General features: G+C 36.8%; 4 protein-coding genes across 4 annotated transcripts; 3 read left to right on the plus strand and 1 right to left on the minus strand.

Moving 5' to 3' along the window:
• Positions 1-4656: 4656 nt before the first annotated feature.
• On the plus strand, positions 4657-6576 carry LOC111891894 (protein NRT1/ PTR FAMILY 5.8). Its single transcript, XM_023887959.3, has 3 exons — positions 4657-4908; positions 5000-5469; positions 5743-6576. The coding sequence occupies exons 1-3, from the start codon at positions 4657-4659 to the stop codon at positions 6548-6550; spliced, it is 1530 nt and encodes a 509-aa protein (XP_023743727.1). The 3' UTR covers positions 6551-6576.
• Positions 6577-10736: 4160 nt separating this feature from the next.
• LOC111891743 (putative F-box/kelch-repeat protein At4g22430) lies at positions 10737-12329 on the plus strand. The gene has a single exon (XM_023887813.3). The coding sequence runs from the start codon at positions 10814-10816 to the stop codon at positions 12161-12163; it is 1350 nt and encodes a 449-aa protein (XP_023743581.1). The 5' UTR covers positions 10737-10813; the 3' UTR covers positions 12164-12329.
• A 9778-nt stretch (positions 12330-22107) lies between these two features.
• Positions 22108-23965, plus strand: LOC111891764 (ferredoxin-thioredoxin reductase catalytic chain, chloroplastic). Its single transcript, XM_023887830.3, has 6 exons — positions 22108-22438; positions 22801-22916; positions 22997-23046; positions 23153-23224; positions 23366-23426; positions 23818-23965. Exons 1-6 carry the CDS (start codon positions 22315-22317, stop codon positions 23860-23862), a joined length of 468 nt encoding a protein of 155 aa, XP_023743598.1. The 5' UTR covers positions 22108-22314; the 3' UTR covers positions 23863-23965.
• A 53-nt stretch (positions 23966-24018) lies between these two features.
• LOC111891754 (zinc finger AN1 domain-containing stress-associated protein 12) lies at positions 24019-24898 on the minus strand. The gene is made up of 2 exons (XM_023887823.3): positions 24653-24898; positions 24019-24565 (listed from the first exon to the last, which is right to left on the minus strand). Exons 1-2 carry the CDS (start codon positions 24752-24754, stop codon positions 24083-24085), a joined length of 585 nt encoding a protein of 194 aa, XP_023743591.2. The 5' UTR covers positions 24755-24898; the 3' UTR covers positions 24019-24082.
• Between the last annotated feature and the right edge of the window lie 47191 nt (positions 24899-72089).

Consider the following 72089-nt stretch of genomic DNA (forward strand, 5'->3'; position numbering starts at 1 on the left):
TTCCTATTTTAATTAATTGATATGCAGTATAATTTTTGTTTTTAGAAATTAGTTCTTGTATTTCAGATTCTTTTTCTTTTAAAGGTTTTGTGGAATTTTCTAAATCTTTCCATAATTTTTTAAGTAAATCGACTTTATATTTATTATCAAAATTACAATATATTTGAGTTTTATTGCTCATTATTTATTTTTACCATGTAAAATGTGGTTTAATAGTGAGTGGTTTTTGTTCAAGCGGTTTCTTAAGTGGCTCTTCTTTAATAGTTTTTATTTTTAAATATTTTTCAAGTAATATTTTATGTTGAGTTAAACTTTGTAATAGCTCAGGAATTTGTTTTAGTACAAGTAAACTTTCTATTTCTATAATATTATTTAATTTTTGACTAATTATATTTAACTTATCTCCTATTGATTTATCTTCTTCAGAATCAAGAGCAATATTATATATTGTTCCTTGTGGTAAATTCTGTGGTATTTCTATAATCATTTCTTTATCTGGTATGCATGGTTTTGTATTTTGATATGAACCTTCAAGTGTTTTAAAATATTTTAAAGGACTACTAGATGATTCTGTCATATTCTTAAACTTAATGATTTAATCATTTGTTTTATGTCTTCTAATTTTTCATCTTGGCTATTAGTAGATGTTGTAGGTTGATTTTTTGATATAGAAAATCTACCTGTTATAGTTGAAATTGGAGGTTCTATAATTGGATTTTTTTTATTAACGGAGTAGTTATTATCGGTTGAAAATTAGTTTCATTAAAAATTCTACTATTAGTCATATTTGGTGATTCAAGTGATAATAAAGGGATAAATAATTTATCTATATAACTCTTATCTTCTGTTTTAAACGTAATACTATGATGAGAATTTGTTAATGCATAATTTATTTGATATGTAATAGTAAATGGATGATTTCATTTTAACATAAAATTTTGTTTTAATAATTTATATCATACGGTAATACTATTACTTAAATTTTTATCTTTTAGACTTAATCCTAGTTGTATATTAATATCAAATTTTATTTTTCCTTCAATTAAATTACCTTTTCCTTTTGCAATAATACCTTCTTGATTATTAATTATACGATCATCTCTAATTTCTAATTCTATTGATGTGTCTAAATCGCTAAAAGTACTTTTTAAAATTATTTGAATAGTTGATATATGAATATAAGCAATCTTTGTTCTATCTATTTCTTTAATATTAGATAGTCTGTTTCTAATTTGTTGTTTATTTAATATATGTATAATAATATTTCCTTGAGTTGATTCCATAGGTATTGGTTCTTCTCATATAATTTTTCCATAATATATAATATTTTTTCTAGAAAAGAAATTTTTTAATGAGTTATATCTAAAATTATGTTTTTCAGATAGTGTAAAAATTGATTTTCTTATAGCATCTTTATTAATATTATTTTTATTAATTAGAGCATCAAAAATGTATCCAAATTCATTTTCTTCGTTATTAATAATGATTGGTGTATTTTCTATTTCTTGGGACATATTTAACAGATTAATCTCGTTATTTTATCTTTAAGATTTTTTATTTGTTTTTGTTTCCAATTTATACTATTATCTATTATATGTATTGCTTCAATATTAGATATACAATTAATTATTGATATGTTAGAGTTTATTTTTAAATCTAAAAGAAATTTTTTAGATTGTTTTAGTGTTTTATGAAAAAAGTTTAATTCTTGTTTATTATTATGTAAAGTTTCAAAACTCATAATTAAATCTTATAAAAAATGATAATGTTCTTCAAAGTTATGTATAAAGTTTTTAATATAGTGGGGTGATTATATGAAATTTGTAATATGGAGAGTTGAAAACCTTTTTGTGAAAGTTGCATAATGAATTTGACTTTTTGGTATATTGCACTAGACCTTCTTACGACAATTGTTTCAAGTGGATTAAATAATGGTGATGACTTTTGCATATGAATCATATATTTAAAAGATGAATATTCATTATTATGTTTATGATACTGCTTATGCATATATTCATATGAACAAAAGATTTAATATGCAAAATAATAATATGAACGTTACTTAGCTCTGATACCAAATTTAACAACATTACGGAATAATGAATATTAGGATAAGATTATACCTGAATGATGCGTTGAGATGGATTAACGATGGATTGTATGATTTATGCTGGGTGATTATCTTGGATATGTTTGGATAGAACTTTGAATGATGCGTTGAGATGGATTAACGATGGATTGTATAATTTATGTTGGGTGATTATCTTGGATATGTTTGGATAGAACTCTGCTATTCAGAAATAGCCAAACTTCATTAGTTTAAACCCTACACATATATTATTCACCAACATTGCTACCACCACCACCACCACCACCATTACCCGCCAACACCACCACCGTCATCACCACTATCACCCGCCACCACTACTACTGTCGTCGCCGCCACCATTATCGTCACCGCCGCCATCACTCTCGTCGATGTCAATACCACCACTGTCACCACTACCATCACCCGCCACCACAACCACCACCATCGTTGAGCGCCACCACCACCACTACCACCACCTGCCACTACAACCACCCATCAACACCACTACCGCCGCCACCCGCCACCACTACCATCACATCCTCCTCCACCACCACCACCAACACCGCCGCCGTTGCCACCACCACCGTCGTCGCCGCCACCACCTCCACCATTTGCATTACCACCGCCACCACTGCCGCTACCGCCACCACCATCATTGCCACCACCGTTAAAATTTTACTATTTTAATTTATATAATGTATTTATACATAAGTTAGAAAACCATGTAAAATTAAGCAAAAGAGACAAAAAGATGTAATTTTATCATTTTACATGGATTCCAATTTCATTACTTGTGAATCAAAGATAATCTGGAATTGATTTCAATTCAATTTCATACCAACAAAACAAGATATATAATTGGATTCAAATTCCTAACATATTTTTTTTCTTTCCAGTTTTAAATCCAAAATATTTCAAAAATATTTTACGAACCAAACAACACTAAAGAATATTGGCTATTTTTTCAATCTCTCATCGTTCCAACTTCTAAGAAATATTACACTACGAGGGTGTTTGGCTTAGCTTTTATAGGGCAAAAGTCCTTTTTGTAAAACGACTTTTTACAAAAATTGTTTTTTAAAATGTATTTGGATTAACTTTTGAGGGGAAAAGTCAAAAGTTGTTTTTAAAAAATGTTTGGTTTAACTTTACATGTAAAATGACTAAAAAGATATGTTTACATATTTACATTAAGATAGCTGAAGGCATAAATGTAATTTAATGTTTTAAGTGGTTGAAAAGTTGCAAAAGTCATGTTTAGGTGACTTTTCAAAAAGACTCAATTTCCTCTGTTGAAAATGTTATTATAAAAGTCATTTTAATTTTACCAAAAATCTTTTTGACTTTTAGAAAAAGATAAAAACAAAAAATCACTTTAAAAGCTATGCCAAACGCATTCACATTTTTTTGTCTCATAAATTAGAAAACTCGTCGTTATCATGGGTAATCTTTATGATATTGGTGTGTTTCAAGCAAGGTTCTAAAAAGTTCGTCATGGCTCTGACATGGCACGCCAAGACTTTAAGGCTTGTATGTGCCACTAAGCTTTACCAAAACGCCGCTTTGACTTATATATGTATATAAAAATAAATAATAGTTGAAAATACATATAAAAATATGAATTATATACAAAATTGTCGCCTTAAGTCACGCCTTACAAATGACGTGGCTCGCCAAGACTCGGAAAAGCTTGAGGCTTAACATTGCCGCTAAGTCACGTCTTATGTTATTTAGAACCATGGTTTCAAGGCTTCAAATCTAATAGACATAAAAAGAGTTGCGATTTTGAGCCATATTTACAGAAATAATATATAGTTTTGTAATAAAATAAATTCTTTAATTGACATATCAAAAACATGTAACTTTTTCAATATCGTTCAAAAGAAACACTTTAGTTGACTTGTTGATTTTTTTATTTAATATATTAAATTTTATAAATAAGTGATACTTATTATCACAACAATTGTGCCATTAGAATAATAGTCTATTTTTCTTGATAAAAGAATTAAAAATATTCAAAAGTTTGTGAACACTTGGGGCAACCACCCGTTAAGTTTCTAGCTCAATTTCAAATTATATCCATTTGACATGGTGCAAGCAAAATATATAAAGTTTTATGGTTAACATATTTGGTAAAATTTTGTTTCGTTTTCGTAACGCCATGCATGCGACTGCAACACACTCATAATATTTAAGTCTATACCGTTTTAGAAAACAACAGTTTCTTTTCAAATTCGGTTTTGTCATGTATTTAATTTAAATATATATTGGTTTTACATATTTTACCATTTAATATTAGACAACAAGCATGGATTTATGAAATGCATCGCCACCATGTCGACAAATCCAATTTACAGAAAATAAATATTGCCGTCTTATATCTTGTAATTTGGCCACCATTGGGACAAATTTATATATTCTAACGAATTTGTCGGTTACAAACACCTTTTTTTCTATTTTAAGAAAATTGAGACCAAACATATAACAACCATTTCCGAATTTGTCGGTTACACGAATGTTTCTTATTTATTTCCTAGTATGATCTAACATTTGAAGATCTGAAATTTATGACAGTCAATAAATCATGTTTATTTCTCATAGTGATAGCAGGGATGGAGAGGTTCGTCTTCAAAGGATTAGCATGCAATTTGGTGACGTATTTGACGGATGTAATGAAGATGAGCAATTCTTCGGCGGCTAGAACTGTCAGCATTTGGTCTGGTGTTACGTCGATGTTGCCCTTAGTGGTGGCACCCTTGGTGGACTCTTATTGGGATCACTATTCCACGATCTTAGCATCATCACTTTTGTACTTTCTGGTATATATATCAAAACAACTTATATCTAATTACACTTTAACTGATAAAGTAACATTTTCTAATCTATGTTATTTATCGTATATATATATAGGGGCTTTTGGCATTGGTTTCGTCGACATTATATAAACAAAACCCTTCGTCATCGTCCTTATATTCATCATTGTACTTAATTTCGTTAGGCCAGGGTGGCTACAACCCATCGTTGCAAGCATTTGGAGCCAATCAGATCGAACCACAAAACGAGCTGCCAACAGTTGAAAATAATCGCGATCCAAATAACAAAAGTTGGTTTTTTCAATGGTGGTATTTTGGGATATGTAGTGGTAGCCTTTTAGGGGTTTCGATCATGCCAAACGTACAAGATTTGGTTGGGTGGGGTCTAGGGTTTGGGGTGTCAGCAATAGTTATGGTTATGTCCATCGGTTTGTTTTTGTGTGGTGGTCGGTTTTATTCATACAGACAACACAAAACCGTTGATATTAACGTTAGCTTTTTCCAAAAGATCATTAGAGCCATCAAAGGTTTAAAATCTTCTGAAAAATCAAGGCTTGTGGAGTTGGAGTAAGTTTGCTACGCTGGATTGTACATTGTGAATCAATAGTTGTATTTTTTTTTTGGTAAAATGGCTCATATACTCATGTCACAAAACTAGAAATGGTGATACGTTTTTTCTAATGTTTATTAAGGTTGCATAACTATTTTCGAAGTTATTCATGTTTTGATTGATGTTACCAAGTTTATTTCCATCGATATTTAATATTTTCCGACAATTCGAACTCCCGAATCAAGGTTTAATTTTTTTTGTAATTAATGACATTGATAATGATCGTCCAGGCTTGAAGAAAACCCACTGTTTATAAAAGAAGACAACAATGGCGTCGAAACTGGATGTTCATCGGATCAGAACTCCAGTAACAGCAATCATCTGTTCAAAATCATGAAAGTGATAATAAGATTACTACCAATCTGGACAACATTACTCATGTTCGCAGTGATTTTCCAACAACCAGCAACATTTTTCATAAAACAAGGGATGACGATGAAGCGGAGCATCGGAAAAAGCTACAATATTCCTCCGGCGACTCTCCAAAGCGCAATCACGATCTCGATAATCCTCTTGATGCCATTCTACGACAAGATCTTCATCCCAATCACTAGATTCATCTTACGCAACGATAAAGGAATCACGACGATGCAGCGGATCGGAATCGGAATGTTCCTTTCCGTCATCGCAATGGTGTTCGCAGCAACTGTGGAGACGAAGAGGCGTGAAGCATCTGGATCTGGATTTGGACGATTGAGCATCTTTTATCTGTTGCCGCAGTATATTCTGTTAGGTGTTTCAGACATTTTCACCGTGGTAGGGATGCAGGAGTTTTTCTACAGCGAGGTTCCGGAAGAGATGAAGACGATGGGGATCGCGTTGTATACGAGTGTGTTTGGAGTTGGAAGCTTTTTGAGTGCATTAATGGTGTTTTTGGTGGAGCGATTTACAGGGTCGGAAGAGAAGAATGGAAATTGGCTTTCGGATGATATGAGGAAAGCAAGACTTGATAAGTATTATTGGATGTTAGCATGTACAAGTTTTTTAGCCTTTTTAGGATTTCTATTCCTTTGTAAATTATACAAGCCAAGTGTTTAAGGAGAATAAATTTTGGGATAACATTGATGGGTCGAGTAGAATGTGAATATGACAAATTAAAGCAATTCAATTTGGATGAGTATCTATTTTATAAATAACTAGTTTATAACCGGTGGGAACCACAGTTATAAAATTAATTAAACTTTTATAGTAAAAATTCAAAATTATTAATTAGTTATTTTAAATAAATTATTAATTTAAAAGATATTTTTATTAGTTATGTGAAATTATAATCGTTGATTCAAATAAATATGTAAAATTAATTTTTAATATATATTAGACATTTTTTATTTTGAAGTAATGAAAATAATAATATAAAATTCAAATTTAAAATTTAAAATAGAGAATAAATACATTAACAAATAGCATCACATTAATGAGGATGTCTAATAAATTTAAAATGGAGAACTAATAAATTGACAAGTGGCAAAACATTAATTAAGAGGTCTAATATGGTGACACATGACAAAAGGCTACTCTTTTATTAGTATAGGGAGATAGGGAAATTAATATACTAAATATAATTAATGAATAATTACTAGTATAATATTTTTATATTCAATAACTAGGTGTGAGACCCATGTATTATATGAGTTTATTTAAAAAAAATAAATATGAAATTTTAATAATTTGAAAAGTTATAATTTATAAGAAAAATGAGAAATTTTTTGAATTATTAAAATTAATGAGACTTTAATATATTGAATACATTACATATATAAACAATTTTTAATAAATACCTTACATATTAAATATGAAATTTTAATTTAATAAAATGAAAAATACAATAAAATGACAAGTAGAAAATAGAAAATTCAAAAATTATAGAAAATGACATATGTCCAAATGAAGGAGAACAAGACAAGTGGCAAAAAAAACTTTCATTTATTAGGAAGGACTAGGTGTGAAACCCGTGTAATACACGGGCTGATTTAAAAAAGATTAAACATGAAAGTGTAAATAGAAAATATTTTTTAATATACAATTTTAAAATAAAGAAGAAACATATTGATTGCAATTTAATATCATATATATGATATTTAATACGTTACATATATAAATATATGACTTTAATTTTAAAAATTGAAACAAACCAAAATTTGACAAGTGGATAATATTTATTTCAAAAATACCATAAAATGACAAGTGTCAAAACTCATGAGAGATTGACATTTGACAAAAAACCTTCATTTATTAAGGAGGGAAAGTTTATGTGTGATCCGCTTTTCACCCAAGACAACGATCAAGTAACTTATATAAAACATGTTGGATTTGATCCTCAACACTAAGTATGTATATGTTCGGAGAGAGAGAGAGAGAGAGAGAGAGAGAGAGACAGACAGAGAGAGAGAGACAGAGAGAGAGAGAGAGATTGTAACATCCTTAAAAATCACAACAAATTTTGACTTTTCAAAAATAACCCAAAACTATAATTGTTTACAAAACATTGTTTCAAAAGTGTATTTCAATAATCAGAGTATCCTGAAATCCAAATAACATAAAATTGAAGGATGTACATGGTCATACCTTCGCCTTGTCACGATCATCTAAAGAACCTGAAGCAATAAACTGAAATTGTAAGCTAAAGTTTAATGAGTTCCCTCAAAGTACCAACACACAACATATATGCAACAAATATTGGGTCCATAACCTTACGGTTGGATTACCCCTGGCACACAACCTTTCGGTTGGAATGCTCTGGCCCACAACCTCTCGGTTGGATTACCCAATACATAACGCGTCTACAACCTCCTGGTTGGATTATCTCTGGCTCACAACCTTTCGGCTGGATTGCCCGGTCTATTGATTGTCAGCACAAAGCAATAGTCTCAACCCTAATATAACATGTCGACATATAATAATTAATAACATACTTAGCAGCCAAAATGTATAAAATATGTATTTTACTTATTTTTATATGTAAAAACATTTTTTATGTATAAAAATATATTTTTTATGTATTTATATATGTATAAAAATCGTATTTTTTATGTATACTCCATCCGTCACAAATTGATAGTCCACTTTTGACTTTTTAAGTCTTTTTTCTTTAACATTGATCTTAAATGTTTTTATTTGTGTTATATATTACTTGATAAAACTTATAACAATGAAAAAACATTTAAAATACAATCCATTCATATATTTTGCATCAAATATTATCTCTCAAAAACAAAAATATTTAAGGTCAAAGTTGAAGAAAAAAGACTTCAAAACTCAAAAGTATACTATCAATTTAGGACGGAGTTATATATATATATATATATATATATATATATATATATATATATATTTTATATATACATATTGTATTATGTATTTAAAAATTTGTATTATACATATAAATCTTATCCATATATTTATATTTTAGAAAACATATTTCATGTATAAAAAACCAAAAAAATCTTAAGTATTACATATTTTGTTGGAAAAAGTCCTAACTTTTTTCTTTTAGGTAAAAATAATAAGTTTTCAGAAAACCTTTCATTTATAGGAATGACCGTATAATAGGTTAAAAAAAATAAAGGTCATCTAAAAAGATATTGTTTTACCAACCAAAACAAATATTAGCCTTTTTCCAACAATGCGCGCAAATCTTAAGACTTTTTGGTATTCGTCATTTGGTTAATTTTGAAATTTAAAAAAATAAATAAATAACCTCCTAGTTTTATGCATACTCATCTTCTGCTCATACAAAATATTGACATGTGTAATCCATTGATTTTCTTTCTTAATATTCTTTGCGGAAATCTTCAGTATTGTCATAAAATTCTGGCTAATTTTACGTTTTAGTCACAAATTATTATTTTGTTACAAAAAAGTCTTAAAAACCTGTAAAGTATTACATTATGGTCATATTTTTACCTTTTCAACAGGTAACCCTGCCTAGGTGACATGACAAGGTGAAAAGTAGCTGATGTGGCACAACTGACGTGGCAACATTTCATTTATTTGAAAAAATTGAAAATTCTATTGAAATCATAGAAAAAAACTGCAAAAATATATTAAAAGCGAAATAAAATATGATACAACCAATATGATACAATAGCATAAAAATGTCATATAGTTTAAAACTCGATGATAGTAAAGATTCATAATTAAGGTCGATAAAGAAAATTTTAGAAGTGTTTAATACAAATGAAATAAAAATAAAGGTTTTGTGTTTTCAAAATCCAAATGTTCCAAACATGATGATCATCTACGCAACTTAATAAAGTTGGATCATTTATTTAAAGAAATTTTCTAATATGTTTCCAATGGCATATATAAGAAGTATTAATTGAAGTTTTAATTACAATAAATAGTATCATAATTAAATATGATAAATATTACATAATTATAAATAATATTCTTTATAACTAATGTACTTTTACATTTAATTATGATAATATTACATATAATTAATCTTTATTACATTTAATTATGGTAATATTTCTTATAATTAATATTTCAGCTAATGCTATATATATATATATATATATATATATATATATATATATATATATATATATAGGGTTAGGTTATTTTGTTTTCACTATCTATTGTGTGCATGTATGATTTATTCTGGACCAATCATTTTAGTTATTTTAACAAAGTAATTAATGCATATTACATGTTGAAGATATAATGGATATTAATTACATCTTTAAGATTTAATATACATTAATTATTTTCTTAAAATAACTAAAATGATTGGTCCAGAATCAATCATACATGCACACAATAGATAGTAAAATCATTTGAACCTAACTCTCTCTCTCTCTCTCTCTCTCTCTATATATATATATATATATATATATATATATATATATATATATATATATATATATATATATATATATATACTTTATGACATATAATTATAATTATTGGTTATTTTTGTGATTATCCCATCTAACTAGCCTATAATAAATGAACGTGATGATACCTAAAATAGAATTATTTAAATAATGCGATAGAATTAATAAAAGTAATTTATTGTAAAACGAATTAAGTTTTATTATTATTATCGTTATCATTATTATTATTATTATTTGAAAATAAGAAACATTTAAATTACATTTTGTATTTTGGTTAATCTTGAAATTGAAAAAAAATATTAAAATAAAATAAAATAAAAAGTTACTACAGTATTTGATTTTTAAAGAATTAAAAGAAGCGTAATACGTCATTCTCCCCAAATCCATTAAAACCCCATTAAACCCCACCTCGTTGTGAATTCTCTCAAACCCTTTTTTTTTTTTACAACACCCATTGTGCTTCATGGAAGACGATGATACCAGCCATTCAAGCAATCAGTTCAAGGTTGATGGCGATCATAACACAGTTATTCAGCAATTTCTGCCTAACAATATTTCCATAAAGAGAGAACAGTTGTTTTGGTATGATATACGAAGCTTCCCTGATTCGTTGCTTGTCGAAATTCTCGCTAGATTACCTCTCAAATCAATTTTTAGGTTTAAACGTGTCTATAAGCATTGGCACACCCTAATTTCCCACCCTTCCTTTTGCCGATTCTATTTCTCAATTCTCAATTCGAACGCAGCATCTTTCAGAATCTTGTATAGATACATCTACCTATCGAACTTCAAAGAGCTTCTTAATCGTTTTCGCCCCGAAATCCACACATGTTCAGAATTCTCTCTTCTTTTTCTTTCTAGCATTGAAGAACACGAAGGACAACGACCTTATCAGTTTAAGGTTTTAGCTATGAGTAATGGTTTGATTCTGTGTTGTTTGTGGTCTTCATCACCATTTGTTTACTACGTCTGTGATCCAGTCACTCGCCAATGGATCGTTTTACCTACAAGTACATCCCAATCGCAGTTTTTCTTCGGTGAAGGGCTTATTACTAGGGTTAATCAAGATCATATACTTACTGATTATACAGTTGTTAGGGTCAATTTTCCTGAATCTCAATCCAATCATCTGAATTTAGAGATGTTTTCATCCGAAACAGGCAAATGGGTCAGCTACGAGTTACATTGCCCTACTCCCATCAAACTGCGGAACATTCATGGTGGTGCCCCAATTCATTGTTACGAAGCTTTTCATTGGTTGACTCACAATCATGGCATGGTTGCTTTTGATCCTTACAAAGATCCGAAATCTGTTCGCCTGATTCCACTCCCACGTGACAGAGATCTCGAAAGTGAACATAATTACGATGGGCTTTATCGATTATTTGATGAATGGCATGGAACTCTTCGTTATTTCGAGGTGGCTGATGATCCCACCAAGTTGTATTTTCTGACCATGTGGAGTATGAAGGATTATGAGAAAGGAGAATGGTGCTGTGAGTTTATGGTGATGCGTAGAGATCTGGAATTGAGTAATTGGTTGTTGAAAGGGAAATTTCTTCCGATATCGTTTCATCCGTTGAATCTGAATGTTGTGTACTTGAGATGCATCGAGATTGGGTGTATTGTGTCGTATGATGTTGTGAATAGAAGACTGGATGTTGTTTGTAAGCTGAATGGCGGCCTTGAAGATGAAGAAGTCTTTTCTTGGCGTGTGGTGATCCCGTTTTTGTTACCAAGGTGGCCGCAACCTCTCCCCGCCACCCCAAGATCTGCCACTCCACCACCACCACCACCACTGCGACCATGGTGAACTCAGTCGTGAGAAAGAGGATTCTTATCTCCTTTGTCTTTTATCAATAGCTGGGAAGTATGCAAGAAAAGCCCAACCTATTATACTCTTACACGTTGAAAACCCCGTTTTATATTTTGTTTAGAAAAACACAATCCATTATATTTCACCTTTTTAGAAAAACAAACAGTAGGTTTCTTAAAAGTGGGGCCAAACGTTTTTTATTCCTCGGATTTTACTCGTATGAACAAAGTATCATACTTTGTTATTTTGTTTTTTACATCATTTTGCACATGGATAAAAATTGACCAAAAACCATAAATGACAACATACTTTTCATGTTTTTATCGTAACCCTTTGTTTGTGTTGTCACCATCTCAATGTCCTTTGGTTCCACCCCACTCTTGTCAACTTCATATTTTTCATCATTTTCCAACACAATTGCCTCCTCCGAAGCAATCGTTGAGACCATACAACTCAAATCCAATGAACTGCTTAGTTGCATGACTCTACAATTGTTAGCTCAAATCATCTATCTTTGCTTACCAAAAGACATTTGGCTTAGCAATAAGGAGTGATCCTCTCAAATGAGAGGTAATGGGTTCAAGTCTCTTAGGAGACATAGGTGGTATTTAGGAGTAGGTTTAAATAGTTTGAGATTTCAAAAAAAAATCTATCTTTGGCTCACCAAATATCACATATGTACCTAAACTCTAAAGCAGACGGCTTGAATACATCAAGATTTGAGATAACAAACAAAATCTACAACATCATAATATTAATCATCGACAAGACAACAAACAATCAATATCATTGAAAACTAACCGAATAAAATCAAGAAACTGACATTTTTGCTCTTTTTGACGGTAACACGATTGAAACCACGAATGGGCTTCATCTCGAGCTTTAACATAGCCTTTTAACCTTTTTTTCACTTCTTCTTTGCTTAGACATACCACTTGCATCTTGTTGGCCTGCTAATTACAATACAAAACAACCGATTAACTTATGATCCTAACATACATAAATGATGTTGGACTACAAATATATGTAAATTCGAACCTAAAGATGTGTGTTCTTTCTTGCATGAGTTGATGAGATGCGACATCTGGAATGACAAATGTAATATACTCCTAAACTACTACTAATCCATTTATTTCTTAATTATGTGATTTTAACCGTACAACCATGATTTTAGCTTATTAATATCCATGTCATAAAAAAAATTTCATGTTACATATTTATCCGATCATTTTCTTTAAATACCTGCAAATTGTTTAGGGAATACCTTCTCCATTGCTGGTATTATTCCCCAAACAAAAGTCAATGTATGTAACATTAGTTAACCAAATGTATTTAGAAAAGGTAATAAAAAAAGTTAGGTGGTACACACCTTTTGTCTATCTAAAATGAAGGTAAAGTTTGAATTTGGTCCCAGATCCAGATCTTCTCCTAACAGTTCCAAGAACCAGGTCCAACTACTTGTAGATTCTGTCTCTACCACTACATATGCTACAGGGTATATGCCATTGTTTGAGTCCAACCCTACAGCAGTTAACACTTGCCCAGGGTAAGGGCCCTTCATGAAAGTACCATCCAGACCTAGAAAATCTCTTAATCCAGATTTGAATCCTAACTTCAATGCTCCTAAACAGACATATATTCTTCTAAAAGTTTTTGTGGTAACAGACATGGAGGTTTCTGGATACACATCAATGTAAGTCCCTAAAATGTCTGTGTATCAATCAGATCCGTTTGATGGTGCGGAATCCCAATCAAACGGATGATGTCAGATCAAATAGAAGAGAAGGAGAAGAAGTAGATGATGAATCTCCAATAAATTAATGAATAGAATGATGATCCGGATACAAGAGATTCACACACACACTAACACACAATAGTTCTTCTGTCTCTCTGGCCGTAAACTCTCTAGGGTTCATCAATCTGTACTCCTCACCCTAACACCTCTATTTATACTTGGAATATGGGCCGGATAACACATGGGCCATAAATGGGTTTACGGCCGTAAGGTGTTTACGACCGTAAACTCCGCCGTAAACTAGACCATAAATTCATAAATATTACAGAAAAATATAATTTCCCATAAAAGCAAAGTATAAACCATATTTTGACCCAACAATCTCCCCCTTGGTTTATAACTTTCTTTTCTTAATTGACCCAACAAGCTCCCCCTAAAAAGTAGCTGGCTTTCTTGATAATCCTCATTGGGAACTTGGCTTCAGCATTAATCTTCAAATTCTTCACGACTTCAAGATGAACTTGATGAATCTTCAATGAATGACTTCATCTTGAGCAGTTGGGCTTTTCTTCATAATTTGGCATTGAACGCACATTGGGTGAGGAGGCTTGATGTACCGATTCTTGAAAGATAGCGCTTTCAACTTGAGAATCTTCAGAGAGAACATCAGAGAGAACAAATCTTCTAGATCACTTTAGCAGGTACAAAGATAGCAGCAGACTGATTGAGGAGGCTTCAATGCAATCCGTCACATAATCTTCAATTTCAGCTTCACCTTGCTTCTGGGGTTGAAAGATTGAATTTGAAAGAATAATCTTCATTTCTTGCTCCTTCGAATGCGAATTCTTCGATGCTCATGGACGAGGCTTTGGCTCAGAAATATTCAACACAAACTCCATGAGTCTTATCTATACATGAAATCACTTATCAAGACAAAAAAAAAAAAAAAAACTAAAAGAAAACTTAGCACACAAATTAAAATAGAAACAAAAATATTTTTGGAATTTTGATTTTTCTGAACCAGAAATAACACTATTTTTGGATTTTTAATTTTTCTGATTTTTCTTTGATTTTTGATTTTTTTTATTTTCATTATTTTTAATTTTAATTCTCCCATAATATTTAAATTAGAAGAAACTATAACAAATTTAACAAAAATAAAAATGATATCTAACTTTAAGAGTGATTTGGGATCAAAGTTTTTAGACAACCTTTATCTACTTGTCGGTACCTTTCATATTCACATCTTTGTCTGGTCGATTGTCGGTATTGCGGTCCACTTAAACACGAAAAATTTGTGACAGATTTAGGATATACTATTTGTTACAAGATAGGGTGAACTTAAAATCCTAAAATTTATATCTGATCCTAATTCCTTAGATACTATATCTTAAGGTCCATTCATCTGACGACGACCAGGGATATTGTTGTCCACCTAAATTGAGCAGCGAGATCTATAGACAATTTGTATGTTTTCAATTTTAAGTGTACTAGAACGTGTTTCCCTCTTCCTGATATGCCCCAGCCATCAAGAACTTCCAGAGTACTCCTTACACCGGGTGAGCAGACAACCATTCAAAGAGAGGAGAGATTCAAAATTCTATCGCTAACTACTTCAGAGGGGTTGAGAAGAAGAAGGTTGCATATGCTGTGTACCAGGTCGGATTAGAAGTCACGCAAAGGAGACAGCATATGGCTAACAGATAAGAAGTATTTCACATATATATAGCCTGCAGAGAAATAGAGTTGCATATATTGTGTACCAGGCCGGATTGGAAGTTGCGCAAAGGAGACAACATATGACTAACAGACGGAAAGAAAGAAAATGATATTCTACAGACCTAATTTATCGGAATTTACCAGTCGCCCCATCCAACCGGAATTAAGGACAGAATCCACACATCGAGGAAAAGTTAAGCCACGGTTGCAAGTACGCGTTCAATTAATGTGACGAGTAGATTCCCATATATATATATATATATATATATATATATATATATATATATATATATATATATATATATATATATCTCCCTGCTCAACCTATCCAAGCGTCGTATTGTCAGGCTGAATGGATCTAACTAGGTTAAGATTTGTCAAGTCTATAAATTTCCTAAGTTCAAATCTCCCTAGTCAAGTCCATTTAAAATTTTTCGTGCCTACCGACGCATCAAACCAGAGCATAGACCCTTCAACTTTGGGTACGTTATGCAGACTCAGATTGCCTATTATCACTTGATAATATCACTTCCCAAAACATCTCCCTCAAGCACATTTCATAACCAACATTTTTTTTTGATTTTTTGATTTTCTAATGTTTTTGGATTTTTAAAATTTTAAAATTTTTGTTTTGTTTTTATTTCTCCCCCTAAATTTGTGCATAGGAGAGAAACGAAAGTTAATGCGCAAATTTAAACTATCCTAAAACAAAATTTTGTCTTTAAAGCGAATCAGCTTAAGAAAAACTCAGGAGTATAGAGAAGAAAACTCAAACCGTAAGTCACCGATTGAATTTGCATCCAGAAGGTCTGAGAATAGAACGCATAATCTCAGAATAGATCCAAAAGTTCTTCACATCGTTAAGCACTAACCCCATGAGTGATCCCTTCCTTTCTTCCCTTCCCACAAAAGGACACATACTCTCAAGCAAAAGTTTGAATGTTGTACAGTTGAGAGATGTCCCCAATCATATGCCAGGAGCAGCCACTACCAACAAACCGAAGTCTGATGATATGCCTCCATAGCTGCTCCGACATAGAGCGGGATTAGTTGGTCTTTGGAACCCAATCCATTTTGAAACTGGATTGACGTTTGTCATCAACGCACGATACTCTCTCCCATGACATATCCTGTTTATCACAAACAGAAGATGTAGAAACGTTAGAAGCATTAGGAGATTTGGGAGAGTGAGCCTTTGGAACCCATTTGTAGTTGGGTTTAACCCATTTCTTTTTCGATCCTATGGGTGGCTCAGTACTTGATTTGGAACTTGAAGCCGACTGCCGAGATGACTTTGACCTAACCGGTCTTGGCTTCACAGGAGCATCTCTTGAACTAGGCTTGTTGGCTGACATTTCCTTCTTGCCCTTGGGATTCGGATGCTTGTCCTTTGGAGTTTGATTCTTGGCCTTGGGAGTTACATTCTTGGCCTTCTTGGCATTCCAGTCGTCAATGTCTGAACGTGACTTTGAGGGGTTTCTTTTGGAGTATCTCCCTCTTGGCGCGTTCTGCCAGCCTTGCACATAGTAAGGAACGTATGCGCGATTTGGACAATTTCGGGCAATGTGACCAGGTGTTCCACAATGAAAACATGTCTTTTTCTTCACTGTGAAGTTGTTTCTTCCTGCCCCTGGTGGCGTATCCTTGCCTTGTCTCTTGTTGTTCCTACATGCACACTTGCCACAAGAACTCTGTTGCGTTGGAATTGGTGGCCTGTATTTACCAACGGCAGGTTGATTAGAAGCAACATATTTAGAGTTCAAGGGGTCGTTTGTTTGTTCAGAAGAACTCTTCTTGTTCTCATCCTCTGCTACTTTACCTGCACAAGAAGTAGCAACATTAGTATCTTCAATATTAATAACTCCTCCTGACACAAATCCATCTCGTTTTCCATATTGAAGATGTGCCTCCCTGTCAATTTCTTTCTGTGTCATGGGGATGGATGTGTAGTTATGATTGAAAGGAGGAGGAACACTATCATACCCTAGACCCTTGCTTTGATTTTCTTTGAATTTTAATTGGGTTTCATATAAGGACTCGACTGTCTAACTTGACGCAGTATAATTTTTAAAACTAACGTCTATTTTTCCACACTTAATTTTTAAAGCGTCAAGTTCTTCAGTTACAACAGCAAGTTGTCTCTTAATATAGTCATAATTCTCACACTTGTTGCTATACTCTTCCTGAAGTTTCCTAAAGTCCTTGGTTTTTGCTTCTAATTCAGCCTTCAGGGGTTTATGTCCTTTCCTGAGTTGATATCCTTCATATCTCAGGTCCTCAATTTCTCTTTTAAATAAATCGATTTGTTCCCGAAGAAATTTAATCGTAGCTTCACAAGCTGGACTACATGTAACTTTAGTGACCGGAATGTTTTCAGAACTCATTGTTTCTCTACACTTCAAAGTATCAAGTTATTGAATTACATCAGCAAGACTAAGATGATTGAGATCTTTTGACTTCTTGATGATAGCCACATTCATATCCCACGATTTCGGAAGTGAATTCAATAGCTTTTTGTTTATCTCAGATTTAGACAAGAAGATCCCAGCTATATTCATCTCGGTAATAAGTGTAGTAAATCGCTGCAACTGAGTTTCAAGGGTTTCTCCAGGGATATAATCGAAAATGTTGAAATTTTGTCTTAACATATCCTGACGACTCTCTTTCATGTTTTCAATTTCCTAGTAAACTTCAAAAACTATTAAAAGCAAAACTAGAACTTAAAAGTCAAATTAAAAAAGTCAAACTTGAAAAGTCAAACCGAAAAGCTAAATTTGAAAATTTAAAAGATAAACAAAAAAAGTCAAAGTTTAAAGTCAAAGGTCAAACTTGGAAGTCAAAGTCAAAATTTAAGGTCAAAAGTTAAAAAATAAAAGTCAAAAACTAAAAATATAATTTTATTTATTAATTTTAATTTAATTTATTAGTATTATTAATTTTTTTTTAAATTTTGAATGAAAAAGGAATTTAAAATTAAAAGAAATTGAGTTTTGGGGTTAAAAGTGTCAAGAAAAACAAAACTTGCTGCGACAGGAGTGGTTATACTAAAAAAAAACGGAAGCTTGCAACAACAGAAAGCTTGGCTCAAGTGGTAAGACGCATGGATGTTCATTCAAGAGACCTGGGTTCAATCTCCGGCACCTCCAATTCGCGTATTATTTTTTATGCGAGGCGAGGAAAGTGCTTGCGAGGATGAGGTGCTATCTACGAGGCCGTAAACCACCGAGGCCGAGGCCGCAAGCTCGGACCGTGAACCTCGGGCCGCAAGCTCGGGAACCCTAGCCGCCGGCCGTGAACTGTTTCCGATAGTAAGCTCCGGCCGTGAACTCCGAAACCCTAGCCGCCGGCCGCAAACTCCGATCAAAAACACCGATTTTTCAACTTTGAAGCTCCAAAACTCGATCAAAAACCTTTTTTTATGAAAAACACGAAGAACAAACACCCTTATTTTTGCGAGATCTATCCAAAAACGCAAAAATATTTCGAAAATAAGATCAAATAATGCCCCAAATCTGACAAAATTGATTGATACAACTTGGCTCTGATACCAATTGTAAGTCCCTAAAATGTCTGTGTATCAATCAGATCCGTTTGATGGTGCGGAATCCCAATCAAACGGATGATGTCATATCAAATAGAAGAGAAGGAGAAGAAGTAGATGATGAATCTCCAATAAATTAATGAATAGAATGATGATCCGGATACAAGAGATTCACACACACACTAACACACAATAGTTCTTCTGTCTCTCTGGCCGTAAACTCTCTAGGGTTCATCAATCTGTACTCCTCACCCTAACACCTCTATTTATACTTGGAATATGGGCCGGATAACACATGGATCGTAAATGGGTTTACGGCCGTAAGGTGTTTACGACCGTAAACTCAGCCGTAAACTAGACCATAAATTCATAAATATTACAGAAAAATATAATTGCCCATAAAAGCAAAGTATAAACCATATTTTGACCCAACAATCAATCCGAACTGTTGTACCAGGATTAGTGTTGAGTAGCTCCAACACATAATCCCTCAAAAATCCATACTGTACTTGGTAGTCCCCACTAATGATACGCTCAACCATTGACTTTGTCCTAACAGCCTTTTGCAATGACATTCCTACCTCCAGTTTCTTGCACAACTCTTCGTGTAAAGCTTTCACTGGAATTTTAGGGTTACTCTGTATTTGTTGAACAATTAAGTTTGCTACGTATCTGGAAGTGCAAGCTTTAACCGCCCTTGTTTGCAAACATTTATGCTCATCTTGTACTGTTTTCACCAACCAATCCTGATTTTCATTAGCCCTCGATATTTGGACTGCCCATGGACATGTACCTTTATTGGCAATTACATCTTTACCCTTGCACTTTGCCCTACTTTTGGTTGAGGGCCCACCACCATCAACTCCTGTAGAAGGTTTACTTACAACACCTTTACATTTCACCCTAATCCGGATTTTGTCATTTTTTGCTAGGTATAAAGACCTCCTTGTTGCTACAGCATGTGAGTTCATCTAGTTTTTAACATCAACCTTGGTTTTGAAGACCTGACCAATCTGAAGTGGTTTAACATGAACCTCTCCATGTGAGCATGTACTTGACTTACTCAACTCTTTTAGCAGTCTCTTCCTATCATCTTCATGAAATCTTGCAAATTGATAATCATCAATGGCAATAACTTCCAACTCATCATCAACCACTCCAATCCCATCATCTTTTGAATGATTGTTCAAGATTCCATGTTCATCTACATCAACAGCATTATGGAATTCACTCATGTCTACATCTACATCAAATTGTATGTTAGACTCATCCATATTGTATTCACTGTCATCAGAATCATCTCAACTATCCTCAGAACCATGGCCACTCTCAGAGTAGAAAGCCTCTCCACTATCATCACTCACCATACCCTCTAGATAATCCACTTCTGGTTGTTTTTCAAATGAAGTTTGAACATTAAACTCAACATCATAATCAACATAAAGTGAGTAATCCTCTACAAATGGTTCATAGTCATCAACTGTTGTAGTATTAGCTCCATCATCAGCTTGGCAGCTTGGTTCCTGTACATGGTAAGTTCCCAATTGTTCTTCAGTTTCAACTGCACTAGTGATCACTTCTTCTTGAGTTTCAATTTCATGATTCACCACTTCCTTTTGAATGACATGACTTTGTTTACCTTGTGACCTTATAAATGGTAGAATACTCTTTGAGTAATCATGGCCTTCATCAACATCTAACACTTGTGACTGCTCATAATCAGGGTTCATAGACTTGTTTAGATCAAGCTTTCTACTACATGATCCTGCTTCTCTCCTACAAGGTTTCTTTCTATTCATTTCAGGTGACACACTATCAGGCTCCAACTCTTCAATAACAACTTTAGAAAGAGACTTGTAATAACTAGCTACCCTTGTCTGACCAGTTTCAATATACACCCTAATAAGTCTGTGTTTAGGGACATATGATACCATTTTAAGTACATCTTGATCATTACCTAAAGGCATTAAGCCATAGTCCAAAGGGTATTCAGGGATACAGAAATGGTAGTAAAGGGTTTGCTCAGTTTTGTACCCTAGTTCTCGAACCATGTCGTTAAGCTCATGAACTGAAAATAAATCAGTGTCAACATAATCTACATATGCTACAACACCATCAACGTATTTCCTTCCAGGTGCTTTGGTGAAGACACCACTGTAGTGTATCTTCAACGTGAAATAGTTGTCATAACCTTCTGTAAACACAAAAAAAAGAGTAAAATCAATGATATCCTTACGTCAACACAATAGACCAAGAAAAAACAAGTTTTGTTGTAGTATTGTACCGTATGTTTTTCCTAAGTCCTCCATGGTTACAAATTTTTCTCGAAAACACCATATTGATAGCACCATTGCAATTTCTGCAGCTTAAAACCCTAAATCACAATTTCTGTTCTTGCTTCTACGATGGGAATTAACCCAATGACTAAACCTGTAACTGATTATCTTCTTGAGAGAGGGACGGGTAGTGATGTGTAAGCAAGTAATCATTTCATATTAAAGAGAGAAGGTTACAATTGAACTGACGAAATTACCCCTGCAATATTTTATTAAAAAATGAGTTAACGGTGAAATGCTAACGGAGTGAGCCGGAAGGACCATTTGTTAAAAGTTTTGAAACCACAGGGACCATCTGTGAGGTTTTTTGAACTTAAAGACTAAACTTGATATTTCTGGAAACCACAGGGACCATTTTTGAAGTTTTGTCTTTACACAATTTTAACCCAACTATGGATAAACATTCAAGTTAGTCCATCTTTTAACATTATCTTGGTAGTTTAATTTGGACACTGTAACTTTAGATTCTTGGTATTTATACTTAAACGTTTTTTATAATTTTAAAAATAATTTACAAATTCTAATTCTAATAAAAATCAAGAGAGTAATCTATAGCCATAGAAATAAGTAATCTCTTTGACATGTGTCTGCATATTACAAAATCAAACAAGAGTCTCTCTCTCTCTCTGTGTGTGTTAATTTCTTCCGATAATCTGGAACGAGTGGTGATGCTTGCTCACGTCTCCTTCAGCCCTCAAAAGATCTTCTAAAGCATAAATACACACAGATGTATATATAGGTTTTCGACGATGTCGTATAGGCTTTCCGCTTTCCTTCATCCATTGCAAATTCTACTCTGAATTAATCCAAATTGGAGATGACGACCGCGATGCAATCTCTGTCGGCGACGTCCTCTTACTCCGTCGGCTTTGGCTTCCCCCCTAATTTCACTACTCCTCAAACGCGCCTCCATCGTCGTCCTGTCGTAGTAATCGCGAAAGGTAGTACAAAATCCCCTCTCAGATGCTCACTGAACTTATGTTTATTTGAGAAGTTTCGTGGTTTCTGTGTTGAAGCTCTTGTTGAGCTTTTATTCCTGTAGTTCAATCGATCCTGGTGTTAGTACTTGAATCGCAAAATTATGTGATCTATTTAATTGATGCTGCTTAGAATATCATGAGCTCAAATTGTTCGATCGATGATATGGTTATTTGTGCAAGGCACTCTCAGTGTTCAATTTACTCATTTACTGAACTTAATTACGAGTTAAAACCCTAGGCTCGAGTTTCTAAATTCTTGTTTCTGTGGTTTGATCTATGCTTCTATATTGCTGTTTGCTAAGCTGTATGTTTGTTTATTTCAGCTGATGAGCCATCAGATAAGTCTGTTGAGATTATGCGTAAATTCTCAGAGCAGTATGCTCGTAAATCTGACACGTTTTTCTGCGTTGACAAAGGTGTTACTTCTGTAGTTATCAAGGTAAACTCCTTCATCTTGGGCCCTGTTTGTTTGTTATACATGACATGATAACATGAAAGCAATTACTTTGGTGGATACAGGGGTTGGCAGATCATAGAGATACATTGGGTGCACCACTTTGTCCTTGTAGGCAAGTGTATTTCAAATCTTCCTCGAGGGAAATTTTGCTTTTGATTTTGTAAAATGTAAATGGAGTCTTATAAATCATATAATTTGCTACTTGCTTAAAACAACAGGCACTATGATGACAAAGCTGCAGAAGCAAGTCAAGGCTTTTGGAATTGCCCTTGTGTACCCATGAGAGAAAGGTAAAAATCCCTTCATTTGTAAACAAGCACTAGAAGTCAATTACATGATCTAAGCTTTTAATGATTTGAAACTTAATTATAATGATCATTGATTTATTTCTAGATATAATATATCGTGATTATTTGTTTGTAAAATCTCAGGAAGGAGTGCCATTGCATGCTTTTTCTCACGCCTGATAATGATTTTGCTGGCGATGAACAGGTTAAATTACAATCATAAATTTCATTTTAACAAACTTATGCATCAATTTTTCACTTTTTTTTACCAATTTATATTTTATACATGGGTGTTTCATTTTTTTTTGCCAATTTATGCAACCATTAATACGAGCCATGTTATCATGTTTTAGCATGACAAACAAGTTACTACTAAAATATTTCACATAAAAAAACAACTTTCTTGTACAAATTGAACATTTAATCCTAAAAAAGCACAATTTTTGCTTCAATTTTAATGTGATAAATTGGTTACTGGTAATACATGCATCTTTGGTCCTAAAATAAAAATAGTTGCATATTTTGTAAAAAAAGAAAATCATAAATTTCATTATAACCCTATCTCATGTGATTTTTGGAATTTGGATATAATGCAGGCTATTTCCTTGGAAGAAATCAAAGAATTGACAGCAAACATGTAGTTGCCTAATTTTTTTCCAAACAAAACAAGCAATCGTTCATGTATATTTATATGTTAAATGCTAAATGATTATATATCATATTATATCATCAATCTTCAATCTAGTTGTGTATTTGATCTCTTTTCTATAGCTTATCTTCCACGAAAACAATAAACAAAAACACAAACGAAAACGTTTTAAAGATAAAAACTATAACAATACAATATTATTATCAACAAATTCAATAAGCTTTAACAGATGTAGAAGGTGTAGAAGCCGATGAAGAAGAACCACCAGTTTTCTTCGTACAATCTTTCCCCATTCTCGAAGCCAAAGCAACCAAAAACGGCCGTGCACCACCACCACCGCCGGCAGCAGCAGCCACCGTCGGCGAGTTGTGACTTTTGCAGGCGTGATCGGATTGGAACCGGTGCTTCAAACAGAATTTTACGTCGCAAGACTTGCAAGCACTCGTGTTTGAAAAGGTAAGAATCTCTTTACACCGCCTAACACCACACGTGGGTTTCTTCTTCTTCTTCGCATCACAATCTCCAGATTTCCGATGCTTTTCCAAAATCAAAACGTTCTCATCTTCTCCTCCTTTTCTGTTTAACGGAATCTCCATCGACATCGAACATGTTTCGCAAACCAATACTTTTCTACTGTTGTGATCCGAGTTTGAACATTCGTGAGACTTGTACGATCGATGTTCAACGCAAAAAACCTGCAACAGAAAATCGAAATTGATAGATTACAATCGATATTCCATGAGCAGAAAAAAGAGAACCGATTGAAGATTTCATGAACTTACCTTTTCACAGCCATCGCATTTGAACGGGAGAAAATCGAGCTGATTGCAATCGGAAAGCTGGCAATGCTTGCCTAAATCGGGAAAAGCTTCTGTTCCTGCCATGGTATTATGGTAATTCTGTTGATCTTAAGAACAATTTAATGGTTGAAGAAAGTGAAATAGATAAATTGTGATTTTGTTTGTGCATTGGGGATTTTTGGGGTGAGTATATATAGCTTTGGTTTTGACTTGGGGCGTAAGCCATGAAAGCGTATACACGTCTGCTTGAAAAGCTTCTGGGTTCTTCTTTTTGACTTTTTATGAAAGCGGACGAAGGATTTGGGTCTTTGGGCCCCACATAACAGAAGGTTATGGACTGTTTGTGGGCCTTTAAATTCAATTTAATGGACTGGGTAATGCTTATCTTTTGGGCCCTCCGTGTGCTAGAATATAATCTAGATACGAGTTAATGTCCGTGTGCTAGAATATAATCTAGATACGAGTTAATGAGTTACTCAGAAATAATCCAAGTGGTTAGATAGTAGTATGTAGTAGATAGTATAAAAATGGATTTGTGTTTTATTTGTTTTATTTTTGTGTGATTGATATATTTCTTTTACTTTTCTCTTCATTACAACTGGGCCCAAATTTAACCCAACAACCAAAATCCCAAAAGGCAGTGCTTAAGATTTTCTCAAGTAACTTTATTTTGATTGTAGCTTCTTTTTAAAACCTTTTACTATTTGAAAAGTTGATTTGGTAATTTTTATCGTTATCACTTTGTAATTCCAATTATTTACTTTTCTATGTTTTTGTCTATTCTGATATTGTATTTAATAATATTTTGTTATAAATTTTAGTTATATTTAATTATTAAAATTTTATTAGCTTTTATTAGTTAACCTATTTAACTAAATAAATAAAGTAGAATTGAATGTATTTTTTTTTTACAAATATGTATCTTAAAAAATAATTGTTAAAACTTTCAAAGGCAAATGTGAAAGATTAAAAAACATCAAGGCCGCGTAGTATTTTTTTTTTTAATTATACAACATCAGAGAAAGCTATATTTTAAAAAAATATGATGTATATTTAAAAATGACAAATTATATAAGAAGATTTTATATAACGTATAAGAAAATAAAGATATATTAAAAGGTATTAAAAAGATTAATTATTGATGTGATAAAATATAATTTATCTTATATTATTATCTATAGAAAGTAAACTATGAGTTGCAGCAACTTTTTAAATAAGCCTTCAACTATTATTCACCATTGTTTTTTTATGGAAGAGTTGTACGGTAATTTATTCCAAAGTTTGGCAAAATCATGATTTTGATCGTAGGATTGTAGGATCTTACGATCTTAGTTATGAAAAACCAGCCAGATCCTATATGAATAATATCTGGGGTAGGTTCGCAAGTAAGATCATAGGATTGTAAAATCGAGATTTAATCCGATCCCACTCCCCCTTGATTTGCTTTTAAAAATAAAAATAAAAATAAGTAAAAAATGAATTTACCATTTTACGATATGAACTCTTTACCGGTTTACCGTTTAACTTTTTTGTTGCGATTAATTTTGAAGTTTTTATCTGCTTTGAATGAGAAACTGAATGTGTGCGATATTTTTCATGTTTTGAATTTATAAGTTTAATTTATGTTTTTTTGTGTGATCTTAGGATCTTGATCCCGATCTTGTAAACCAAAAGACAATCATATATAAAATCTCGATCTTGACAATCTTGTTTTATTTGATTAAAAGGTTCATTCAAATTCAAAACAAAACAATCGTCTTTATATACGACATGTTTTATTCGGACATTATTATACATTCAACAAATTTATCTATACATGATTTAATATTAAAAAGAAAACCCATGAGTCAACTATTACGTACATTTTAACTCGCTACAATTCAAGGGATCTTCGAAACATTCATGCAACCTTTTTTTTTTATGTAGGTTAAACATTGAGGTGGACAAATTCCAACTTGTTGAAAATAGATTTGTTAATAAGTAAATAAACTAAAATACAAATTAAAATAGATATTGTAGGTTCCAAGAAGACGTGTTTTGTGACTTTTAGCAAAAACAAAAGGAAAAGTTGCCCAATTGTAAAGACAAGGAATAATACCCTTTCCTTTCCATAAAGTTCTAAAAGCATACTCCATCCCATATTTTATTTTATTTTTGAATTATTTCATTTTCTAACCATGTCCCACAAAATGTCTAATGACATCGTCAACCTGTTAATGCCCCACCTTCCGCTCCTAAAGATGATCCGGTAAAATTGGCGGGTACTCGAGTAGGATGAATCGAGTAATAAGTTGAAAGGAGTCACTTGTAGTAGAATTAAATAATGATTTGTTTATTATTGATGCTACATCCGTCCTTCGAAGTCCTTCAATGTTAAGATCGGTGATCTTCTAATTCGGATTAACCGTATCACCTTGAGATAAAACAAAATAGATCAGAGCACTTCAAAAATGGTCATAGAATTACTCTCTAGAGCCAAAGCCACAACTAGAGAAAGTTTGGTAAGGATGTAATAGTGTTTGAGTGGTAAAAAACATTTGTGTGTTGGTAGATTGTGAAGCTTTTGTTGAGGTGTGTATCATTTTAAACCGTTTTTAACGGTGAAGAGCTTGTGACATAATTATAAGATGTGGCACGAATAGTGCGTCTTGTAGCCGACTTCGTACTTGACTTGGCATGAGTTTAATGTGTATGTTTTTGTTATTTAGCTAGATTTATGGTTTTCTTATGCTTGTTCTCCTTTTGTTTTTCACCACTCCCTTCATATGTAAAAATTATGGCTTCAAAGCGTTTTTGTGAAGTTGTTTATTCGATAATTCCTACGAAACAATCATAGATCAATCAAGAGCTTAATCTAGCTCCTAGTGATGCTGCTAAGGCTACGAACTCTAATTCTTCTACTGTCCAACCAATTCTTTGAAATATCGTTTGCAACTTTGCATGTTATATAACTGGAGGTAGCTAGGTTTGTTTTTGTCATGTACTAAATTTGTTGGCAATATTATCACTGGAGGTAGGTTTGTGCTTGTCATGTACTAAATTTTGTGGCACTATTATTACTTGCACAATTTTTTTTGTCAATGTTATTATACCTATCATGTGTAACTTAAGCCATATGTTGTCTTTTAATTTAAACCAAATTTGAACTCTTGTACCTTTCCTTGGAGGTACCTCTTGGTATGCATCTTTTCTATCGTGATTATTGTATTACTAGTAGTAGAGATTGGTATACATTCTCTGCGAGTAATGCCACGGGTTTGTGGGCTTTTTGCCGATTTAATTAAGAACTAGAAATATAAGTTCTTCTAGGGTGCACATATTTTCTTGTTTGCCAATGATCTACACAGTCTACTCGATAAAATTCGAGATATTCCCCCATTATGTAATGTTCGGATCAGGTGCACATTATTATTATTATTGTGAAGTTAAAAGTTTCAATATTGGCCCTACTTACGACATGAGGAATGCTTGTACACGTCGTGAGGAGTGATTTGGACCCACACATCATTTTAAGGCTCACAACGTGAGCAGTCTAATGCTCACAACGTGAGAGCGGCTGAAGACAAAAGCCCTAAGTTTTCGGTTTTTTTAAGGGAATGAGAGGGCTAGGGTTGCCCACTCTCTAAGCCTCTATAAACCCTAATCTTATTCCTCCTAAAGTTCCTTTGTTATTTTGATGAATTTCTAGATTGAAGAAGAAGAGAAGAAGAAGAAAGAAGTACTCTAGTGGTGGAGTGGGCAAAGTATCATCATCATCATCATCTTTTCCTGCTTTTGGACATTTGTAAGTATCAAAGGCTCCGAATTTATTGCTTATTATGGATAGATCTTGAGTTTTGTCCATTTTATTTATGCTATTGTATGCTTAAGTGAAGTAAATCCATAAAGTTGGCAACTTTATGGATTCTTAGAGTCCCTAGATCATAATATTGTTCAGATCTGAAAGTTGGTATGGATTTGAGGCATGCATGAAAGATTGAAGCTCATTTATTCACTTTTGACCTAGAAAGTGGATGGATCATGCTTGGTGCATGCATGGCCATAAAGGAAACATTTTTATGGACCTTAGGGTCCCCTATAACTTCTGGATGAAGTAGACTTGAGGACTTAATGGAATAAGGACTTAAAATGCTGACCCTTAGCCTCAGACAAAGCTCACGACGTGAGATGCAAGATTTCACGACGTGAGATTCGAAGAATCCCCGTCTTCTATTAGAATCATTGCAGCTCACGACGTGAGAATGGGTGTTCACGTCGTGAAGCCAATTCATGTGGTTTCTTTGGATGAGTTGACTAGGTTAGATCGAGTCGAGAGGGAATCAGACCGAGTTCGCTGTCACGACGTGACCAATGTCTGGCCACGACGTGAGGTTGGATATGGGTTTTAAGGACCATTGACTTTGAGTTTAACTTTGACTAAGGTTGAACAATTTTGACTTAAGGATATTCTAGGTATTTTGGATTGTGTTGAGAATTGGTCTTATAGTTGGATAGGTGACGGTTAGAGTTGAGATTCGGAGTCGAGACCTCATCAGCTTTTGTACAGATTGTGAGGTGAGTTTTCCTCACTAACTTATGGGTCTAAGGCACCAAGGTCGGCCCGTTGGATTATATATCATATTATGTGATAGTATGTTATCGTGTTGTAGTGATCTGTTAGATATGTATCCTGGTATATAGGATCATGTTATACTTAGTGATCTGTAGATCTGTTTGATTGTCGGGTGACTGATTATATGTTTATCTATTATAAGTGCACATATTTTGATTGGCGGTTGAGATTTTACTGCTATATGTGTGGGCCAATAGACCCTGGGCATTCCAACCCGATGGTTGATTGGGCCAGAGGGTATTCCATCCCAAGGATGATTGGACCCATTGTATATTGGCATTCCAAGCCGATGGTTGATTGGGCCTCGGATATTCCAACCAGATGGTTGACTGGACCCATTGTATATTGGCATTTCACCTAGGGTATTCCATTCCGAGGAAGACTGGACTCAGAGGGTGACTGGGCCTGGGTATTCCAACCCGATGGTTGATTGGACCTGACATGTTGTTGTATATGTTATTTGTTTATGTGTTGGTACCTTGGGGGAAACTTGATGGGTTTGAGCCATAAGAACTTTCCTATGTGCACATGCAAACCCTAATGCTTGGATCTAGGTTTCTCTAATTGAACATGCAATGTATCCAAGGCTTACAATTCTAGATCTAGGGTAAACAATTGAATCATATCATATGAAATCAGATCTAGAAGAATACCTTAAGTTGATTGCTTGAAACTTCTTGTTCTTGGAGCTTAGAGTCACAATTGTCACTCCTCTAATGGCTTACAAACACCAACTAGAAGAGGATGATCTTGAGAGAGAGAGGAGATAAGGAAATCGGCTCTAGGGTTCTTCCTTGCAAGAGTATGGCCGATTTCCCTCACCCAAGGGGTGTATTTATACTATGAGATACTAGGGTTACACCCTTACACCCTTAACCCTAATTGAATAACTTAGGCCCACATGCAAACCCTAAGCAATCCAAAGATCCTCCTAGATATGAGGCTTGGACGCTTTTAAGGTATCCTAACCCTAAAATCCGTCCACCCTAATATCCATAAGGATACATAGCCCAAAACACAACTATCATACATTTGACAGTTTATGCCCTTTTACTCAATTAACCTCTTTAAGTCACCAAATTAATTATCAATTAATATATGACTTATATCAATCAAATAATATTATTATTCCTTTAATATATTACTCTCATAATATATTAACAATAATATCTCTTCTCTCTTTACAAATCATCCTGTCAAGTTGCTATGGTGAAGGCAACCCAAAAGGACCATGCACAACCGGGTCAAGTACTTACCAAATATACTTACAGCCTTAGACAGTAATCCAACAGTCTCCCACTTGGATAAGTCTAGTAACTATATATGAAAACACAATCCGATTAGCAATCGTAGCTCTCAAAGATGCTGTCAAACTCTGATCTTATCAGTATCCTGTCGTTTAGATAAAGGATCGTACAGTCATCTGTTTAGATATTATGTGGACAATCTCATGGAACTTATTATCCAGCAATTGTTTCTCGATCTCAGATTCATTTGACATAGAACTTAATTGAACACATCAATTCAGTCCTGACCGGGACCGTCATATAAGTCAAATCAAATCATCGAGGGGCCCTGATATCGCTTTTACCCTCTTAGGATAAAAGTAACAGATAAACTTCGACTTATATGCGTTTACTATTTACTAATCAACTATACACAACAATGTGTTTTATGACATCAATTTACTGATGCGGTTTCACATTGTCAATGCACAACCAATTAATAAACAATAAACCATATATCTTGGTTTTAAGACCATATGATATTATCGTCTTGCGATCACTTGCGTTACGTTCCATAAAGTGATTCCAGCAAGCGCGGGTTTATTCCAATGCTCAAAACTTGTTCATAAGCACTCATGAACGTTGCAACAAACCTTTGCTACGTCTAATACCTTTTAGACAATCTACACACCAGTTCATGACAATCTTCATTCATACCTACTTCCAAAATACGAACAATTGTGGACCTTTCGAATAATTTGATTATTCTTAATAACTCAATTATTCAGGAAGTAAAAACATGCAAAGTGAAACAATAGTTAAACAATTAACATAAGACATTAGCTTTACTTATATATATAGCTATATCTACTATAATCATCTGTAAATCATACATAAAATCGATTTTCATCCCTTGTGGTGGATCTGAAGGGCCCACACACATCTGTGTATATGAGGTCCAAAAAACCTTCACCTCTATCACAATATCCAGTGAAATGTGATTTTGTCATCTTACCCAAAAGACAAGATTCGCATGCATCATCCGACCTTAGGTCAAATGATTCCAACACTCCATCCTTTTGGAGTTGGGCGATGCATTTCTTGTTAATGTGTCCAAGACGTTAATGCCACAAGCATGCTATGTCTATACCATTAGACGAATAAATTTGAAATACACTATTAGCTAAATTGTTTACACATATCACAATTTCATACACACAATCACAAGGTAAAACTTCAAAATAAAACATACCATTTTTAGAAGCAGAAATTGAACCATTCAAATCATTAAAAGAATATCTGAAACTTGTTTGAACAATGCATGAAAAGAAATAATGTTTCATGTCATTTCTGACGAGTAGCAACAGTTTATTAAATCCAAATTAACACCATTACTAAGCACTAGACTATAAACTCCAATCTTGGTGATAAGTGAAGATCGTCTATTCCCCATGATTAAGTTCATTCTACCGTGCCCCACCTCCTCACTTCTTCTTAGCCCCTGCAAATCAGAACAAATATGAAATCCACATCCTGTATCAAGAATCCAAGAACGAGAAGATGATAAGTTCTTATATGGAATAGTGTATATACCTGCAGAAGTTGGCTTTACCTTGCCATCTTTGTTATCTTGCGGATACTTCGAGCAACTTTGTTTCTAGTGCCCCTTGTCATTGCAGTAAAAGCAGATAGCCTCTTTGGGATTAGAAGAAGGTGGGTGATCAAAATTGGACTTTCCTTTAGGGCCACTACTAGATGACCCTGTATGAGACTTTCCCTTCCAGTTTTGCTTGGCAGGACCTTTCGTATTTTTACATTTTCCTTGACCAATGGCCAGAACGGGAGCACTAGAAGGAGTGGAGGCAATACATTTTCCCTTCATACCAGCTTTAGTTGCCTGCAAAAGTTTGTGCAATTGACCAAGGTGGTCTCACTGTTGTTCAAATGATAGGTCAAGATGAACTGATCATAACAACTTGTTAAGGAGTTCAAGACTATGTCAATAGGCAACTCCTCATCAAAGTGCACATTAAGCCTAACAAGGCGCTCTACATAACGATGCATTCTTTGTACGTGGACACATACATATTCTCCCTCTTTCATTTTGCACGCCATGAGGGACTTTACCACCTTGTATTTTTCTTAACGAGCTCACTTATGTTACTTCTCCATAAGGTCCTTGTTCATCTCATACAACCAATAATCCTCATAGAATCTTTGTAACTCAGGGGTCATCGTGCGACCATGATGAAAGAAACTTTTGTTGCATCATTGCAGTGCCTCTTATAAGTGGCTAATTCTTCAGGATTGGCCTTCTCTTCATCAATCTCAGCTAGTTTTTTCTCAAGGACATATTCCTTGTCCACAAAACGAAGGGCCATTTTGATGTTGTGCATCCGGTCATTGTAAGTGGTGCCATCTAATGTCACCTTTGAGCAGATGTTCAATAACGAGAAGTTTTGATTGGAGGAGGAGGAACCAGAATCTTCATTTGGATTAGACATCTATAAAAGGAAGGTAGTTTTAGTTAGATAAGAATAATCCTTAATATAACAACCCAAACATGAAATATTCAGGCTATGATCCAACTATATAATTAACAACTTAGAAAAGGGATGCCATAATGTAATTTTAAATTTTATAAAGGTAGGTAAATGACGATTTACCAATTCCACCAATAGAAAATGAAATTTTAAAAAGAAATTAAGTTTTGATGAAATTACTAGATCTTCTGAGATTCATTGAAACTATTCAATGACATGTTTAATCTCAAATTATGTTCTTCTATTATGTGAATAGGATACCGAGGATCACATACAAGATGTGAATAACCATGAAAATATTCTTGGTAACCTCATTGTCATTTATTATCTCAATTGATGTGTTGGTAAACCACATACGCTCCATCAACAATGATAATTTATGAGATACCCATTACAACTCTTTATTAGTCCCTATGGTTAACCACACACGCTCTACTAAAGATGTATAAACTGTAATGTGCAATTTCATGGGTTAGCATACAAATTCACATTTTCCTTAAGTAACTAGATTTGGTATTTTAATACAAAAAAGGTTCTAGTACTTTTTAATGTCATTATACTTTTAATGAGAATTAATTTTCTTATCAAACCCGTTCGGCTAACGACCCTCCACTAATCAAGGAAGCGGTGGGTGAGAGTGGACACCCATTCAATTACCATTTTATAGACAGTTTCCTTATACCCCCCCCCCCCCCATTATAGACTAGCTTCGTGAATGAGGCGTACTAGTGGTTTGACTTAGTCTTATACATAGAGTAATTATTAAACTTTTAATTTTACATATAGTATAAGGTGTATCTTAATACTTTTCAAAATACTAGGTTTATGATTAAATTTTGAAAATTAATATCTAAGTTAAATTTAAAAATAAACCAATTGATTTAATATTTATCTATTAATTAACATTTAATTAAATATATTAAATCAAATAACGATTATCTAATTAAATTAATCAAATAATTTAATCCTAATCCTTACCCTTTAAATTTTCGAAAATATAGGGTATAAGATTTATTCCAATTTTAGTTATCTCTTTTTTAGGCAACTAAACTGATAATTACCAAAATTTGAAAAACCCTAATAGCCTATCAATTTTCGAGATTTCTTGGGGATGAAGGTTAGGGTTTCAAAACACTAACCCTAATTTCAAAACTTGGGGAGGAAGATTAGGATTTCAAAACCTTAACCCTAATTTCAAAATTTTAAGTCTTTTACGGTTTAATTTTCATAAACCCTAATTTGATCAAATTAAATAATTATAGAAAATTCAATTGAAAACAAACCAAATGCTCTGATACCATTGATGGATTTTAGGCATAACAAAAAACAAGCTTAAAACTCTTAAGTGTGCATGCAACCCAAAACAAGATCTATGTTTTTACTATTGAAACTATAAATAAGAACGTCAAAATAAGAACCCTAGAAACCCTAGGTAATTTTCGAAAAACACAAGAAAGGGTTTAGGATTACATACCTTATTGTTGTTATAGTAAATAACAATTATCCTTGACATGTGAAACCTTTGGAAGCAAGCACCACAAATGTCGTGCCTCTAATAGTTCACACCCAAGCTAGCAAGAAAGAAGATTATAGAGAGAAAAGAGGGAGAGCAAACTTTCGGCCAAGCCTTGGGAAGGAAGTGATGACCGAAAATCAAATTCTAGGGGTCCTTATATAGAGCAATTAGGAAACCCTAGATAAGCCCAAAACCAATATAATAATATTATCTTGAATTGGTAATTATCTAGCTTCCTTCTTATCCTCCAAGGATAATTCTAGAAATCCTAAAAGCCTCTAGAAACTGTGAACCTTCCTGGTTGTAGGTTCTGGAGCCTTTTATTCAACTATTGAACAATTGCACTTTAGACCATGCACTTTTAATTAATTTTAATAATCCCAAAATTAATTCCAATCAATTTCTAATTAATTATCAATTTAATATTACTATTTCGAATTAATATACTATTCTCATAATATATTAATAAATTATTTATTTCAATTTATTAATCAAATAATAAATCATGATCTCTCTCCAAAAATCATCCTATCTAATTGCTAGGTTTGAGGGCAACCAAAAAGGATTGTGTTACTATCAATTCAAGTTTATACCAATTATAGTTATGGGTTTATACACCTAATCCAAGAATAACTTCTTGTTATGTATGTGTAGTATAAGACACTTGGTGTCATGGTATGCTAGACTGGTAGGGTCTTGCTTGTTGATTATATGATATTGTTGGTTTGAGTAGTGTATAACACTTCGTGTCATGGTATGGTAGACAGGTAAGGTCTTTCCATTGGACTATATGATACTATTAGGTGTCATGGTTGGTTAGGGTAATGTTAGTAATGGTTGTAGGTGGTTAAGTTGGATATCCTGAGAACTCTTGGTCTAAACCCTTATTGCATGGTTCTTGTCTGATTTATTGCTTTTGGGTGGACCATCTTTTCGACAGTCTATCTGATCTCTGAGTACATATGACTTTATTTATTGTATTAAAGTCCAAAATTTGGCCCCTGGAACCTGTATGTAAGACCAGGATTTGGCCCTTGGCATTGCAAGGAAAGACCATGGTGGGACCCATGGCAACTGTATGAAAGACCATGATAGGAACGATGCAACTGTATGACAGACCATGGAGGGAACCATGGAAAATGTATGAAAGACCATGGCGGGAACCATGGAAAACGTATGAAAGACCATGGCGGGAATGATGGAAAATGTATGTATGGCCATAGTAGGAACCATGACAACTATATGAAAGACCATGACAGGAACGATAGTAGGAAAGATTGCAGTGGGGACTGTAGCACTAGAAGTGAATATAAGAATGTGGTAGGACCACAACATCCACATGATATGTATCAATACCTATGGTTATTATATATGTTGTATGTATGATAGATAGATAGTTGATCAACATTAGAACCAAGGACTTTTCTTGTATGCATTGTATGTATGGTGGAATATGTGGTATACTGGGGAACTCATTAAGCTTCATGCTTACAGTTTTAGATAAAATGTTTTGCAGGTCGTTCATGAGAAGAGCTTGGCGGCACTAGGGCTGCAAACGAGTTGAGCCGAGCTCGGGCCTAACCAGGCCCGGGCTCGGCTCATTTAAACATTTATAAGCTCGAGCTCGAGCTCGGCTCATTTCGAGCCTTGTGGTACAAAGCTCGAGATTGGCTCGTTAAGAATTGTACGGGCTCGGGCTCGATTTGGGATAGGCTCATATACGATATACTCTAATTTCCTAAAATGGTATTTATTAAATTATTATTTATTTTAATATATAAAAATAAAAATAATTTTATTATTATATATGTAGGGTCGCGAGCCTAATCGAGCCAACTAACAAAGGCTCGAGCTCGAGCTCGTTTAATAAACAAGCCTAATATTAAGCTCGAGCTCGGCTTGGGCTTGTTTAAAATCGATCTCGAGTCGAGCTTTTAACGATTCGATCTTGAGTAGCTCACGAGTAGCTTGGCTTGTTTGCACCCCTAGGCGGGACTATACACACACACATCAAAGATTATAGTTTTCGTTGTTTGTAAATTTAACTCTGATAACCTTATGGTTTCAAATAAATGAATTTCACTTCTTGATTTTAATAAAAATGTTTTTAATTAATTTCTCTATTTTAAATGAAAATTCTCTTTGTAATTTTTGGGATGTTACATCTAGGGTCCACACATAGTGTCTTCTACAGTGGATGATTTCACTAGAGGAACTTGGATTTATCCTCTCAAGACTAAAGAAGAGGTTTTTTCATGTGTTACTAGTTTTTTAAGTCTCAACTAAAATCAATTTTCTGTTAATGTTAAAGTTGTAAGGCCAAATAAAGGAACATAATTTGCTGAACACAAAATTAAAAATCTTTTTGAATCAAATAGAATTCTTCATCAAACCACATGTATTTATACTCCACAATAAATTGGAGTTTTGGAGAGAAAACATTGGCATACTTTAAATTTGTCATGGTCCTTATTGTTTGAGTCTGGTTTGTCCTTACATTTTTGGGGAAATGTTGTTTTAATTGATGTTTTTTTTATTAAAGTGTATCCTTACTTCTGTTTTAAATGGCTTATCTCCTTTTGAGAAAAATATATAATTACTCTCCTAAATTCGATAATCTTAGGGTATTTGGATGTTTTTTTTGCTTTGGAACAAAGTTGAACATTCTTGATAAGTTTTCTCCTAAATTTGAAAATTATGTTTTGATTGGATATTCAAATAAAAGGAAAGGTTATAAACTCTTGAGTATTGATACTAGTCTTACTTTCTTTTCTAGGGATGTTAAGGTTTATGAAAATGTGTTTCCTTTTAAAATGAAGTCTTCTCAAGTTGCATCTAAGGATTTGTTACAAAATGGTCAGTATAATATCATATTTTCTAACCCTTTTCCTATGATGATTCTAAAATGTCTAAGTCTTTGATTAATAACACAAACTCAGATGACTTGGGAGTGACCCATCAAGCTGATGGTGGTAGTGTTGTTCAAACTCAGATTGATTCAGATACTGCTTATTATGAGGAAACATTTGTCCCTTGGTTTTGTGAGGATGTTCCCGTTACATCCGATCGGACTAAGGAAAACAATCCTTTTTTTTTTTTCTGAATCTACTACTCTTATTCCTAGTCACTCTCCACTTTCTTCTAGGCCTCAAAGAGTATCTAAAATACCTACCAAATTTAATGATTATATTATTGAAGGTAAATACAAATATGGTGTTAAAAAAATTAGTTAATTACTCGCTCTTGATAAGGAAACTAATTGCTTTGTGTCCAATTTAAACAAAACTCTAGAACCTCAAACTTATATTGAAGCATGTAATGATCCAAATTGGATTAAGGCCATAAAGGAAGAAATGAGGCTTTGTATATGAATAATACATGAAATATAACTAATTTACCTAAAGATAGAAATCCAACTGGTTGTAGGTGGATTTATAAGATCAAATGCAAGTATAATGGAGAAATTGATAGATACAAGGCAAGACTTGTTGCCAAATGGTACAATCAGGGGGAAGGAGTTGATTATGCTGAAAAAATTTCACATGTTGCAAAATTAGTTACAGTTAGACTTGTTATTTCTCTTGCTATTAACAATAATTGGGGTTTATTCCAACTTGATGTGAATAATGTTTTTTGTATGGTAGCCTGGATAAATATGTATATATGACATTGCTCAAAGGCTATCATACAAAGGGAAACAGTTATGTTTGCAAATTTAAAAAAATCTCTTTATGGTTTGAAACAAGCTCCACGAAAGTGGAATAAAAACTTTTCAATTCTTTAGCTAATTTTGGTTTTATACAAAGTATAAATGGTTTTTCTCTTTTTGTTCATGTTAAAAATAGGCCTATGGTTGTTCCTCTTGTATATGTTTATGATTATATCCTTACAGGTAATGGTATTATTGAGATTGAAAATGTTAAAATATTTTTTAAAAGTCACTTTTCTTAATAAAAGATTTGAGAAATTTAAAATATTTTTTGGGGATTGAAGTAAGTGCAACTGATAGTGGTGTTCGTTTTACTCAAAGGAAATATTGTCATGAGCTCTTACACGAATTTGGAATCCTTGGGGTGTAAGACTATTAGAGTTCCTCTTAATCCCTATTTAAAAATAAATATAGATGAAATTGATAAAAATGATGATTTGTTAACAAACATTACAGACTTTCAAAAATTAATTGGGAAGTTGATTTATTTGACAATTACCAAGCTAGGTATATCTTATTTTATGCCGACATTGAATCAATTTATGCACAGTCCAAATGAAGTCTCACCTGTAAATTGCATTTAGGTTACTAAGATATTTAAAATTAAATCCTGAAAAAAGGTATTTCAATTGTTAAGTCAGATTTATTAATGCTGACTGGGCTAAATGCTTTTCTTCAAGAACATTTGTTACTAGTTACTGTATTTTTATTGAGAAATCTCTTGTTTCATGGAGGAGTAAGAAACAAAACATTGTTTCTAGATCCTCAATTGAATCTGAATATAGAAGATTAGGATCGATAACTTGTGAAATAATTTGGATTCTTATAATCTTGTGTGATATATGTAACAGCCCGGAATTTCAGGTATCTCTTTAAATTATTTTTGGGGCACATTTAGGAGGGGACTCGGCGAGTTGGTGCAAGACTCGCCGAGTAGGGCCATGGTCTTGGTCGCAGACGCGCGACTGGACTCGACGAGTCCAATAAGGGACTCGGCGAGTCGACGCTGTTTCAGCTGAACCCTAGCCGTTTCATTTCTGATCGTATATAACGATCTTATGGCCGTCATGTCGCGTCTTTTGGCCGGTTGAAGATCCCCTGGGAGTGTGTGAGCATCTGAAGCAAGAGAGAGGACTTGAGAAGGCTTGAAGAGATTGTTAGACAAGGAGGAGCAAGGTGGTGATCAAAGGAATCGAGTACTGGAGGTTTGGAGACACAGGGAACACGTTTCCAGGTAATCTTCGGATCGAAATCTGTAACTTTTACGTTGTATGCGAGTTTAGGGTTTAGGAAACCCAATTAAGGGTTAGTTGGATTATATTGTTGTTATAAGTGTTAAAAACCCCTGTAATAGTATATGTGAAAGTCCAGGAAGCCCTATATCTATATACTTCGAAATCATGCGAAATACAGGAGGCAGCGGATTGACTGCATGGCGAGGACTCGCCGAGTCCAATGATCAGACTCGGCGAGTAGCTTGAAGATTCACTAGAACTCGCCGAGTTGTTCTTCAGACTCGGCGAGTAGCTTGAAGGTTCACTAGGACTCGTCGAGTTGTTCTTCAGACTCGGCGAGTAGCTTGAAGATCTACTGGAACTCGTCGAGTCGTTCTTCAGACTCGGCGAGTGGTGTCAGGATGTCTATACTCGTCGAGTTACCCTTTGCACTCGACGAGTCCGGTCAAGATTGACCGTTGACCTGTATATATCTTAGAGGGGTCAGTTGTCTTGTTTGATAAGATCATTAACTAGGGCTGTGGTATTATAGGGAACCTGCGGACTAGCGGATTGTGTGCGAGTAGCTCGAAGAGGTTATAGCCTGCGTACTACGAGGTGAGTCTTCTCACTATACTTCACCCGGAAGGGTTTGACTGTTAGACCGGAAGGTCGTGTGTGTTATATTCATACTATGTCTAGAGAGGTAGATGCTTTATATGTGATGTGTGCTTATATGCGATATATGTTATGTGGACCGAAAGGTCCGGGCCGGAAGGCAATGTTATGTGGATCGAAAGATCCGGGCCGGAAGGCAATGTTATGTGGACCGAAAGGTCCGGGCCGGAAGGCAAAGTTATGTGGATCGAAAGGTCCGGGCCGGAAGGCGTATGTGGGTAAGTCGTATACTGGGGAACTCACTAAGCATTTATGCTTACTAGTTGTTTATGTTTTTTTCAGGTACTAGTGATGACCGTGGAAAGGCGCCGGCGTGACACGTACACACTGCCACTGTTGAAGATCCTGGAGATTTATTATTTATATTTTGAAACAAACTTGGAATAAACCCTTTTGTCGAATAATGATGTTTTGTTTTAACGGAAAAAATTATTTGAAAATTTGAGATGTTACAATTGGTATCAGAGCCTTGGTTTGAGGGATTCGGGGGTACTTTTGGGTGCAACTGAACTCAGACCGGGGATTTGAGGAAAAACTTTTTCTTAAAAATGATAAGGACGTAACATTTTATAAAGGGCAAGGCGGTAAAAACAAGGGTGGAACAGTGTGTACGAGCAGCCAGCGTCCGAACGGTAAAGATCCCCAGAATACCTTACGATGTTATGTTATGCACTGAATTATGAATTGTTATGCATGCTAGAAGACTAGGTATACATGATAGGAATAGAATTGCCTGTTTTGTGATGCCTTAGTCTAGGGAGATTGCTTATATGAGATATTTGGTAGCGTGCAAGTAAATAGTGCATACTAGAAGTAGAGTACTCGTTATTCGGGATTTGGGGAGGAAGATTTGGGACGAATACTGATACGGTGTGGTCGGTAGTATTGGGCCCGTACTATCGAAGGCACCGGATCAGTGGAAGGCTCAAATAAGAATCCCTGGAAATCGGAGACTGGGTAGGGCGCGTATCGAGTACAATTGTACTTGGTGGAGTCTTTGATGATTTTATGTTGTATTTCAGAGACATCATGGTTATCACACGCAATGGGGCGAGTTCGAGCGGTGCGAGTGACGAGGAGATTCGTCAGATTATTCAGGAAGAGGTAGCTGCGGCGGTCCGGGCTGAGATCCCGGAGATGTTTGGGTCTATTAAGACCACGTTGATGGAGGAGTTTGAGGAGCGGTGCGCCGCAATTTCTGAAGCTGCAGTTGCTGCCGCTACCGCAGCGGTGGCTGCTGCCAGGCCGCAAGGGGGTGATTCATTACTATTCAGGGAATTCAGCAACACGAAACCCCCTGAATTTGATGGGACGCAGGATCCGATTGCAGCTATGAGGTGGATCGCCGACATCGAGGGGTGTTTCTATACTTGCTCATGCCCGGAGCACTTGAGGGTACGGTTCGCCTTGAACCAGCTCCGTCTGGGAGCGAAGGATTGGTGGAAGTTCGTGACAGCGAACTTCACTCAGGCAGAGATTTCGGCGGTGACATGGGAGAGGTTTACAGAGATGTTCAGGGATGAGTACGTTCCCCCGGTAGAGAGGGAGCGATTGATTCAGGAGTTCTTGACCCTTAAGCAGGGTACTGATTCCGTGGCAGTGATCACACGGAAGTTTCATGAGAGGGCAATGTTCTGCCCCGAGCTGGTATCTACGGAGCAGTCGCGAATGAGCCGCTATTTGGGTGTTTTGAAGAGGGAGATTCGGGAGTTTGTGTCAAACTCCACCTATCGTACTTTTACTGAGCTTCAGGCGAACGCCAGGAAGCGCGAGATTGAGTTGGAGACTCAAGCGAGGGAGGAGGCTGAGTCTCGGCAGGTGGATCGACGGCCGGCCCAGTCTCAGCCGGCAGCCAAGCGGACTAAGTTCGCTGATTCGAGGATGGGAGGTTCGAAGGGTCGCACTTGCGCGAAGTGCGGCAAGAGTCACGAGGGGGCGTGTCGAGCTAGTGGTTGCTACAAGTGTGGCAAGGACGGACATATTGCCAGGGATTGCCCTAAGGGGTTTATGGTTTGCTTTCACTGCAACCAGACAGGCCATCGGAAGGCCGAGTGCCCGCAACTTCGTCAGGGAGCTACACCTACTACCCGGACTACTGAGACCCGACCGGCGAAGGTCGAGGCCCCGAGGGCTCGCGGGAGAGCCTTTCAGCTGACTGCGGAGGAGGTCCGTGCTGCGCCCGATGTTGTGGCAGGTATGTTATCTTTCATGTATTTAATTAAAGGTCGAAATGTTATGCTCATGTTAATATATGTGTAGGTACTTTCCTTGTGAACTCTATGCCTGCTCTAGTATTATTTGATTCGGGTGCGAGTAGATCGTTTGTATCGTTAGCTTTTAGCCAGCACATCGGCATTAGTCGTGAGCCGTTAAGTCGGCCTTTGAGCGTTTCCATTGCGGCTGAGAGGGTGATTTGTGCTACGGAGGTTTTTCGGGGATGTGTGCTAGAGATCTTCGGGGTCGCATTTCCGATTGACCTAATTCCTATTGCGATGGGTGATGTCTGTGTCATTGTAGGCATGGACTGGTTGAGCCGATTCAGCGCTGTCATCGACTGCGAGCGTCAGTTGGTGACTATACGAGACCCTAGTGGGGGAGTTCTTACGGTGTACGGCGAGGGTACCCGTTCGAGATTAGCTTTTTGTTCGGCTGCTAGGGCGAGGCAATGCCTACAGCGGGGATGTAACGGTTTTGTGGCGTATGTGATGGATACGCGGGAGAGTTCCGAGAGACCGAAGACCTTGAAGGAGGTTCCAGTGGTGCGCGAGTTTCCAGATGTTTTCCCCGAGGATTTGCCGGGAATACCTCCTGCGAGGCAAGTGGAGTTTGGTATCGACCTAGTTCCAGGGGGGGCGCCTATTGCGAAGGTGCCTTATCGTCTTGCACCTCCAGAGATGCAAGAATTGTCCTCGCAACTTCAAGAGTTGTTGGGGAAGGGATTTATTCGGCCGAGTAGCTCGCCGTGGGGAGCACCGATTCTGTTCGTCAAGAAGAAGGATGGTTCACACCGGATGTGTATCGATTACCGGGAACTGAACAAGGTGACAGTTAAGAACCGCTATCCGTTACCAAGAATCGATGATCTATTCGATCAGTTGCAAGGGGCATCTTGGTTTTCCAAGATTGATTTGAGATCAGGGTACCATCAGGTAAGGGTGCGAGATGAGGACGTCCAGAAGACAGCCTTTAGGACGCGGTATGGGCATTACGAGTTCGTGGTGATGCCTTTTGGGCTCACCAATGCCCCAGCAGTGTTCATGGATCTCATGAACAGGGTATGCAGGCCGATGCTGGATCGGTCTGTGATTGTATTCATCGACGACATTCTGGTGTATTCGCGGTCTAGGGAGCAGCATGAGGGACATTTGAGGGAGGTCCTTGAGGTACTGAGGTCGGAGAAGCTATATGCAAAATTCTCCAAATGTGACTTCTGGTTACGGGAGGTTCAATTTCTGGGGCACGTTGTAAATCAGGCAGGGATATTGGTCGATCCGGCCAAGGTGGAGGCGGTGATGAGATGGGAGGCACCAAAGTCACCTTCGGAGATCAGGAGTTTCCTTGGGTTGGCAGGGTACTATCGAAGGTTCATTAGGGACTTCTCCAAGATCGCAGTGCCACTTACCAAATTGACCCGAAAGGGTGTTACATTCTCATGGGGACCCGAGCAGCAGACTTCCTTCGAGACACTTCGTCAGAGACTGTGCGAAGCACCAGTATTAGCCCTTCCTGAAGGGATGGAGGACTTCGTCGTATATTGCGACGCATCGATTTCAGGACTGGGTGCAGTGTTGATGCAGAGGGGCCATGTGATAGCCTATGCATCGAGGCAGCTGAAGCCTCACGAAGCGAGATATCCCACGCATGACTTAGAGTTGGGGGCAGTAGTGTTCGCCCTCAAAATTTGGCGTCACTACCTGTACGGGGTTCGTTGTACCATATACACGGACCATAAGAGTTTGAAGTATTTGATGGATCAACCCAACCTAAACATGCGCCAGAGGAGATGGTTAGACGTGGTTAAGGATTATGACTGTGAGATCCTATACCACCCAGGCAAGGCTAATGTGGTAGCCGATGCATTGAGTCGTAGGGCGGAGGGTACTCCATTGCGGGACGTATGTTTGAGATTGACGGTGGTGACTCCGGTATTAGATACTATTCGTGGGGCACAGGCCGAGGTTGTGAAGTCTGGGATGCAGAAACAGGAGCGGGTCGTCGGGTTAATTTCAGAGTTCGTTACGGATGGGCGGGGACTTCTGACATTTCAGGGTCGGATCTGGGTGCCATTCGTGGGCGGTACGCGTGTCATTTTGATGGAGGAGGCACATAGATCGAAATTCTCGATCCATCCCGGTGCTACGAAAATGTATCTGGATTTGAAAAAGGAGTACTGGTGGCCTTGCATGAAGAGAGACGTGGCTTGGTTCGTGGAGAGGTGTTTGACCTGCCGTAAAGTTAAGGCCGAGCACCAGAGACCGCACGGTAAGTTGCAACCCTTGGAGATCCCTGAGTGGAAGTGGGATCAGATCACGATGAATTTCATCACCAAATTGCCGAAAACTGCCAGGGGAGTCGATGCGATTTGGGTGATTGTGGATAGACTAACAAAGAGTGCACATTTCCTTGCCATTAGTGAAAGTTCATCAGCAGAGAAGTTGGCGGAGTTGTACGTGAGAGAGATAGTATCTCGGCATGGAGTGCCGACCTCGATTGTTTCGGACCGCGATGTGCGTTTCACTTCCAGGTTCTGGAAGAAATTCCATGAGGAGTTGGGTACTAAACTGCATTTTAGTACCGCATACCATCCCCAGACCGACGGTCAAAGCGAGCGGACGATCCAGACATTGGAAGATATGCTTAGAGCGTGTGTGTTAGACTTCGGGGGTAGCTGGGATGCGCATCTGCCGCTGGCTGAATTTTCCTACAACAACAGCCATCATTCGAGCATTGGTATGCCACCTTTTGAGTTGTTGTATGGTAGGAGGTGTCGGACTCCCATTTGCTGGGGAGAAGTGGGACAGAGAGTGATGGGCAGTACAGAGATCGTACTTCAAACGACTGAACAGATCCAACGGGTGAGGCAGAGGTTATTGACCGCCCAGAGCCGACAGAAGAGTTATGCGGACAGACGCCGGTCCGAGCTCGAATTCCAGGTCGGCGACTTCGTTCTCCTAAAGGTTTCTCCTTGGAAAGGGGTGATTCGGTTCAGGAAGAGGGGCAAATTGGGGCCCCGGTTCATAGGTCCATTTCGGGTAATTGCAAGGGTAGGTCGGGTAGCTTATCGGTTGGAGTTGCCAGCGGAGCTGAATCAGATTCACAATACCTTCCACGTATCACAGCTGAGGAAGTGTATAGCCGATGAGGCAGCAGTGGTTCCGCTAGAAGATATCCAGGTAGATGCGAGTCTGAATTATGCCGAGAGACCAGTAGCTATCAGGGATCGGAAGATCAAGGTTCTACGGAACAAGGAAATACCTCTGGTGTTGGTTCAGTGGCAACATCGGAAGGGATCGGAGATGACTTGGGAGCCGGAAAGAGAAATGCGGGAGCAACATCCGGAGTTATTCGCAGAATGAGAGACTTCGAGGGCGAAGTCTAGTTCTAGTGGGGGAGAGTTGTAACAGCCCGGAATTTCAGGTATCTCTTTAAATTATTTTTGGGGCACATTTAGGAGGGGACTCGGCGAGTTGGTGCAAGACTCGCCGAGTAGGGCCATGGTCTTGGTCGCAGACGCGCGACTGGACTCGACGAGTCCAATAAGGGACTCGGCGAGTCGACGCTGTTTCAGCTGAACCCTAGCCGTTTCATTTCTGATCGTATATAACGATCTTATGGCCGTCATGTCGCGTCTTTTGGCCGGTTGAAGATCCCCTGGGAGTGTGTGAGCATCTGAAGCAAGAGAGAGGACTTGAGAAGGCTTGAAGAGATTGTTAGACAAGGAGGAGCAAGGTGGTGATCAAAGGAATCGAGTACTGGAGGTTTGGAGACACAGGGAACACGTTTCCAGGTAATCTTCGGATCGAAATCTGTAACTTTTACGTTGTATGCGAGTTTAGGGTTTAGGAAACCCAATTAAGGGTTAGTTGGATTATATTGTTGTTATAAGTGTTAAAAACCCCTGTAATAGTATATGTGAAAGTCCAGGAAGCCCTATATCTATATACTTCGAAATCATGCGAAATACAGGAGGCAGCGGATTGACTGCATGGCGAGGACTCGCCGAGTCCAATGATCAGACTCGGCGAGTAGCTTGAAGATTCACTAGAACTCGCCGAGTTGTTCTTCAGACTCGGCGAGTAGCTTGAAGGTTCACTAGGACTCGTCGAGTTGTTCTTCAGACTCGGCGAGTAGCTTGAAGATCTACTGGAACTCGTCGAGTCGTTCTTCAGACTCGGCGAGTGGTGTCAGGATGTCTATACTCGTCGAGTTACCCTTTGCACTCGACGAGTCCGGTCAAGATTGACCGTTGACCTGTATATATCTTAGAGGGGTCAGTTGTCTTGTTTGATAAGATCATTAACTAGGGCTGTGGTATTATAGGGAACCTGCGGACTAGCGGATTGTGTGCGAGTAGCTCGAAGAGGTTATAGCCTGCGTACTACGAGGTGAGTCTTCTCACTATACTTCACCCGGAAGGGTTTGACTGTTAGACCGGAAGGTCGTGTGTGTTATATTCATACTATGTCTAGAGAGGTAGATGCTTTATATGTGATGTGTGCTTATATGCGATATATGTTATGTGGACCGAAAGGTCCGGGCCGGAAGGCAATGTTATGTGGACCGAAAGATCCGGGCCGGAAGGCAATGTTATGTGGACCGAAAGGTCCGGGCCGGAAGGCAAAGTTATGTGGATCGAAAGGTCCGGGCCGGAAGGCGTATGTGGGTAAGTCGTATACTGGGGAACTCACTAAGCATTTATGCTTACTAGTTGTTTATGTTTTTTTCAGGTACTAGTGATGACCGTGGAAAGGCGCCGGCGTGACACGTACACACTGCCACTGTTGAAGATCCTGGAGATTTATTATTTATATTTTGAAACAAACTTGGAATAAACCCTTTTGTCGAATAATGATGTTTTGTTTTAACGGAAAAAATTATTTGAAAATTTGAGATGTTACAATATACTATACTGATATAGGTATTGAAGTTTTAAATTCATTTGGTATATTTTGTGATATTTATTTTGCTATAAAATTGTCTGTTAACCCTATATTTCATGAGAGAACTAAACACTTTGAAGTGGATGTTCATTTTATAAGAGAAAAAAAAATCCAAATGATGATATTAAATTAGTTAATATTGACTCTAATATAAATGTAGTTAATATTTTACTAAGGATTAAGTTTATCTCAACATAATTTTCTTTCAAATAAGTTGGGGATGTTTGATCATTTTTCTAAGTCTTAATTTCACATATGTCAACATTCATTTTGAAGGAAGGTGTTAAATAATGTGATGTATTTTGACAAATTGAAGTTGACACTTCCCTTGTTATTTTTCTTATTGTCGATGGTTCTTTATGAAATATTTGTGTTAAAATGTTGAGTAGAATTTATTTGGGTAAATTGTGCATATTTAAGGATTACATGTGTAAATTTTGATTAAATCTCACGAGTCTGTAGGTCCATGGTTTATCCATGGGTTGAATATGGGTGATCTGGTTGTATTGTGCGGAGCTGTGTTAAAGGGTTGTTGGTGGTTCGGATGATTCATAACTCACATATATTTTTCTCGTCTATCAAAGTTTAGGGTTTTCTCTGTAATTAAGGTTTCGTATTAACCTATGTAATCTCATATGTTCTTGATTTTCTTCATATGAGCATAGGATAATTGAGAGTAGATTACATGTAACGACCCAAAAATCATGACTAAAATTTCTTTAAAAGCATTACTAAAACCAGATTTATAAAAACGTATCATAAGTCAAAACATAACTTTCGAGTATTAAATTCAAAACATAATCTCATTATCAGAGTCAAACATTCCCAGGCTAACTGACTATGGTGTGTGCATTGCAATCTTCCCGAGCTCCTCTTTTGAAAACTGAGTACTTGAAACCAAAACTGAAAACCGTAAGCACGAAGCTTAGTGAGCTCCCCCAAACTACCACATACCATACAATAACATATAAAGCACATACTGGGCCTTGCCCACTGCATCGGACCAAAGTCCGGACTAACTGAGGCCTTGCCCCCTGCATCGGACCGAAGTCCAGAAACTGACTGGGACCTTGTCCCCTGCATCGGACCGAAGTCCGGACTAATTGGGGCCTTGCCCCCTGCATCGGACCGAAGTCCGGAAACTGACTGGGACCTTGTCCCCTGTATCGGACCGAAGTCTGGACTAACTGGGGCCTTGCCCCCTGCATCAGACCGAAGTCCGGAAACTGACTGGGACCTTGTCCCCTGCATCGGACCGAAGTCCGGACTAACTGGGGCCTTGCCCCCTGCATCGGACCAAAGTCCGGAACTAACTGAACAACACATAACATAAACATATCAAATAGCATGAACACACATATACTGCATACTGCATCGGGCCGTAGCCCGGAACACATAACACATAAATCATGTCTGAGCCACGAAGGCATCAAACATACTAACTACTGCATCGGATCAAAATCCGGAAACTACTGCTAGCTAAATGGGCCGGCATTGTGGCCTTAGACCCGTTCCTACTGGAAGGAAACTCACCTGAACTACTGAGCTCCGCCGATAATCCTCTGGCTGTTGATCGACAATCCCCTGTGCCGCTGCTCCTCCAGCTCTCCGAGCTACCAATATCAATATGACACTTAGTCTGACAGTCCTCTAAAAGTCAACAAGGTCAACTATGGTCAAAGTCAAAGTCCTGGTCAAAGTCAACCTTCCAGGTCAACCCTACTCGCCGAGTCCACCTAATGACTCGCCGAGTTCATATGCTCAGGGTCTTTCTATTCGTGACTCGACTCGCCGAGTCAGTCCATGACTCGTCGAGTCCAACTATTTCCGAGTCCTGACCTGTCCAACTCGTTGAGTCTCCACCCGACTCACTGATTCGAATCTCAACTCGAAGGGATTGGGGTTTCGCGACCTGACTCGCCGAGTCCACTAATAGACTCGCCGAGTCCAAGGCAATCTTCAACGAACTCGTCGAGTTGTTCTTCCAACTCGCCGAGTTCATGCTTAACTTCATCCGACTCGACGAGTTGTTCATCCCACTCATCGAGTTCCTCCTCATCTTCATGCTACTCGCCGAGTCCATTCAGATCTACATACATGCAGAGGACTTTTGAGTCATGCATGGACTCCAAACTGTAGATCCACTCTTCTAAAGCCTATTCCTTACATAAAGTGGCAAACTTTACGTGTAGCTAACGAGATCTAGGCTCAAATCACTATAAACTAGGGTTTGAGACAAAGGGGATCAACAATCAACCCATAGACTAATGCTTTATGATTATCTAGGCCAAGATACACATAGATCTGAAGTAGCACTTTCAGATCTGGGCTTCTAACTCGAAATGGTTCATAAACTTGTCCTACTGCATCGGATCAAAATCCGGAAACTACTGCTAGCTAAACGGGTCGGCATTGTGGCCTTAGACCCGTTCCTACTGGAAAGAAGCTCACCTGAATTGCTGAGCTCCGCCGATAATCCTCTGGCTGCTGATCGACAATCCCCTGAGCTGCTGCTCCTCCAGCTCTCCGAGCTACCAATATCAATATGACACTTAGTCTGACAGTCCTCTAAAAGTCAACAAGGTCAACTCTGGTCAAAGTCAAAGTCCTAGTCAAAGTCAACCTTCCAGGTCAACCCTACTCGCCGAGTCCACCTAATGACTCGCCGAGTTCATATGCTCAGGGTCTTTCTATTCGCGACTCGACTCGCCGAGTCCAACTATTTCCGAGTCCTGACCTGTCCAACTCGTTGAGTCTCCACCCGACTCACTGATTCGAATCTCAACTCGAAGGGATTGGGGTTTCGCGACCTGACTCGCCGAGTCCACTAATAGACTCGCCGAGTCCAAGGCAATCTTCAACGAACTCGTCGAGTTGTTCTTCCAACTCACCGAGTTCATGCTTAACTTCATCCGACTCGACGAGTTGTTCATCCCACTCGTCGAGTTCCTCCTCATCTTCATGCTACTCGCCGAGTCCACTCGAAGGACTCGCCGAGTCCATTCAGATCTACATACATGCAGAGGACTTTTGAGTCATGCATGGACTCCAAACTGTAGATCCACTCTTCTAAAGCCTATTCCTTACGTAAAGTGGCAAACTTTACGTGTAGCTAACGAGATCTAGGCTCAAATCACTATAAACTAGGGTTTGAGACAAAGGGGATCAACAATCAACCCATAGACTGATGCTTTATGATTATCTAGGCCAAGATACACATAGATCTGAAGTAGCAATTTCAGATCTGGGCTTCTAACTCGAAATGGTTCATAAACTTGTCCTACTGCATCGGATCAAAATCCGGAAACTACTGCTAGCTAAACGGGTCGGCATTGTGGCCTTAGACCCGTTCCTACTGGAAAGAAACTCACCTGAACTGCTGAGCTCCGCCGATAATCCTCTGGCTGCTGATCGACAATCCCCTGAGCCGCTGCTCCTCCAGCTCTCCGAGCTACCAATATCAATATGACACTTAGTCTGACAGTCCTCTAAAAGTCAACAAGGTCAACTCTGGTCAAAGTCAAAGTCCTAGTCAAAGTCAACCTTCCAGGTCAACCCTACTCGCCGAGTCCACCTAATGACTCGCCGAGTTCATATGCTCAGGGTCTTTCTATTCGCGACTCGACTCGCCGAGTCCAACTATTTCCGAGTCCTGACCTGTCCAACTCGTTGAGTCTCCACCCGACTCACTGATTCGAATCTCAACTCGAAGGGATTGGGGTTTCGCGACCTGACTCGCCGAGTCCACTAATAGACTCGCCGAGTCCAAGGCAATCTTCAACGAACTCGTCGAGTTGTTCTTCCAACTCGCCGAGTTCATGCTTAACTTCATCCGACTCGACGAGTTGTTCATCCCACTCGTCGAGTTCCTCCTCATCTTCATGCTACTCGCCGAGTCCATTCGAAGGACTCGCCGAGTCCATTCAGATCTACATACATGCAGAGGACTTTTGATTCATGCATGGACTCCAAACTGTAGATCCACTCTTCTAAAGCCTATTCCTTACGTAAAGTGGCAAACTTTACGTGTAGCTAACGAGATCTAGGCTCAAATCACTATAAACTAGGGTTTGAGACAAAGGGGCTCAACAATCAACCCATAGACTGATGCTATATGATTCTCTAGGCCAAGATACACATAGATTTGAAGTAGCAACTTCAGATCTGGGCTTCTAACTCGAAATGGTTCATAAACTTGTCCTAAAAGCCCCAAATCCCATGATAAAGGTTGATCTTAATGCAAAAGAGGGAAGGTAGCGACTCATTACCTTCAAAAGCTCTGGAAGACCTCACAAACTCTGGATCTACTGCCAATTCTTGAATCCCCAAATGTGTGCCTTCCTCCTTCTTCCTTCAAATCACCTAAATTGGCAAGAAAGCTTGATTGAGCAACAATGGAGGCTTAGGTTTTCTGGTTCTGGACTATAGGGCCGCAAATGAGCCCTAGGAAAGAGATTAAGATGCTTAAATAGGGTACCAAGTCCTGAAATTAGGGTTTCCCAACCCAGACCTGGCTCGCCGAGTCCACTTGCCGACTCACCGAGTTGGTCACTTGCTTTACACCCGGATCCCGCTCCGACTCGCTGAGTTCCTCCCTGGACTCGACGAGTCAACCCTCTTTAACTTAGGGTTTTTCCTTTCCTTTCTTGACCTTTCTGATTTCGGGTGTTACAACTCTCCCCCACTTAAACTAAACTTCGTCCTCGAAGTTTGCTATGGCCAACTGTCCTGCGAACTGCCTCCAACTCTCTGTCTGGGAAAACTAACACCCTTTTGTCCATCACTCTAGCCACTCACAGTGCTGGTCACTACTGTTGGTACATACTGAATCCTTCTCTTTTCCATAATTTCCTCAACGTTACTTCCTCCGACTGAAAATCCTGTTGCCCCTCATCCACCTACCGGATGCATTGAGACTACCCGGGTCTAACTAATCTGCCGATATCTGAGTTACCGGACTCCCACCGGTCACTACACTCCATCGCAATCTCCTAGTCGCTCCCAGCGACTCCTGAAGATACTTCGACTATCTATAACTGTTCTATCCATTCTGCCATCCATACTGAATCGATGCTGCTGGAACCAGCCTACTTATCTCTCATTTGACTACTAAATTCCTACTAACTCGAGCCTTCCATCCTGAAAGAAAAGCTACCTGCCTAGCTATCCTTACAGATCACTTATACTTGGCAGAAGGCTCAACTGATCCTGCTGAGAGGGACTTGCCATTTCCAAATCAACCAACTATACCGTCAGCACTTGCATTCCAACACAAATACTAATACTGTCCAAAACTCTGAAACTATCCAAACACTGAACTGCCTGCAGTACTGAACATGCCTGAAACTCTAAACTGCCTGAAACATTGAACTGACTGAAACACTGAACTGCCTGAAAGACTGAACTGACTGAAACACTAAGCTGCCTGAAACACTGAACTGACTGAAACACTGAGCTGCCTGAAACACTGAACTGCCTGAAACACTGAACTGACATATGGCTGCTTCCCAAATATCTCGAGACCCTCCTGGTCTCCAGTCATTCGTCGGTTATTTGCAACACTGAGTTCCAACTCAACTGTGGAGTCAAAGGACTCCTCACTTAGTCGCTCCCACGACTTCTGAACGAAATCTTTCTCTGGAACTAGTTTCCACTAGTTATCCTGTCACTATGGCTCTAACAACCTTCCGATCCAACCGATCGGGTCCATACGTCACATCCTGACATCATCAATTCCACGACTAACAACATGATGGCTCCCAGACTGACGGTAGCCCTTAACATACCCAAACCCCAACGGTCCACTACTACTCTGATCTCATAACTGATGTGACGATCTATAGCCAAATTGCTGACTTAGTCATAACTGAACCATTTGGGAAATCCGAAATCTAACCCGTGGATTCCCATATCCTCACTGCTGCACCCGAACGGGTAGGAACTACTGCTTTCCCGCGTCCAACAACGCGCTCATGCTGCTTACCAGTCTGATAAAGGCCACGGCTACACCCGCGGACTTACAACTCTCTAATACTATCTGGCTGCTAATGAATGCTACGACTACCCCCGTAGACTTACAACACTCCACTACTATCTGACTGCTAGTGAATGCTACAGCTACCCCCTAGGCTTACAACACTACTACTACTATCTGACTGCTAGTGAATGCTACGGCTACCCCCGTAGACTTACAACACCACTACTACTATCTGATTGCTAGTGAATGCTACGGCTACCTTCGCAGACTTACAACACTCTACTACTATCTGATGACATCCTGACTATCCCTAGTCCTGTTAGGGATTCCTCATCCTGATTTCTCAAAACCAGCCCTCAGTCTTTGAATACTGCATCAACCTCGACATCTTATATCCTTGATATACTTAGCGCTTCGTCGAGGAATTCTTCGGCTTGGTTCCCAAACCAACCGTCTACTCATCCGGATACAAGAAGCTATTGTTGGGAAGTTTCCAAACTCCCAACTCCTGAATCTACACAATTCTGCATGCTGGCTCTGTTACTGGCTACTAATACGAAAGCATCTCTTGCTAACCGTTCTCAGGATCCTCATTCCGACTCACTTGAGCCCTACAGGTGGTCCTCCAATCCTGGATTCCCAACCAACTTCTAACCCTCTCGATTACATGAACTAACTGCTGGGAAGGTCCTCGAACTCCCAATTCTGAACTTCTCAATCCATCAATCACCATGCTACTATCTTTTCTTCTCAGAGGCCGCACACTCATTCTGGGTCTACGTGGCTCTTATCCTTGTATACCCATAGGGTTCTCCCCCACTTGGATTCGGCTAATTCGTTACTGCTCACTGGTCGAAAGGATTCCCAACCTTCCTTCCATTAAAAGGGCGATATGCTGTCCGCCAACGTTTACCCTTGCCAGCGCTCCAACTAACTCTTATCAGATCCGCACCCTTCTTGCTTTCTGACTGAGCACCCTTCGATCCTTAACTGTATTTGCTTAAGGGACTACATCCCGAGAACCTGCGTTTGGGGTGCACATCCCCAACCCACTTCCTTACTGACCGCTAGCTACTCCACTAAAAACTCTGGATTATCACTACTGAGAATATAACTGATCATTACCCGACTAACGCCTTCCGCAAGTAGTAAGGCACTACTGAATCTTACACATACATGTTACAGTCACCGCATCTGAAGTAACCTGATCTAGAGGGAACGACCTCCAATTCACCATTCTAATCCCATGGTATGCAGATGGCATAACACTCCGTCACAAGTAGGTAATATAATACCCCCAACACATATACTTATTGATATCAATGCAACAACATAACAAATAATAACATGAATAATAATTGACAGGGAGGTAAATGATACATACCTCCATCACTCAGCGCTGCTCGAATCCTTGCTGAAATCAACCGGAAAACTCGGCTCCGAGCCGTGGGCGCCCTTGCCCGGCCTCGGCAACCACTGGCGGTACTTGAAGTCCCAAGGGCAGGAGCCGACATCTGACCTGCTGTATACAAACTCGGACAGTGGGCCTTCTTGTGGCCCCTCTGACTGCAATGGAAACATATCGGGTCAAGTCCATGGGCGATGGTAACAGTACAATCTCTGCTAAAATGTCCAATCTGGCCGCACTTGAAACATCCAGCATCACCACCACTTCTACGCCTGCATGTACCCATGTGCTGTTGGGTTTTGAGCATTCTAACACTCCTATGGTGTACATGCAACCCTATAAACCTTGGATCTATGTTTTCTCTATTATACATGCAAATAAGAACTTTCCAAGGCTTTAATCCTAACTAGCATATTATGAAGCACTTATACTCTAAAGTACTAGTTAGATGACATACCTTTTGATGTAGCTTGATGTCTTCAAGCTTTAATAGCTTAGCCCCAATAGTGTGGAAGCCTCAAATGGAATCACAAATCACCAAAACACCTTGGAAGACTTTAGAGAGTATGGATACTTGGTTCTCTCTAGTGAAATTGGCTAGCCCTTCTTAGTGTACCACACTAGTGCCAATTTCATCAACCAAAGACATCTTTATATAGTGTGGAGGATTAGGGTTAAACCCTAATACCCATGACCTTTCATTTCCTAGGATCCATGGGTTAAACACTCCATGGACTATCCATGAAAGCTTAGCCCAACCTAAATGAACTTGGCCCATTCCATATATATAAGAGTCCATATTTAATTAGTTCCTTTTGATCACTTAATTAATTATAAATTAATTCTTGATCAATACTAATTAAATAATATGATTCCATAATAATATATTAGAACTTATAATATATTAATATTAATCATAAACATACTATTCTTAAAAGATTATCCATATAAATTGTGTCGGTGAAGTGCAACCCAAATGGACCATGCCGGGTCGGGTCAAGTACATACCAAATATAGTTATGGACTTAGACATTAATCCAACAGTCTCCCACTTGGATAAGTCTAAAACTATTATTGCGTATGACTTCAAACCTAACTGGCAATCGTAGCTCTTAAAGCCACTGTCGAACTCTGATCTTGTCAACAAACTTGTCCATTAGATAAGGGATCATATATTCCTCCATTCTAGATATCATATGGACTGAGACATGGATTATAATCATTCTCTCTGTCCATTTGTTGTTTCCCGATTTCCGATTTATGATGACTGACTAATTGAACAAATCAAATCAGTCCTGGCCCGGCCGAGCACTTCCATTTGTCATCATCAAATCATCGAGGGGCCCACAGATATCGCTTTTATCCCGAAGGTAAAAGGAATGGATAAACTTCGAATCATATGACTTGTTCTACTACTTGCTGAATCATACACAAAGGCACGTTTTATAGCACCGAGTTACCAAATGCGTTTTCGTGCAATCAATGTACAACCAACTCATAGTAACAACTCATATCTCTAGGTTTGAAGAATATAAGATATTATCGTCTCATGATCACTCGTGATAAAATCCATGAAGTGATTCCAATGAGCGCGGGTTGAATCCAATACTCAGAACTTATGAGCACTCATGAGTGTTGTAGCCCTTTGTCCAACACCTTAGACCTCTACAAGCCAACCCATGACAGTCTTAATTCATATCTACTTCCAACATATGACCGACTGTGGATGGTTTGAATAACTTAGTCATTCCGGAAGAATAACCTAGTTTATTCGGGAAGTCAAAACATGCAAAGTGAAACACAATAATAATTGAATCCAATATGGTATCAAAACCTATGAACATAAATAAAACACCTTTTATTTATCACCATATGATTACACATTATTCATTGTATACTGTTTCAGCTATCAACTTTATTCTTGAATTTAAAACAATAGTTGTCCCATGCTCTAAGCATGTACACTATGTTTTCTAAACACTAGTCATGCCACACACCAAGTATGCATACTATGTTTGTCTATGATCTTTACTTTGTGAACTAGATCAATTGAACATAACTTCAATGATTCTCTTTTCACACTCCCAAATCCTTACTGCAAATGCAAGAATTCCAAATTCATACCATTTACTGAAATCTGCTAGATTCTAAACTTATATGCATTGATCCTCTTGTAATGATTATGCACAAAATCATAAAGACTTAACAACAAACATTACAGAGCATTCCAAAGGAGATCAACTCCTTGGAAACATCCTTCTTGCATTAAGTTCCCTTAATCTTACACACATTGAAAATTCTAACTTTGAAACATTTCCAGATTCCATTTTAACTATCACTTCTGAACAAGAGTTGCCTCCTTACAGATTATGTCAATATGGTCCTTCCAGAATTATCACTATACTTCCAACTGTCCTTGAGCACCCAATCTTTGGTAAACCTTAGATTGTCCTCGACAATTGTTTAATCCTTTTAGTCATATCCAGTTCTAAACCTTTTCCCTTCTTAATGCCCTAGGCATTTGGAAAATTTTAGAAAGGATGAATATAGCACATGTAATCGATCCTATATCCGACGCATATGGGACACGATTCATGATGTCTCACATAAAGACTAAACCAGTCTTTTGCTATAACATTTCCATTTCAATTTGCCAAGTTCTCATAATTCAGATTATGAAAAGGGATGCCGTAATCATAATCGAATTTTAGAACGCACATAATGGACCAATATACAGAATTTCCTTATGTTGAGCCATTCCAACATGAAATTCATATATATATCCTTGACTAAATAATTAAAGCCTCATGATCTAAGCTTATAGATTTGAGATGAAGTATAGTTTCCTCTCCCTTAATTATAGCAAAACAACTTTTCCCAATTGAAACCTTTTGTTTTCTATAATTAACATTGCTAACTTGCAATACTTATCATAATTATCATGCTCCCACTAACATGATGATTATTAGCATAACACTTATGCTCCCACTAGCTTTGACATGTACTCAGAAATCAGTTGGACTTCTAGAAATCAATACTTCATTGACTTTCTTACCAAAGTTCAGATTTCTGATGCTAGATTGTTTTGATAAAACTTTATCAAAATCATACACCTTCCCTTAGATAGCACACTTGTGTATCTAAACAATTATGAAGAGGTATGCCGTAATCATAGTAGTTAGACCTTTTTGCCAATTCTCACAAGTCCAGGTTAGTGTGCCGGTAAACCACACACGCTCCACTAACGACTTTGAGAATGCAAATATCACAATTGCTATCTAGCTAAAATCTACTTAGTGAAAGTGTTTCCTCACCATCATTTTCATGAATCGGAGAGAAACCTTATGACACTTAGATTTTTATGGTGTATGTGTTCTTATCCATGTGAATTGTCAAAACCATAGTCCCAAGACAAGGATAATGACAAATCCAAACTCATATGGATTAAACTCAATCTTAACTTCTTGCCACCTGGCAGCTCAAGGGCCTGTCATTGCTTCCAAGTTGTTGTGCAACAAATTGAGAACTCTAAGAACTCATATGCATAGCCAACTTTAACTGGAATGGGTACACAATATGTCAACACAATAGGTTATAAATCTCAAGTCATGTGCTAGAGAAGAACTTCAGGTTCTATTCTTGATTAGTTCTTGAGACTTTCAAGACCTTTAAGACTCCTACTGTCCTCTTGACCTATAAGAATCCCTTGTCAAATATCCAAGAGATAGTGTGGATTCTAATCAAGACAAACACTTCACACAATTGGCCTAAGTTGGTCTTTGTTTTATCCAAAACATCACAACTTACCAATTTCAAATGTACAAGAGTAGAAAACTTTTACTCTTACATTTGACAAGTGTTTTAAACCTTCTTTAAGACATGTCACTCAAGTTACAATCTTGGAGTATGACTCTAAGACTTGTATTGGAACGAAGTATGACTCATCTTCTTGATTTAACCATTTCAACAATTCAAGTTCCTCTTCTTAGTCATCAGAATGCACTAAGATTTCCTTAGAGAACTAATTTTGATATGGTTTCTTAATCATTAAGATGATCACAAAAACTGATACTAAAGTACTCTCCCATCTTTTCAGATTTGAGAAACTTTTTATCCTTCTGCCTAATTTGATTCTTCTTATTCGCTCTGTCATACATTGGAACCTTTTTCCAATGTCTCAGAATTACACTTAAGCTAGTAAGTATAATCATATTTACTGAGCTTTAGTAAACTATGACGAATAGTTTTGTCAATCTTTTGTGGTGGACTTGACCAGTGCACAAGAATGTGTACTCGATCCCTTAGTCCTTCACTTGACTTACACATCCATGTGAACAAGTAATTTGTCTTAATTTTCCAATACTTGAAAGTTCTCATTCATCATGCTATACAACTTGCATGATTCCAAGTTCCGGTCCAATTGAAACTTGGGTGATGAGAATCTTTCCTTATTTGGTAAATTTAGACATTACCACAAATGAAAGAATCAATTCCATATTTCCACTCTTGCTCTTAATGGAATCATATAAGCAACAATTTTTCCTCAAATGCCATTGTAAGGATATTTTAAAATAAATAAAATCAAAAAATTTTCTTTTATTTTAAAACTATGCGGAAAAACTTATCCTTACAATCCATATGAAAACTTGTTGTTATCTATTCCTTAGCAATATCTCATAACTCCTAAGAAGTAGCTCAAGAATCCGATTTTCAAACTATACGATAGAAATCCATCTACGCCATCAGATTCAGCATATTCTTTCTTTAAGTTTCTTCACTTTTCTTTGATTCTTAAAACATCACCACGTGACCCAGTCACATCATGTATCAAGAATCTCATAATAGAAACTTAGCAGAGTTAGATAGTGGACTTTACCTGAAGTAGAGTCAAACTTATTGACTTTAACATCCTTAGGTAAATTTGGCAGCTTCGCAACCAATGCCCCTTCCTTTGGCAATATAAACATATGAACCCTTTGATAATGGTACACGGTACTATCACAGACTTAGCTTTTCTCTTTACCATTTGGTCAACCGAGTTGACTATGGTCGATCCCTTTCCACCGGGAAGAGAGAGCTTTACTAGATATCCAATGTCATCATTGTCAATGTCCATAAAGTTTTAGGAAGTTGATATTAACAAATAGATAAGATCATTAAGGGTCTTGTCATAGTCTGTTTCATAGGTGTTCCAAAAGAACTCACTATGTGACTTAGAAAGTAGTTGAACCACCAACTTTCTCAAGACTTTGACACCCAACTCTCCTGGCCTGTCAATATGTGACTACATCTCCAAGATGTGACCACACCTAGACCTTGCCTTGCCAATAGGGCTTGAGTGACCTTGAACTTGTGGGTTAGAGAGAATAATTGGAGGAGGTGAAAGAAGTATGATTTCCATGGGACATCATCTTCATTTAGGAAAGCTTGTTTCAAGAGATTTGGGAAGATCATAAATGTCTAAACCAGACATCTTTTGGGAGATATTCAAGATAGTTGATCTTAAGTCCTTAATATGACACCCAATATGAAATATTAAGGCTAGGACCCAACAAACTATTTTATAACTTAGAAGAGGGATGCCGTAATCCAAGCTATAAAATATTTGAAGGTAGGTGAACGACGATTCACCAATTTCCACCAAGATAAACGAAATGTATTATTAGGTTTTAATTGGATTTGAAACTCCTAGATCTTTGAGATTCATTGAACTGTTCAATGGCATGTTTCAATCTCGAGTGTGCCCTTCAGGTTTTGTGACTGGGATGCCGAGGATCACAAAACAAGGTGTGAAGTAACCATGCAAATCACTTGGTACCCTTAATAAATTACCCCTCAATCGATGTGCCGGTTAACCACACACGCTCCATCGATACTATGATAAATATTAAGTCACCCTTTACCTACCTTGTTAAGTCCAAGTTAGTGTGCCGGTTAACCACACACGCTCCACTAACGACTTTGACAAAGTGTAAAGTGTAATTTCATGGATTAGCACCTTATTCACATTTTCCTAAGTAACTAAGATTGGGAATTATTAAGAGTTTAGTTACTTAGTATTTATCATTAATACTTTTAATGAAGGGGGAATTATAGTCCTGTCAAACCCGTTCGGCTAACGACCCTCCACCAGTGAAGCAAGCGGTGGGTGAGAGTGGACACCCATTAAGTTGCCATTTTATAGGCAACAACCTTATACCCACCTTATAGACCGGCTTCGTGAATGAGGCCTACTAACGGTAAGACTGACTTTACTCTTATACATATATATATATATATATATATATATATATATATATATATATATATATATATATATATATTATTAACTTATAATATTATAAAGTATAAGGGTTGAATTTTAACTCTTTAAAATTCTAAGGGCTAACTTGGAATTAAAGTATTCATAAGTGAAAACTTTTCAAATTCCAAAACTTGAGGGCAAGTTTTGAAACTATTCAAAACTAATTAGTTCCATAACTTATGTGTTTAAAGTAGTTTTAATTAAAGTATTAAAACTTTTAATGAAGAGACTCTTGGCATCCATAACTTGAGGACAAGTTATGAAGCCATAAAAACTATTTATAAGAAAAGACTCTTCATTTTTTTTATAACCTAAGGCATTTTTATGAGTTTTTAAGATTCATAAATGTGACTTTTCATATAACTTGAGGACAAGTTACAAAAGCACATTTTATGAACAACTTTTAGATTAATTTGGATTGAAAACATCTAACAAATATTTTTCATTAATCTAAAAAATAACTCATAAAACAAGGAAACATAAAACTTTTAGTAATCCATAACTTATGGAGTTAAATGTTTGTTTTATGATGAAACTTTTCATGTTCCATAACTTAAGAATAAGTTATGGAATTCTTTAAAACATTAACACCAAATTTTGTAACTCCATAAAAACTTTGAATCAATTTTTTTTAAACTTTGAAAATAAAATATTTGCATCAATATAACATAAAACAACCCGTGGCTTTGATACCACTGTTGGGTTTTGAGCATTCTAACACTCCTATAGTGTACATGCAACCCTATAAACCTTGGATCTATGTTTTCTCTATTATACATGCAAATAAGAACTTTCCAAGGCATTAATCCTAACTAGCATATTATGAAGCACTTATACTCTAAAGTACTAGTTAGATGACATACCTTTTGATGTAGCTTGATGTCTTCAAGCTTTAAGAGCTTAGCCCCAATAGTGTGGAAGCCTCAAATGGAATCACAAATCACCAAAACACCTTAGAAGACTTTAGAGAATATGGATACTTGATTCTCTCTAGTGAAATTGGCTAGCCCTTCTTAGTGTACCACACTAGTGCCAATTTCACCAACCAAAGACATCTTTATATAGTGTGGAGGATTAGGGTTAAACCCTAATACCCATGACCTTTCATTTCCTAGGATCCATGGGTTAAACACTCCATGGACTATCCATGAAAGCTTAGCCCAACCTAAATGAACTTGGCCCATTCCATATATATAAGAGTCCATATTTAATTAGTTCCTTTTGATCACTTAATTAATTATAAATTAATTCTTGATCAATACTAATTAAATAATATGATTCCATAATAATATATTAGAACTTATAATATATTAATATAAATCATAAACATACTATTCTCAAAAGATTATCCATATAAATTGTGTCGGTGAAGTGCAACCCAAATGGACCATGCCGGGTCGGGTCAAGTACATACCAAATATAGTTATGGACTTAGACATTAATCCAACATGTGCGTCCTACCACACTTCCCGCATCGAATGCGGCTCTGATAGTTCCTCGTCCTCAAATCCGATCCCTTGGGCCTCTTGCCCGAACCTGCGGCTTCCTGAGTCTCATCTGTTTTCCTCTTCCTTTCCGATTCCCTGCCCGTCTCTCGTTCCTGAGTTCCCTTGTCGACACCGCCCGTCGACTGAACAACAGTTGTCTGATCCTGGAGCTTCGCAATCAACCTATCAGTGATCTTCACAACCATGTCGGGAAAATCCTCGCGAATGGCTCGCGTAAACTCTTCAACTATCCAATCATGCAAAGGTCTCTCTTGGAGACAGGGTGCCCCACTCACTCCTGTCCCCTGATGGCAAAAACTAGAAATGGGATCTCCTTTCCCGATGGATCCCTGAACTCCATAAGAATCGGGGTCTAGACGAGCCCCAATCTGTCCTGAAACTATCCCGGCCTTAAAGGCCTCAAGATGACTGTCCATGAGCTCCACAATGGCCTCTCTAACCGAACCGGAAATCACTGGAGTCTGATCAATGATGTTGCGCATGATCTCTGTGGAAATGAAATCCCTCATCTGATCCTCAAGCTGCCCGACTCTAGAGCCTGAGCCAGATCCCTCCCCGGCACCTGAACTGCCAACTGATATCTCGCGCAACGTCACCATGCTGAAAATATAACAATTCCTGATCAATTTACACACTACTGCTGAGGGATCTCTCATACACTCTACTAGTTCCATGGTTTTGCCTTGGCCCCTCTTGAATCGAGTACGGATCCTCTGCTTTCAGTAGTACGGGCCCATACTACCTTCCACATCTATCCGTACTTTCCTCAAGAGTTACCTCAACTCCAACAAGTCCCCTTTTCTCTACTACCGATCTCTACTACTCTCATCCTAGGCTTGCCCTAGGGAACCTCTGATTCCACCCAAACCAATCCTCAGCTGCTGAAGGCCTCCTCGTAATGCCAATTAGCCACCACCTGAATACCATCACATGCAATGAGGCTCGGATAATCCTTCGAGTAAAAGTCTCGTCCCTACAACGGTTAGACTCAAACGAGAGCTGCGCAGTAGGGCCAAATCCAGCACTCTGAGATTATTCAACCCTGATCACATGTGATGTGACGTATTCACCTAATGGCTAACTCCCATCACTTAGAGTCCCACAAAGCCCAAAGCAAGCAGCATTCGGATAAAGGAAACATACTCAGGCAAAACTATTCTCATAACAAGAAACTGTACTAGCATATAATGCTAAGCTCATACTAACAGGCATAACCTACACAGGCTATCCTACTACTGTCTACTCAATACTAGCATGAAATTCTTATCAAGCTAAAACATATAAAGCAGGCACATAAGGCATCCTCCTAGATCCTTAATCCTATACTAGCATGCTGTTCTACTGAAACTAAAACTGAAACTGGAACTAAAACTGAAACTGAAACTAATGATCATCAACTTGTATGGGTAATTTGGGAGTACTTACTTGAGCTCGGCTGATTGCATGCACCACACCCTTTTCTCTTTTCAAAATTCTTTTCACTTTTTCTAAAACTCTTTTCTTCATACTTTTTCTAAAATTGTTTTCTTTTCTCAAAATTCTTTTGTAACCATGGTTTTTCTCTTGAAAACTTTATACCTCTTCCTTAGTTTGAGTTCAGACACACTCGGGAGTGCGCCCGAATCCCTCAAACCAAGGCTCTGATACCAACTTGTAACGACCCAAAAATCACGACTAAAAATTTCTTTAAAAGCATTACTAAAACCAGATTTATAAAAACGTATCATAAGTCAAAACATAACATTCGAGTATTAAATTCAAAACATAACCTCATTATCAGAGTCAAACATTCCCAGGCTAACTGACTATGGTGTGTGCACTGCAATCTTCCCGAGCTCCTCTTTTGAAAACTAAGTACCTGAAACCAAAACTGAAAACTGTAAGCACGAAGCTTAGTGAGCTCCCCCAAACTACCACATACCATACAATAACATATAAAGCACATACTGGGCCTTGCCCACTGCATCAGACCGAAGTCCGGACTAACTGGGGCCTTGCCCCCTGCATCGGACCGAAGTCCGGAAACTGACTGGGACCTTGTCCCCTGCATCGGACCGAAGTCCGGACTAACTGGGGCCTTGCCCCCTGCATCGGACCGAAGTCCGGAAACTGACTGGGACCTTGTCCCTTGCATCGGACCGAAGTCCGGACTAACTGGGGCCTTGCCCCCTGCATCAGACCGAAGTCCGGAAACTGACTGGGACCTTGTCCCCTGCATCGGACCGAAGTCCGGACTAACTGGGGCCTTGCCCCCTGCATCGGACCAAAGTACAGAACTAACTGAACAACACATAACATCAACATATCAACTAGCATGAACACACATATACTGCATACTGCATCGGGCCGTAGCCTGGAACACATAACACATAAATCCTGTCTGAGCCACGAAAGCATCAAACATACTAACTACTGCATCGGATCAAAATCCGGAAACTACTGCTAGCTAAACGGGCCGGCATTGTGGCCTTAGACCCATTCCTACTGGAAAGAAACTCACCTGAACTGCTGAGCTCTGCCGATAATCCTCTGGCTGCTGATCGACAATCCCCTGAGCCGCTGCTCCTCCAGCTCTCCGAGCTACCAATATCAATATGACACTTAGTCTGACAGTCCTCTAAAATTCAACAAGGTCAACTCTGGTCAAAGTCAAAGTCCTAGTCAAAGTCAACCTTCTAGGTCAACCCTACTCGCCGAGTCCACCTAATGACTCGCCGAGTTCATATGCTCAGGGTCTTTCTATTTGCGACTCGACTCGCCGAGTCAGTCCATGACTCGCCGAGTCCAACTATTTCCGAGTCCTGACTTGTCCAACTCGTTGAGTCTCCACCCGACTCACTGATTCGAATCTCAACTCGAAGGGATTGGGGTTTCGCGACCTGAATCGCCGAGTCCACTAATAGACTCGCCGAGTCCAAGGCAATCTTCAACGAACTCGTCGAGTTGTTCTTCCAACTCGCCGAGTTCATGCTTAACTTCATCCGACTCGACGAGTTGTTCATCCCACTCGTCGAGTTCCTCCTCATCTTCATGCTACTCGCCGAGTCCACTCGAAGGACTCGCCGAGTCCATTCAGATCTACATACATGCAGAGGACTTTTGATTCATGCATGGACTCCAAACTGTAGATCCACTCTTCTAAAGCCTATTCCTTACGTAAAGTGGCAAACTTTACGTGTAGCTAACGAGATCTAGGCTCAAATCACTATAAATTAGGGTTTGAGACAAATGGGCTCAACAATCAACCCATAGACTGATGCTGTATGATTCTCTAGGCCAAGATACACATAGATTTGAAGTAGCAACTTCAGATCTGGGCTTCTAACTCGAAATGGTTCATAAACTTGTCCTAAAAGCCCCAAATCCCATGATAAAGGTTGATCTATATGCAAAAGAGGGAAGGTAGCGACTCATTACCTTCAAAAGCTCTGGAAGACCTCACAAACTCTGGATCTACTGCCAATTCTTGAATCCCTAAATGTGTGCCTTCCTCCTTCTTCCTTCAAATCACCTAAATTGGCAAGAAAGCTTGATTGAGCAACAATGGAGGCTTAGGGTTTCTGGTTCTGGACTATAGGGCCGCAAATGAGCCCTAGGAAAGAGATTAAGATGCTTAAATAGGGTACCAAGTCCTGAAATTAGGGTTTCCCAACCCAGACCTGACTCGCCGAGTCCACTTGCCGACTCGCCGAGTCGGTCACTTGCTTTACACCCGGATCCCACTCCGACTCGCCGAGTTCCTCCCTGGACTCGACGAGTCAACCCTCTTTAACTTAGGGTTTTTCCTTTCCTTTCTTGACCTTTCTGATTTCGGGTGTTACATTACAGTTTATGTAGTTAAGATTTTACTGTAAAAATAGTCAAACGAACTGATCTATTCAATATATATATATATATATATATATATATATATATATATATATATATATATATATATATATATATATATATCATTATCATACTATACTCATAGAGGATGCATTTTTCCTAGCATCTCATGCATTTGAAACTCCCACTCCTCTTTTTCCTAGCACCACATGCATTTAAAACTCTCACGCCGCTTCATCTTCAAAATAATTAATCAATAATGATTATTGATTTGAAACTTCCATGTTTTTTCATATTCTCCAATGACTTTTCAAATGTATTTTAATAATGATTATTAATTACTTATACATCAAGCATATTATATAAGTTGTTACATGTGATTTATGAATCTTTGTTTCTCTCTTTAGTTCTTGGTTTCCTAAGCATCTCACTTTGAGTGAAATTATTTCTACATCTTCTTAGTTTATAATGTCACCAACTTGGAACATTTCAGTTTTAACAACATTCCACTACACTTCTCCAATCACTCATGCAAGAAGAATGTTGATTACATCGTGTTTTATATAGAAAAGGCAAAATATGATTTGTTGTGCTATGGATTTAAAAAAAATGGTGGTTTCATATTGTATATATTTAATTGTAGTGGATGTCTAATATTAGGATTTGGTTCGTAATATTCTTTTTCTAGGTTAATATCTTTTTTATGTTATATGAAGATTATTGTGCACTGATGGTTGTTTTGTGGTAACTTTATGTTTGTAATTATTTTATAGTTTCCTTTTATGGGTGGTTGTAATTATACTTTATATTTGTTGTTGTATTTTAGTTTGTGTTTATGGCATTTACGGGCAAGAAAAATATGAGAATGATCGATACTTTGATCGTAGGCGTTTTTTTGTTGTATGCATCATATCCACGTTAAACATAGATGAACATTTAACCTTATGGTTTATGTTATGATAGAGTAAAAAAATTATATTTGTTTTATTTAGGTACCTTTTATCTTTGTGTTGAAAAAATCTTGCTACTCAAGTTTTATCTTTGTTCCACTCATATAGAAAAAATTCTAAGATGTTTAACTTTTTTTTAATATTGGAATGTGATTGTTCTTATTATTTTTTCCCTTTGGTGTATGGCACAAATGAACACAAGTAAGATTTAAAATAATTAGCATTATTAATAACTTTATTTATAAATAACTTAAAATTTGATCTAGTTGTAGTATGTGAAGTATTTTCAACCAAATATTTAATTTCCTTAACAATTAAATACCAATAAATGTTTATAATTCTCATTTTATTAACAAATATTGTTTTTTCTATGATTAGTAAATAAAAATTGTTATAAACACTCTCTTAAAGTTTTATCATTGTTCCACTTATATAAAACAAATTCTTATATGTTTTCCTTTTTCTTTTTTAATATTGGAATGCGATTTTCCTTTCTATTTTTGCTCTTTATTGTACGACAAAAATAAAGACAAGTAAGATTTAAAATAATTAGCATTATTAGTAACTTTATTTATAAATAACTTAAAATTCCATCCAGTTGTAGTATTTGAAGTATTTTCAACCAAATGCTTTATTTCATTAACAATTAAACACCAATAGATGTTTATAGTTCTCATTTTATTAACAAATATTGTTTTTATATGATTAGTAAATTAAAATTGTTATAACTATTCTCATAAAACATCATGATAACAATAATAGCTTAAACATCGTAAAATTAGAAAAAAATATAGATTATAATACATTGGAAAAACGATTAATGTTTGAAATTAATCATTAATGAAATAAAAAAAATGTTTAAATAAATTGTTTTCTAATCAACAACGTCAATAGCTAAAAATATATCAAATAAAAAACTACATTTAACTAACTAAATTCACACACAACATATAAATGGATTCCATTTTGATGATATGATCCTAAAATACACCTATCTAAATTGATTGACCATAAGTAGATGCTATTATAATGATTTGGATTTAATATATATATATATATATATATATATATATATATATATATATATATATATATATATATATATATATATATATATATATATATATATATATATATATATATATATATATATATATAGAGTCAAGATCAAAGGTAAGAAGTTTTTTTTTTCTACATATTTTTTTCGCGAACAAACAAAATGAATCATTAGATGATTCATTTGTAAGATGATTCACAAAAAAATTCTCAAAAAAACATCTCGATGATTCATTTATACAATGATTTTGTTGTTATTCACTAAAATTGTTACAAAAGTGAATTTTTTCTTAATTTACTTAAAAATGAATCATAAACATGTTTTTTTGGGAATTTTTTCTTGTGAATCATCTTACAAATGAATCATCTAGTGATTCATTTCTTTTGTTCGTCAAAAAAATATATAGAAAAAAACTTCTTACCTTCCTACCAAAAAAATTTTCTTACCGGATATATATATATATATATATATATATATATATATATATATATATATATATATATATATATATGTATGTATGTATATAGAGTATATTTAAAGTAATTATAATATTTTATAACATCTTAGAGCAATATTCATTTGAAACCTCATCTTTTAATTAATACCACTCAAAATTTTTCTTAATAATGACTTAAACACTCAAAAGTTTTATAACATATATATTATGTTTAATATGCATTTAATGAAAACATTACAATAAAAGGTGAATCTTTTGTGTAAACACTCATATAAATAACATACAATTGATAATGAAAACAATCATAAAACTTTTTGTGTTGGTTAGAAAATGTTTTGTGTTGGTTATAAGTATTTTGACTATTTTTGAAATTATTTTATTATGATAGAGCTTTTAGGTTATATGTTTGTTATATATATATATATATATATATATATATATATATATATATATATATATATATATATATATATATATATATATATATATATATATATATTGTATTATTATTTTATTACAATTGTTGTATGTTGTTAAATTGTTAATGTAAATTATATTGTATACATGTTGTGATCATATATTATATATGTTGTTTCAAAAAATAATTAATTAAAATTTATGTATATTCTATGTTTTTTAAGGGTGTATGGGTCAATTTGTTACTGTTATAGGCCAAAACCAAACCATAATCATTGCAATTGGTTAATGAATTTTGGTAACCAATGTGTATTGGTTAACATTTCAGTTCATTAATGGTGTTCAGTTATCGATTAATATCGGTTAACGACAACGGTTCAAAATGAAATGGGAATAAAAAAGACATTACTATAAAATATGAGAAACAAAAAAAATTGCTATAAAAAATACATTACTATAAAATGTGAGCAACAAAAAATAATTGCTATAAAAGTGAAAAATTAGAAAGTAGGTTGCTAAAAATAAAAGTGGTAAATTAATGATGATTAACTAATACCAATTTATATAAGTAAATCTAATTCAAAATTAAGTACTTACCATGGCATGATTACTCTTCAAATTCTCAGTTTCCAATATAATTACATATAATATACATTATTACATACACACACATATATATATATATATATATATATATATATATATATATATATATATATATATATATATTCGGTTAATCAATATTGGAAATCACACCATCTTTTAGTAATGGTTCGATTATAATGGTTCAATTATATTGGTTGATTTGGTTTTGGTGTGGTTAATATGTTCACCCTCAATGTTTTCTATATAAGTCTTTTTGAAATTCAAATCGTCAATTTAAATGAATGAAGAAACTTATCATGAATGACTAAATTTCAGTTTATGATGATAAACTAACAAGAAAATACATTCAATATTTAGTACTTATTGTTATACACTTTGCTCAACATAATACAAAGTGCTATGAAAGTTATAAGCTGTTAACTAGTTTTTAACCGTTCTGCACTGTTTTAGAAAAATCATAGAAAAATCATACGGAGTCAAAAACTAAATCCGTAAATTCTAAGAGTTCATAAAATGTGTCTAGTTTACCCATAATTTTTATTATAATTTTTGGAAGTCTTTAACTTGTGTTAAAATGTCCATATTCACAGACTGGCCCGGATTTGTTCTTGAAATGATAGGCTGTTTTGTAAAAATTACCATAAATCATAGAAAAATCGTATGGAGATGTGAAAGTATTCATTTTAAAGGTATAAACCTGAAATATTTGCATCTAATACAGTTTTGAAAAATAAAATGTTTAAGTTGACCAAAACAGTCCGTGAATGGAGTTAAACTTTCTTGATGAAAGCTGTTGGAGAAGTTTAGTTGTGTTCTTGGTGTTTTAACTTGTATTCCCCCCCCCCCCCTTAAAACTTAAGAAAACATGAAAATAAAGGGGTATGAACTCACCTTGTGTGATTTCAGTGGATGAATTTTGAAGAAAAGAAGTGTTCCACTCAAGAACACTAAGAAGATGCCTTGATGATTCGCGAATCTAACACAAAGATGATGGAGTTTGTGTAAGAAATCAATGATTTGAGTAAGAGGATGTGAAACAATCATAGGAATGATGAAGATACTTACCAAATGGAGAAGGAAAGCCTTGGAAAATGCCTTGGAAATCTCGAAATTGAGAGAGAAGAGTTGAGAGAAAAGTGTTTGATCTTTTGGTGGAAATGAGAGAAAATGAGTGAAGTGAGGAGAGAGGTGGGTTTTTCCCAGCCTCTAGAATGTGAGAATGGATGGAAATGATGATAAAGTACATTGACATGACCTAGGTATGGTGGAAGGAGTGTGGATGGTCATGGAGTGGGTGTGGGTGGTTGCTTGTGTCATAAACTAAAGAAAAGTCAACAATGCACCTCTTGTACTTCACTCACTCTTCTTGGATAAGATTTATCCCCAAAAACGTGATTAATTAATAAATATGGGGCCTTATATGTTAAAATAAAGTTTTGGGTAAAAATCCCGCATTAAAATGATGAAAAACAGGCTTAAAATGAAGTATTAGTCGAAAACCGGGTGAATTTGGTCATTCCGCGAGACCTCTTGGTTGTGGGCCGAGGTTCGGTCCCTTCTGATCGTGGACCGAAGGTAAGATGCCCCGAAATAGCCCGAAGGCGAAATGGAGCGAAGCTGAAGGGAAGGCTCGGTCCGAAGGGAGGTTCGGTTCGGTCTGCTGAGCTTCGGTCCGAGGTGGTGTAGTTCGCTTCTGACATGTTCGGTTACTAAGAGGGTTCGGCTCCTTAAGAGGGTTCGGCCCTATAGAGTGGGTTTCAGGTCCTTAAGCCTATTTTACTCATTTTTACCCCGTTTCAAGCCGTTTTTGACCCGGTTAAGGGTCGGGATGGCCCGAAAGACTATAAAAAGTTTAAGAAACTTTTGAGAGAGATTTGGGAGAGATTTCACATACTTGGAGAGATTTGGGAGAGGCTTCTTTTGTGACCTTTTTGAGTGCTTGGCTCTGCAACGCAAGGTCCATAAGCCCCTTTAAGCCATGTTTAAGGATCTTACACACTCCCGATGAGTATGCAACATTGTTTTATCGGTTTGGTTTGTTACTTACCACAGTTTTAGGTTAAGGAAATCTAGATGTACGAACTTTTCAATTTATGATTTCTCATTAGAATAGCGAGTTGTATACTAATTACCTAACGTAAGCCCTAGTACACAAGGGTTAGTTGAGTCGACCAGTTTGACTTGTTGACTTTATTTGACTTTGACTTGACCAGAATTTGACGGTTGTCACACATTCGCCTAATCATACA

This window comes from Lactuca sativa, chromosome 4 (assembly GCF_002870075.4).
Source record: "Lactuca sativa cultivar Salinas chromosome 4, Lsat_Salinas_v11, whole genome shotgun sequence".
Taxonomy (NCBI): domain Eukaryota; kingdom Viridiplantae; phylum Streptophyta; class Magnoliopsida; order Asterales; family Asteraceae; genus Lactuca; species Lactuca sativa.

Excerpts from the sequence above, each read along its gene's own strand:
- LOC111891894 (XM_023887959.3), top strand. The coding sequence starts at position 4,657 with ATGACAGTCAATAAATCATGTTTATTTCTCATAGTGATAGCAGGGATG. Across the intron at positions 4,909-4,999 it reads CATCACTTTTGTACTTTCTG|GGGCTTTTGGCATTGGTTTC; the intron begins GTATATATATCA and ends ATATATATATAG. Across the intron at positions 5,470-5,742 it reads TCAAGGCTTGTGGAGTTGGA|GCTTGAAGAAAACCCACTGT; the intron begins GTAAGTTTGCTA and ends ATGATCGTCCAG.
- LOC111891743 (XM_023887813.3), top strand. The coding sequence starts at position 10,814 with ATGGAAGACGATGATACCAGCCATTCAAGCAATCAGTTCAAGGTTGAT.
- LOC111891764 (XM_023887830.3), top strand. The coding sequence starts at position 22,315 with ATGACGACCGCGATGCAATCTCTGTCGGCGACGTCCTCTTACTCCGTC. Across the intron at positions 23,225-23,365 it reads TGTGTACCCATGAGAGAAAG|GAAGGAGTGCCATTGCATGC; the intron begins GTAAAAATCCCT and ends GTAAAATCTCAG. Across the intron at positions 23,427-23,817 it reads ATTTTGCTGGCGATGAACAG|GCTATTTCCTTGGAAGAAAT; the intron begins GTTAAATTACAA and ends GATATAATGCAG.
- LOC111891754 (XM_023887823.3), bottom strand. The coding sequence starts at position 24,754 with ATGGCAGGAACAGAAGCTTTTCCCGATTTAGGCAAGCATTGCCAGCTT. Across the intron at positions 24,566-24,652 it reads AATGCGATGGCTGTGAAAAG|GTTTTTTGCGTTGAACATCG; the intron begins GTAAGTTCATGA and ends TTTCTGTTGCAG.